At 45.7% G+C, this 72,089-nt stretch overlaps 1 protein-coding gene across 13 annotated transcripts; it reads left to right on the plus strand.

Annotated features, from left to right (window-relative positions):
• The first annotated feature begins 32,463 nt into the window (after nt 1-32,463).
• Nucleotides 32,464-43,500, plus strand: LOC100192791 (uncharacterized). Of its 13 annotated transcripts, none has more exons than XM_008673859.4 (16): nt 32,464-32,801; nt 33,732-33,804; nt 33,901-34,010; nt 35,105-35,151; nt 35,237-35,334; nt 35,838-36,136; nt 36,970-37,113; nt 38,901-39,126; nt 39,782-39,996; nt 40,075-40,140; nt 40,607-40,726; nt 40,804-40,880; nt 41,356-41,475; nt 41,623-41,842; nt 42,024-42,305; nt 42,816-43,500. In XM_008673859.4, exons 1-16 carry the CDS (start codon nt 32,697-32,699, stop codon nt 42,867-42,869), a joined length of 2,256 nt encoding a protein of 751 aa, XP_008672081.1. In that variant the 5' UTR covers nt 32,464-32,696; the 3' UTR covers nt 42,870-43,500. The 13 variants fall into 13 exon arrangements, 11 of the variants coding, with proteins under 11 accessions (XP_008672081.1, XP_008672082.1, XP_008672083.1 ...); XR_563416.4 differs by having other exon boundaries at nt 32,479-32,801; nt 41,623-41,895; XR_004856877.1 differs by having other exon boundaries at nt 32,479-32,801; nt 38,901-39,018; nt 41,623-41,895; nt 42,816-43,187.
• The last annotated feature ends 28,589 nt before the right edge of the window (nt 43,501-72,089 follow it).

Raw genomic sequence — 72,089 nt, forward strand, 5'->3', positions numbered from 1 at the left:
GGTGAACTCACTTCCATTCCCTGAGCTTTTCGACACCTTCGGCAAGCATCAGCTTCGTCATGCCGCCGAAGAAGGCTTCAGCACCAGGGGCTGGCACGCTGCAGCCGCTGGACCCCAATCAAGACGTCCTTTCTCTCAGAGAGGCACGAAGCCAGAAGAGGAAGGCTACCAGTCCAACACATCCGGAGGATGATCTAGATCAGGAGATTCAGAATCTGGAAATCCTTCAGCAGCAGGTTCAACGCAGGAAGGAGAAGATGGCCAGGCTAGCTGAACTGCAGAGGCAGATAGATGAAGCCTCTGAAGAAGTTCGTCATCTTGCTCAGGATGAGCAACACCGAAGGCCTCAGCATCAAGACCTTCATCAGGAGGGCTTTCACAACGAAGACGACTGGTATGACAATTTCCATCGTGGGAATTTTGTTTTTGATGATACTTCTCCCCTGTCCGCTGAGTTACAGGCTACACCTTGGCCTCCGTCCTACAAGCCGCCTCAGCTCCCCGTATTTGATGGCCATTCAGACCCGAAGCAGTTCTTGATGAGCTACGAAGCAACAGTGTCTTCGTACGGTGGCAATGCTTCAGTCATGGCCAAATCTTTCGTTATGGCTGTCAGAAGTGTTGCTCAAACCTGGTATTCCTCCCTTCGACCAGGAACGATCACTTCATGGCAGAAGCTGAAGGATTTGTTGTTAACCAGTTTTCAAGGATTTCAGACGAAGCCGGTCACTGCTCAGGCTCTGTTCCAGTGCACTCAGGACCACGAAGAATACCTTCAGGCATATGTCCGAAGGTTTCTGCGTCTAAGGGCACAGGCGCCGACAGTGCCCAATGAGATTGTCATTGAGGCCATGATCAAGGGGCTTCGGCCAGGGCCATCAGCGCAGTATTTTGCCAGGAAGCCACCACAAACGCTGGAGAAGCTGCTCCAGAAGATGGATGAATATATTCGAGCTGACAATGATTTTCGCCAAAGAAGGGAGGAGGCCTTCAGATTTTCTGAGATGACCAGGGGCTTCGGAGGAAGATTCTATCCGAAGCATGTCAGATCAATTCATAATTCCAATCAAAATGATGATAAGGGGAGCCAGCAGCAAAGGCCACAGTACTCCTCACAGACTTCGGGGCAACAGCAAAGCTCCTTTCGACCACCAGCTCCAAGAGGCAGAGGCGCCAGGGGCTTCGGCGGAAGATTCGGGGATCAACCCAGAAGAATATTTTGCTTATTCTGTGGTGAAAACAAAGGTCATACTACCAGGATGTGTCATGTTACCATTCAGAAGCAAAAAGAGATAGCCGAAGCTGCCGCGCAACAGGCTCAGCCGAAGCAGGTTATGCACACTGCTTCGTATCATTCGCCCTACATCCCAGAATATGTGGGCAACCATCCTGTAGTCTCTGCTGCTTCGGCAAGTCAGCCTTCAGCTTCCTGGCAACAGCCCCCGCCTCCACCTCCGTTGCAACAAGGCCAGCAGCCAGAAGGGAGCCAATATGCTCCACATCAAAGGGACTTCAGAGAACAGTCCGAAGCTCGCACGGTCAACAGCACCGTGCCAGAGTCAAAACACATCTATTGACAAATATCCTACCTTAATAGCAATCTTTTTCATTCAGTTTTATTTTTTCTAATAAAGGACATTGTTTAGGTTTCATGTAATTAGTTTCGTTGATTCCTACAAGAAAAATATGTTTTCTTCACAGGTTTGTGATAATAAAAAGGACCTTCGGACTATCGAAAATCCTTCGAAGCAACAAAAAGTCGTTCTAAGGAACGCAGAGTAAGTCTGACGAAGTCACAAAAAGTCGTTCCGAAGGGAGCGCAGTGTAAGTTTTCTGCTCCAAAGTCGTTCCAAAAGGAATGCAGAGCATACAGCGAAAAGTCAACGCTGATACCGCCTAAGTAAAAGGCGAAGAAGCTCCAAAGACGTTCCTAAGGGAATGCAGAGCTTATACCGCCTAAGTAAAAGGCGAAGAAGTTCCAAAGACGTTCCTAAGGGGATGCAGAACTTACAGCGAAAAATAAACGCTGATTCCGCTGAAGTAAAAGGCGAAGAAGCTCCTAAGGGAGGCTTATAATGAAAAAGTCAGTATTGATACAAAAGATTGTGCCCCATTGCAGGAATGTGTGTATCTTCGGCACAAAATATCATTTTGCATAACATAACATCATCACATCATTTTGCATAGCATAATCATCATACATCATGCTGCATGTGGCACAAGAAGGGGGCATGTTATCGATCTTCGGAAAATGCTTTGAAAAGGGGCAAATCATGCCAAGTTACAGGGAGAAACAATATTGATTTTCGAGGTATAGCTTCGGAGATTATTTTTACGAAGCTTGGATATTTCTTATCAGAACACTATGGATATTGTCGTGATAAATGATAAATTCTTCTTCACGAAGCATGAAAAGAAGGGAAGGTGTTTTTTCGTCGAAGACTCAAAAATGGTACGTGTTTAAAGTTTCATGCATCGTAAAGAATTGAATCATAAAACAAGTATATTACATACAGGATTACAGAATATTACACAAATCATATATCAAATGTTTTTTGCAATAGCACTTAGTCTTCCCTAAGTACTATCTCTGCAGCTTCGTTCAGCAGTCGATCGACAACCTGATCCATGATAGCTTCGGCCATCTTTTTAATTTCGTCGTCATCTTTAGGCTGAGGGCCCTAAGATGCTTGAGTAGGATCTGAGTGAGGACGGGACACGACTACATTACTATTACAAATCGCAAACAGGTCTTAAAAGCCAAAAGATTACAACACGGTAAAAACTATTATTTAGTACCTAATTGACCTTCGGGCTCTGTGCTCTTTTTAGCAGCCTTAGCCACTTCTCTAGCATCATGGATGCCCCTTTCACTTCTCTGAATAATTTCTCTTGCCATTTCTCGGCCACCGTTATCCCAGATATCAGTAAAAAACTTTCCACCAATTATGCTAGCTTCGGCCGAAGGATCTTTTGTATCTTCAAAGGACAAAGCAGCTTCGGACTGTGCTAAAATTTTCACATGCTCACAGCCCTTCTTCTCTAAAATGGTGGCAATCCCTCTGGCGCCAGAGAAGGCACATATATCTCCTCGGCTATTTAAAATTTCTTCGAAGGCTTCAGCTTCGTGGTCAATCCATTCAATGACACTTTCGGGATTGCCCCTCAAAAAATTTTCTTCACTTGAGAATGCGCCGACTTTGGCGAAGCTAGCCTTTAATTTTTTAACACAATCTACAGATTTATTGTAGCATTTCTTTTTGGACGAACGAAGCTCTTCAACAGTCACTTCTAGATGATCTGCCCATTGATCGCTGAGTTCACGCTTTGTTTCTTCAAGTATACGTTCTTCTTTGGCTCTGGCCAGTTGTTTCCGAAGGTCTTCAATTTCGCGTTTCTGAGCTTCAGCTTGACTTTTGAAAGCAGCTTCGTCCTCCTTTATTTTATCTATCAATGAGTATAATATTTTGTCTTTTTCGAGACCTTCGTTCCTCAGTTCAATTACTTCGGAACGAAGGTTGCTCAGGGCTATAGTACATCCTTCGTCCTCAGCATCTTTCTGTGCTCTGAGGGCATTGCTGAGTATCAGGCCCTGCAGACAGGAATATGTCTGTGTCAATAGTTTTAAACAAACGGAAAATTTTGAATTCAACAAAAATATAAGAATTCCATTTGTCGCACCTTTAAACTGTTGTAAGCTAGGCTGTCAGCCAGATCGTTCTTTGACAGCACCGAAAGTCCGTCTTCTAAAGTTGGAAATCCGAAGCTTCTGCTCATCTCCCGACAGACAGAAATTTCCTTGCTGTCGGGGAGGCAATACAAGAAATCTTCTTCTCCACTGCCATTAAATATCAACGCCCCCTTTGGATATTTCAACTTTTGGGCATAGTGTTGGGCCTCTTGTTCTTCTTTTTCTGTTAATTTTTTCCCCGAAGCATGACGAAAAATATAATCACGAATTTTGGATGCTTCGGGGGTAACAACACCAGTTCCTTCAGCAAAAGTTGGCTTTGTTATTTTTTCTGCCTCACTTTCCAAGGTTTTTGCCTTTGAGGGCTCTGAGGGCCCAGCTTCGGCTTCAGTATCTTGCTCTGGAGCTTTAGAACCCGAAGCTTCGACTGTTGTTTCAGGAGTGACGGCAGCCTTCTTCGGAGGGGTGCTTGAAGATTTGATCGTTTCCAGCACATCTAGCACATTAGCCATTCTCCTTCTTTTCGGAGTCACTGCTGGCACTTTTTGATTACTTACTGTTTCAATGTTTGCCACAGGACTCAAAACTTCTGATGTTTTGGAGTCCTCGGTTGCTTCCTTTACCTCTTCCATTTTTTCTGTGAATGGCGCTTCGGCCTTCTCTTTCGTTTCTGGTAACAAAATTTTTGATTGCTCCAATTTTGTCTTCGTTGGTATTTCGGCTGTTTCTGTGACTTCTGGCAGCAAAGTTGGCTCGGCTGGTTTTTCAGCTTCGGTGGCCGAAGAAGTCTCTCCGGTAAACTCAGGCACCGAAGCTGGTTCAATATAACGCGGTCGATAAGTAAGAACCTTTATCTTCTTCCTTTTCGGTTCTGGCTCGCTAGGAGCAGCTGCAGTTTCTTCTTTTGCAGAGGTTGTATTTTTTCTCTTCTGCCTTCGAATGGGGTAGCAATAGTCAGGGTAGACAAACCCGATGGCATCAAATACCCGATTCAGCCTTTTCTTTTTTCGGCCTCCGAAGGCTGCTGACATTGCAGTATCTTCGGCCTTCGAGTATGTCCCAAGCAGCTCATCACTTAAATTGTCAATGCTTTTCAACCACTCATCGTCTGGCTCAATAAATTTATCTTCAAATTTAAAAGTGTACTTAAACCTGACAAGTCCACCTTCGTCGGCCTCTTTAACGGTTTCTTGTGGCATTTCCCATTTCTCCGCAAGCGGCCACACCCTGAAGGCAATATGCTCTTGTACTAAGTCCCTTGTTCCTATAAAAGAGCAGACAACGCCGAAGGCTCTTTGGCACTCTTCGGCGGCTTCGTTCATTTCAACCTTCGGCCTCCGAAGGCCGAAGCTTTGCCAAATAGGACGCATAATTATACCTTTGATGTCTTCTCGTGCTGATAAGTCATTCTTCACATAAAACCATTCTGTCATCCAATCCCCGGGCCATCTCTTCCGAAAGGTTGGTACGGGACAGCTTGCCCCGGACCGAGAGACGAAGCTGTAGCAGCCAAAGTTGTTATGGTACTGTTCTTTGCCCCAAGGCTTTGTTTCATATAATAATTCATGAACATTACAGAAGCTTCTGGCGTCAGGCTTCAGACCTTGGCTTCTCGCGGCCCACACGAAGATATTTAGCCTTATAATTGCCTCGGGAGTAAGTTGATGAAGATAGACTTCGAAGATTTTCAACACCTCCACGACGAAGCTGCTCAAGGGGAATCGCAATCCAGCTTTCAAAAAGCTTCGATACACCACAACTTCATTTTCTTCAGGGTGTGGACAAGTTTTTTCCCCTTCGTCCGCCCTCACAATGGACAGATCCCGGAAATACCTTCCTCTCATATTAACAAGATGATTCTCTTTGATAGTTGATTTACCATAAACTGAATGGCTTGGTCGCCAGGGGCGATCTTCGGAGTCTTCGCCACCGCTGTCCACATCATAACTTTCACTGTCACCAGTATCTTCAGACAGCCCTTCTAGAATTTCCCTGGTGATCTTTTCTGTGTTGGTCTTCGACATTGCTATAAGAAACCCTAAGTTCTTCTCTTCATCAAGACTCAGCTTCATCTCAGCAGCAGCCTTCTTAGCAGCTTCAGACATCTTCGGAAACACTAAAAAACTGTTTTTAAAAGCCGAAGCTTCAAAGCTAAAAACTTAGCAGATCACAGTGCACAAGAGCTAAAAAATGAGTGAGCAGGAGTGGTTGGCCAGAAAGCGTGCAAAATAAGTTTGCGGTATGGCCGTATTTATACGCTTGATGCGTTGAAAGTTGAAAGACCCCACTTGTCATTGAATGTTGCTATTCTAGCAAAGGGAAGGTGTTTTTTCGGACCTTCGGCATAAAGCCTTCGTTCATATCGCAATCTGAATTTATTATTTCAAACAAATTAATATTGCGAGGGGCTACTGTTGGGGGCCTTCGGCTTCCGAAGGTCCTCAAAAACATGATTTAACAGTGTTTCTAGAGTGTAATGTGTGAACAGGTACCTTCGGACTTATGTCAAAGAGGGAGAACCTCAAAAGATACGAAGGTTGGCAGTGCCGAAGCTGTGAAGCAGGAAAGCTTCGGCATGTTCGCAGAAAAGGGAACCGACTTAAAGATGAAAAGGCCATTTAGACCTCGATAGATTGCTATGGAATTATCACCAAATGTAAAGGGCATGTATGTAATTTTGTATGGGTTGTATCCCGTGCCTATAAATAGGTGAACAGTACCCCCGTACTGTTCACGCTGACTTGGCATTTGCTTTTGCGTCACGCTTGTACTTTTTATCTTCTCTCGGGACCGAAGGTACATTTGTAATTTGAAATCATTTCTATTTTTCCATGTTAATAAAATAGAAATGATTCTATGATGATGCTTATATTATATTTCATACTTTATATGAATCCTTCGTCATTACTTGTTATGTTCACGAAGGTATGTCTCTTATGACCTTCGTCCGAAGCTCATTATTTCCCGAAGGGGCATAATGCTTCGAAGGACGAAGGACTTTAACACTTAACACTTTTTATGTTGCCTTGTTCTTAACTCTTAGCATTTGAGAACAAGTCCCCAACAGGTACCATCCGTAGGGGATGAGGATTATGATGAGGACGAGGTGGCCCAAATCGAGCACTTCAACTCCCAAGCCACAACCATACTCCTCGCTTCTCTAAGTAGAGAGGAGTACAACAAGGTGCAAGGATTAAAGAGCGCCAAGGAAGTTTGGGACGTGCTCAAGACCGCGCACGAGGGAGACGAGCTAACCAAGATCACCAAGCAGGAAACGATCGAGGGGGAGCTCGGTCGCTTCCGGCTTCGCAAAGGGGAAGAGCCACAACACATGTACAACCGGCTCAAAACCTTGGTGAACCAAGTGCGCAACCTCGGGAGCAAAAAGTGGGATGATCACGAGATGGTTAAGGTTATTCTTAGATCACTTATTTTCCTTAACCCTACTCAAGTTCAATTAATTCGTGGTAATCCTAGATACACACTAATGACTCCCGAGGAAGTAATCGGGAATTTTGTGAGCTTTGAGTACATGATCAAGGGCTCAAAGAAAATCAATGAGCTAGATGATCCCTCCACATCCGAAGCACAACCAGTCGCATTTAAGGTGACGGAGGAGAAGAAGGAGGAGTCTACACCAAGTAGACAACCAATCGACGCCTCAAAGCTCGACAACGAGGAAATGGCGCTCGTCATCAAGAGCTTCCGCCAAATCCTCAAGCAAAGGAGGGGGAAAGATTACAAGCCCCGCTCCAAGAAGGTTTGCTACAAGTGTGGTAAGCCCGGTCACTTTATAGCAAAATGTCCTATTTCTAGTGACAGTGACAGGGGCGACGACAAGAAGGGGAGAAGAAAGGAGAAGAAGAAATACTACAAGAAGAAGGGTGGCGACGCCCATGTATGCTGCGAATGGGACTCGGACGAGAGCTCCTCCGACTCCTCCTCCGACGAGGACGCCGCCAACATCGCCATCAACAAGGGCCTTCTCTTCCCCAACGTCGGCCACAAGTGCCTCATGGCAAAGGACGGCAAAAAGAAGAAGGTTAGATCCAAATCCTCCACTAGATATGAGTCCTCTAGCGATGATAATGCTAGTGATGAGGAAGATAATTTGCATACTCTTTTTGCCAACTTAAACATGCAACAAAAAGAAAAATTAAATGAATTGATTAGTGCTATCCATGAGAAGGATGATCTCTTGGACTCCCAAGAGGACTTCCTTATTAAAGAAAACAAGAAGCATGTTAAAGTTAAAAATGCTTACGCTTTAGAAGTAGAAAAATGTGAAAAACTATCTAGTGAGCTAAGCACTTGCCATGAGACTATAGACAACCTTAGAAATGAAAATTCTAATTTGTTAGCTAAGGTTGATTTAAATGTTTGTGATGTTTCAATTCCCAATCTTAGAAATGATAATGATAATTTGCTTGCTAAGATTGAAGAATTAAACATCTCTCTTACTAGCCTTAGGATTGAGAATGAAAAATTATTTGCTAAGGGTAACGAACTAGATGTTTGCAATGTTACAATTCCCGATCTTAGAGATAAAAATGATATATTGCGTGCTAAGATTGTTGAACTTAATTCTTGCAAACCCTCTACATCTACCACTGAGCATGTCACTATTTGCACTAGATGTAGAGATGTTGATATTGATGCTATTCATGATCATATGGTATTAATTAAGCAAAAAAATGATCATATAGCAAAATTAGATGCTAAAATTGCCGAGCATGAACTTGAAAATGAAAAAATTAAATTTGCTCGTAGTATGCTTTATAGTGGGAGACGCCCTGGCATTAAGGATGGCATTGGCTTCCAACAGGGAGACAATGTCAAACTTAATGCCTCTCCTAAGAAATTGTCCAACTTTGTTAAGGGCAAGGCTCCCATGCCTCAGGATAACGAGGGTTACATTTTGTACCCTGCCGGTTATCCTGAGAGCAAAATTAGGAGAATTCATTCTAGGAAGTCTCACTCTGGCCCTAACCATGCATTCATGTATAAGGGTGAGACATCTAGCTCTAGGCAACCAACCCGTGCTAAGTTGCCTAAGAAGGAAACTCCTAGTGCATCAAATGATCATGACATTTCATTTAAAACTTTTGATGCATCTTATGTTTTAACTAACAAATCCGGCAAGGTAGTTGCCAAGTATGTTGGGGGCAAACACAAGGGATCAAAAACTTGTGTTTGGGTACCCAAAGTTCTTGTATCTAATGCCAAAGGACCCAAAACCATTTGGGTACCTAAAGTGAAGAACTAAACTTGTTTTGTAGGTTTATGCATCCGGGGGCTCAAGTTGGGTAATCGACAGCGGGTGCACAAACCACATGACAGGGGAGAAGAAGATGTTCTCCTCCTACGAGAAAAACCAAGATCCCCAACGAGCTATCACATTCGGGGATGGAAATCAAGGTTTGGTCAAAGGATTGGGTAAAATTGCTATATCACCTGACCACTCTATTTCCAATGTTTTTCTTGTAGATTCATTAGATTACAATTTGTTTTCCGTTTCTCAATTATGCAAAATGGGCTACAATTGTCTTTTTACTGATGTAGGTGTCACTGTCTTTAGAAGAAGTGATGATTCAATAGCATTTAAGGGAGTGTTAGAGGGTCAGCTATACTTAGTGAATTTTGATAGAGCTGAACTCGACACCTGCTTAATTGCTAAGACTAACATGGGCTGGCTCTGGCATCGCCGACTAGCACATGTTGGGATGAAGAATCTTCATAAGCTTCTAAAGGGAGAGCACATTTTAGGATTAACAAATGTTCATTTTGAGAAAGACAGGATTTGTAGCGCATGCCAAGCAGGGAAGCAAGTTGGTGCCCATCATCCACATAAGAACATCATGACGACTGACAGGCCACTGGAGCTCCTACACATGGACCTATTCGGCCCGATAGCTTACATAAGCATCGGCGGGAGTAAGTACTGTCTAGTTATTGTGGATGAGTATTCTCGCTTCACTTGGGTATTCTTTTTGCAGGAAAAATCTCATACCCAAGAAACCTTAAAGGGATTCTGGAGACGAGCTCAAAATGAGTTCGGCTTAAGGATCAAGAAAATTAGAAGCGACAACGGGACGGAGTTCAAGAATTCTCAAATTGAAGGCTTCCTTGAGGAGGAGGGCATCAAGCATGAGTTCTCTTCTCCCTACACGCCACAACAAAATGGTGTAGTGGAGAGGAAGAATAGAACTCTATTGGACATGGCAAGAACCATGCTTGATGAGTACAAGACACCGGACCGGTTTTGGGCCGAGGCAGTCAACACCGCCTGCTACGCCATCAACCGGTTATATCTACATCGAATCCTCAAGAAGACATCATACGAACTCCTAACAGGTAAAAAGCCCAATATTTCATATTTTAGAGTCTTTGGTAGCAAATGCTTTATACTTGTTAAAAGAGGAAGAAAATCTAAATTTGCTCCTAAGACTGTAGAAGGCTTTTTACTAGGATATGATTCAAACACAAGGGCATATAGAGTCTTTAACAAGTCCTCTGGACAAGTTGAAGTTTCTTGTGACGTTGTGTTTGATGAGACTAACGGCTCTCAAGTAGAGCAAGTTGATCTTGATGAGATAGGTGATGAAGAGGCTCCGTGCATCGCGCTAAGGAACATGTCCATTGGGGATGTGTGTCCTAAGGAATCAGAAGAGCCCCTAAATGCACAAGATCAACCATCCTCCTCCACGCAAGCATCTCCACCAACTCAAAATGAGGATGAGGCTCAAGTTGATGAAGGAGAAGATCAAGTAAATGAGCCACCTCAAGATGACGGCAATGATCAAGGGGGAGATGCAAATGATCAAGACAAGGAGGATGAAGAACCAAGGCCGCCACACCCAAGAGTCCACCAAGCAATCCAACGAGATCACCCCGTTGACACCATCCTCGGCGACATTCATAAGGGGGTAACCACTAGATCTCGTGTTGCACATTTTTGTGAGCATTACTCTTTTGTTTCCTCTATTGAGCCACACAGGGTAGAGGAAGCACTTCAAGATTCGGATTGGGTGGTGGCGATGCAAGAGGAGCTCAACAACTTCACTAGGAATGAGGTATGGCATTTGGTTCCACGTCCTAATCAAAATGTTGTAGGAACCAAGTGGGTTTTCCGCAACAAGCAAGATGAGCATGGTGTGGTGACAAGGAACAAAGCCCGACTTGTGGCCAAAGGATACTCGCAAGTCGAAGGTTTGGATTTCGGTGAAACCTATGCACCCGTAGCTAGGCTTGAATCAATTCGTATATTATTGGCCTATGCTACTTACCATGGCTTCAAGCTTTATCAAATGGACATGAAGAGTGCCTTCCTCAATGGACCAATCAAAGAAGATGTCTATGTTGAGCAACCTCCTGGCTTTGAAGATAGTGAGTACCCTAACCATGTTTATAAACTCTCTAAGGCGCTTTATGGGCTCAAGCAAGCCCCAAGAGCATGGTATGAATGCCTTAGAGATTTCCTTATAGATAATGGCTTCAAAGTCGGAAAGGTCGATCCTACACTCTTCACTAAAACTCTTGAAAATGACTTGTTTGTATGCCAAATTTATGTTGATGATATTATATTTGGTTCTACTAACGAGTCTACATGTGAAGAATTTAGTAGGATCATGACATAAAAATTCGAGATGTCTATGATGGGGGAGTTGAAGTATTTCTTAGGATTTCAAGTGAAGCAACTCCAAGAGGGCACCTTCCTAAGCCAAACGAAGTATACTCAAGATATTCTAAGCAAGTTTGGGATGAAGGATGCCAAACCCATCAAGACACCCATGGGAACCAATGGGCATCTCGACCTCAACGAAGGAGGTAAACCCGTCGATCAAAAGGTATACCGGTCGATGATAGGCTCTTTGCTATATTTATGTGCATCTCGACCGGATATTATGCTTTCCGTATGCATGTGTGCAAGATTCCAAGCCGACCCTGAGGAAGCTCACCTTACGACCGTAAAACGAATCTTGAGATATTTAGTTTATACTCCTAAGTTTGGGCTTTCGTATCCTAGGGGATCCACTTTTGATTTGATTGGTTACTCGGATGCCGATTGGGCGGGGTGTAAAATTAATAGGAAGAGCACATCGGGGACTTGCTAGTTCTTGGGAAGATCCTTGGTGTCTTGGGCTTCAAAGAAGCAAAATTCCGTAGCTCTTTCTACCGCCGAAGCCGAGTACATTGCCGCAGGCCATTGTTGCGCGCAACTACTTTGGATGAGGCAAACCCTTAGGGACTACGGTTACAAATTAACCAAAGTTCCTCTTCTATGTGATAATGAGAGTGCAATCCGCATGGCGGATAATCCCGTTGAGCATAGCCACACTAAACACATAGCCATTCGGTATCACTTTCTAAGGGATCACCAACAAAAGGGAGATATCGAGATAGCTTACATTAATACTAAAGATCAATTAGCCGATATCTTTACCAAGCCTCTTGATGAACAAACCTTTAACAAACTTAGACATGAGCTAAATATTCTTGATTCTAGGAACTTCTTTTGTTGATTTGCACACATAGCTCATTCATATACCTTTGATCATGTCTCTTTTATATATGCTATGACTAATGTGTTTTCAAGTAAATTTCAAACCAAGTCATAGGTGTATTGAAAGGGAATTGGAGTCTTCGGCGAAGACAAAGGCTTCCACTCTGTAACTCATCATTCGCCGTCGCTCCGAGCAACTCTCCGTTTTGGTATAATCTTCTCTTATATCTTTTACCAAAGGGGGAGAGAGTAACAAAAAGGGCTCTAATGACTCCGTTTTTGGCGATTCATGCCAAAGGGGGAGAGAGTATTAGCCCAAAGCAAAAGGACCGCACCACCACCTAATTTTAAAACTAAGGATTTTCAATTGGTAAATTTCAAATTGGTACCTTATTGTGTTCAAAAAGGGAAGTAGTAGTATTTTCAAAACTGATATCTTAAAAAACACTCTTGAACACTAAGAGGAGGATTTCATTTAGGGGGGGTTTTGTTTAGTCAAAGGAAAAGCATTTGAAACAGGGGGACACAATTTCAAATCTTGAAAATGCTTCGCAAAATATTATTCATTTACCTTTGACTATTTGCAAAAGAACTTTGAAAAGTATTTACAAAAGAATTTGCAAAAACAAAACATGTGGTGCAAGCGTGGTCCAAAATGTCAAAAATTAAAGAAACAATCCATGCATATCTTATGAGTAGTTATATTGGCTCAATTCCAAGCAACCTTTGCACTTACATTATGCAAACTAGTTCAATTTTGCACTTCCATATTTGCTTTGGTTTGTGTTGGCATCAATCACCAAAAAGGGGGAGATTAAAAGGGAATTAGGCTTACACCTATTTCCTAATTGATTTTGGTGGTTGAATTGCCCAACACAAATAATTGGACTAACTAGTTTACTCTAGTGTATAAGTTATACAGGTGCCAAAGGTTTCACACTTAGCCAATAAAAAGACCAAGAAATGGGTTCAACGAAAAGAGCAAGGGATAACCGAAGGCTGCCCTGGTCTGGCGCACCGGACTGTCCGGTGTACCACCGGACAATGTCCGGTGCACCAGGGAACTCCAAGCCAAACTCTTCACCTTCGGGAAAACTCAGAGGCGCTCCGCTATAATTCACCGGACTGTCCGGTGTACACCGGACAGTGTCCGGTGCTCCAAGGAAGAGCGACTCTGAACTCGCCAGCTTCGGGAATCCGCTCCGCTATAATTCACCGGACATTTCCGGTGCACACCGGACTGTCCGATGATTTAGCGGAGCAACGGCTACTTCGCGCCAACGGTCACCTGCAGAAGCAATTAGTGCGCGCCAGAGCGCGCAGAAGTCAGACACGCGCGTAGTGGCACACCGGACACTCTACAGTACATGGCCGGTGTGCCATCGGACATCCAGGCGGGCCCAGCAGTCAGAGCTCCAACGGTCGGAACCCAACAGCCTGGTGACGTGGCTGGCGCACCGGACACTGTCCGGTGTGCACCGGACTGTCCGGTGCACCATGCGACAGACAGCCTCCACCAAACGGCTAGTTTGGTGGTTGGGGTTATAAATACCCCCAACCACCCCACATTCAAGTCATCCAAGTTTTCCACCTTCCAACTACTTACAAGAGCTAAGCATTCAATACAAGACACACCCAAGTGATCAAATCCTCTCCCAATTCCACAAAAGCTTTAATGTTAAGTGAGAGTGATTTGTTGTGTTCTTTTGAGCTCTTGCGCTTGGATTGCTTTCTTCTTTCTCATTCTTTCTTGAGATCAATACTCACTTGTAACCGAGGCAAGAGACACCAATTATGTGGTGGTCCTTGCGGGGAGTTTTGTTCCCGGTTGATTTGAGAAGAGAAAGCTCACTCGGTCCGAGGGACCGTTTGAGAGAGGGAAGGGGTTGAAAAAGACCCGGCCTTTGTGGCCTCCTCAACGGGGAGTAGGTTTGCGAGAACCGAACCTCGGTAAAACAAATCCGCGTGTCACACTCTTTATTCGCTTGCGATTTGTTTTGCACCCTCTCTCTCGGACTCGATTATATTTCTAACGCTAACTCGGCTTGTAGTTGTGATTAACTTTGTAAATTTTAGTTTCGCCCTGTTCACCCCCCTCTAGGCAACTTTCAGTCATCACGCAGCACCTCAAGCCCTTGTTGGAAACGCCTTCCGACACGGTTTCTACTGGCCAACTGTGGTGGCCGACGCCACAAGGATTGTACGCACCTGCCAAGGGTGTCAATTCTACGCAAAGCAGACCCACCTGCCCGCTCAGGCTCTGCAGACAATACCCATCACCTGGTCGTTTGCTGTGTGGGGTATGGACCTCGTCGGTCCCTTGCAGAAGGCACCCGGGGGCTACACGCACCTGCTGGTCGCTATCGACAAATTCTCCAAGTGGATCGAGGTCCGACCCCTAAACAGCATTAGGTCCGAACAGGCGGTGACATTCTTCACCAACATCATCCATCGCTTCAGGGTCTCGAACTCCATCATCACCGACAACGGCACCCAGTTCACCGGCAGAAAGTTCCTGGATGCGAGGATCACCACATCCGGGTGGACTAGGCCGCCATAGCTCACCCCATGACGAATGGGCAAGTAGAGCGTGCCAACGACATGATTCTGCAAGGACTCAAGCCACGGATCTACAACGACCTCAACAAATTCGGCAGGCGATGGATGAAGGAACTTCCCTCGGTGGTCTGGAGTCTGAGAACGACGCCAAGCCCAGCCACGGGCTTCACACCGTTTTTTCTAATCTATGGGGGCCGAAGCTATCTTGCCCACGGACTTGGAATACGGATCCCCGAGGACGAGGGCATACGACGACCGAAGCAACCAGTCCAACCGAGAAGACTCACTGGACCAGCTGGAAGAGGCTCGGGACATGGCCTTACTACACTCGGTGCGGTATCAGCAGTCCCTGCGACGCTACCACGCCCGAGGGGTTCGGTCCCGAGACCTCCAGGTGGGCGACTTGGTGGTTCGGCTACGACAAGACGCTCGAGGGCGCCACAAGCTCACGCCTCCCTGGGAAGGGCCATTCATCATCGCCAAGATTTTGAAGCCCGGAACATACAAGCTGGCCAACAATCAAGGCGAGGTCTACAGCAACGCTTGGAACATCCGACAGCTACGTCGCTTCTACCCTTAAGATGTTTTCAAGTCGTTCATACACCTCGTCTACATACGCCAACAAAGTCTAACCATCAAGGAAGGGTCAGCCTTGCCTCGGCAAAGCCCGACCCTCCCTCGGAGGCTAGAAGGGGGGCACCCCCTCTGCGTCAAAATTTTCCTCGAAAAAAGTCTTTCTGCCAGAATATCTTTCGTGCTTTTCGACTACTTCGAAAGTGGGATCCTGAAAACGACGGAGTACACGTAAGCAGGCAAGGCCGACCGAGCCGAGGGACTCCTACGCCTCCGGGATACGGACACCTCACTCATCACCTTTTGCGATAAGTAACTCACGCTTGGATAAGCGATTCCGCTGACCGAACAAGTCTTAACGCTCGAAAACTTTTCTGCCGAAACGATTTTTCGTGTCTTCTCAACTATATCGATAACAGAATCCGACGGACGAGTAAGAGTATACGTAAGCGGCAAGGCCGACCGAGCCGAGGGACTCCTATGCCTCCGGGATACGGATACCTCACTCATCACCTTCCGTGAAAAGTAACTCTCACTCGGACAAACAATTCTATTACCGACAAATAAGTCTTGATACTCGAAACAAGGGGAAAAGAAACGCAGATCTACAACACGACGACGATATGTTTGGGCCTCGGCAGCCGCCAAAAAACATACACACACTACAGATAAACTGTTCCTGCAGGATCAGACATCAGTAGGGGGAGCGGCAGCACCCTCGGCATCGACTCCACCTTCGGCAGAGTCCGACCCAGCCTCGGACGGCGACACGGTCGAAGGGTCTACACCTCGAAGGAACCTGTCAGCACCACGCCTGGGCCATCGTCGCTGGGGTCTCCTCCAGGAACCCGGACCGAGCAGACGGCTCGACCGACCACTCTGTAGCCTCAGCCAGCTGTCCCCCGAGGACATCAGCCCGGCTCGTGGCCTCGGCAATCCGACTCCGGCGTCGGTCTTGCCAGTGGACGGCCCGGCCAGGCTCCGGCCGACGAAGCTTCTTTTCGAGCCAACTCTGCCTCTGTCCGTGCTGGCACCACTGCCTCTGGCTCCGGCTCATCGCAGAGCGGCCGAGGGTTTCTTTAACTAAGCAAGAGAAGCCTCGGGCGGCAAGGCCAACCGAGCCGAGGGACTCCTACGCCTCTGGGATACGGATACCTCACTCGTCACCTTCCGCACGAGGCAACTCACACTTGGTTAAGCGGTTCAGCTAGCCGACGGGCGAATCCTAGTGCTCGAAATGAGGAAGAAACACGGCTTTACGCCAAAATACATACATGTTCAGGCCCCGACAGCCACGATGAACAGACACCGACACTCAAGGTGCCATTACAAACGGACTCCGGTTCCACTCCCGCAGGTACGAACAACCCCCCACATTGGAGGGCCTGCGGGGCGACAAAACCCCAGGTGGCTCGTCGTCGCCCGCTCCGGCAGCAGCGACGGCGACCTCCGCTCCGGGCGGCCAAACAGCAGCAGCGATGACCTCAGGGCAGACGCTGCTGCGATAAGGTCCTCGCCCGCATCCCCACTCGAGGGGCGAGGACAAGCTATCAAAGCTAAAGAGCCAGAGGCCCGGAGCGCGGATGGTGGCGGCAATCTCGTCGGCGACGAGGACTTCTTCAGCCGCCACCACCTCGGCACCAACGACGGCAGTCGTCTGCCCACCGGCAGATCCCCACTCGGGTCCTCCCGGACAGACGAACACCGACCTCCATGCAGGGGCATCGTACCGGAGCAAAGGCAGGACAGCCCAAGAACACGAACGCCGCCCTAGCAGCGCGCGACATCTTGGGCGGTCCCCCGGTGCGCGCGGCGCGACAGCCGCCCGTACGTCGGGCAGATAGCCGCGCTCCGCCCAGCGGTGGAAGATGGCGCCGGAAGCTGCGCCAGAGCCAGCTGAGCCAGCGAACCGGGCACGCGGGAGCTGATGACGCTTGCGGCCGCTCGGCCCCGCGTTGTCGAAGTCCGCCCCTTCCGCTAAGCCGGTGAGCACCCTCTCCCCTGAGTGCTGAGGGAGAAGGTGACCCACGAACCCGCGTGGGAGGTAGAGCTCCGGCCTCTGCCCTAGCAAGGATGATGAAGATCCTTGAAGCTGAAGGCGGGGCAGAGGCCGCAGCCCGGCTTGCTTCTCCCCACCATCGAACTGGTGGTCACCGTCTTGGGTGACCACCGGCGAGGGGATGCAGCCGGGCTGCCTGATGAAAATCCTTGAAGCCAAGCGATGGCTGAAAGGTACCAACTTCCGCGAAGTTGCGTTCCTCCAACGACGACAAGAAGAAAGCGACGCGGTCGCTCCCCATCCGGGGGCTCGGAAGGTGGAAGGACGCGATGCATGAGGAGAGTGCGAAGACATGGTTGCCATCCAAGGGGGTCGCCCTCTTTTTAAAGGCGATTCTCCCCTCTTGTGTCCTCAGCCGTCGCGAACAGAGCCTTCACCGACACGCTCCAAGGTCTTCCCCCTACGACACGGGGGCTGGGTCCCACGCATCATGCAAGCCGGCCCAGGGCAGAAGAAGCCAAACCACCACGCACGGAACGCGTAACTGCCCAGCGGGTACAAGCACTCCTCCACTTTCGCCCAGACCGGCGGGTGAAAGGGCAGACCGCCATGCAGGCGGCATGCAACCGCACCAAGGGGGCGCACCCTTTCGACTCCGACGCGTCCGGCATGGGGGCCCAGGCCCACACGTCATGTAACCGGCGCGCCGGTTACTACGTGCGGGAAACTGCACCGCCACTTGCGCCAGTATCGCGCCTTCTCGACTGCGGAACCGGTGCCGCGGCTCGAGGCAACCCTGCGCATGGCCCAACAGTGCCAACCGAGCACATCGATCACGGGTCAGTCAGCCGCGGGAGAAGGCTCACCCCATGACGAATGGGCAAGTAGAGTGTGCCAATGGCATGATTCTGCAAGGACTCAAGCCACGGATCTACAACGACCTCAACAAATTCGACAGGTGATGGATGAAGGAACTCCCCTCGGTGGTCTGGAGTCTGAGAACGACGCCAAGCCGAGCCACGGGCTTCACGCCATTTTTTCTAGTCTATGGGGCCGAAGCTATCTTGCCCACGGACTTGGAATACGGATCCCCGAGGACGAGGGCGTACGACGACCGAAGCAACCAGTCTAACCGAGAAGACTCACTGGACCAGCTGGAAGAGGCTCGGGACATGGCCTTACTACACTCGGCGCGGTATCAGCAGTCCCTGCGATGCTACCACGCCCGAGGGGTTCGGTCCCGAGACCTCCAGGTGGGTGACTTGGTGCTTCAGCTACGACAAGACGCCCGAGGGCGCCACAAGCTCACGCCTCCCTGGAAAGGGCCATTCATCATCGCCAAGATTTTGAAGCCCGGAACATACAAGCTGGCCAACAATCAAGGCGAGGTTTACAGCAACGCTTGGAACATCCGACAGCTACGTCGCTTCTACCCTTAAGATGTTTTCAAGTCGTTCATATACCTCGTCTACATATGCCAACAAAGTCTAACCATCAAGGAAGGGTCAGCCTTGCCTCGGCAAAGCCCGACCCTCCCTCGGGGGCTAGAAGGGGGGCACCCCCTCTGCGTCAAAATTTTCCTCGGAAAAAGTCTTTCTGCCAGAACATCTTTCGTGCTTTTCGACTACTTCGAAAGTGGGATCCTGAAAACGACGGAGTACACGTAAGCAGGCAAGGCCGACCGAGCCGAGGGACTCCTACGCCTCCGGGATACGGATACCTCACTCATCACCTTCTGCGATAAGTAACTCACGCTCGGATAAGCGATTCCGTTGACCGAACAAGTCTTAACGCTCGAAAACTTTTCTGCCGAAACGATTTTTCGTGTCTTCTCGACTATATCGATAACAGAATCCGATGGACGAGTAAGAGTACACATAAGCGGCAAGGCCGACCGAGCCGAGAGACTCCTACGCCTCCGGGATATGGATACCTCACTCATCACCTTCCGTGAAAAGTAACTCTCGCTCGGACAAACAATTCTGTTACCGACAAATAAGTCCTGATACTCGAAACAAGGGGAAAAGAAACGCAGATCTACAACACGACGACGATATGTTTGGGCCTCGGCGGCCGCCAAAAAACATACACACACTACAGATAAACTGTTCCTACAGGATCAGACATCAGCAGGGGGAGCGGCAGCACCCTCGGCATCGACTCCACCTTCGGCGGAGTCTGACCCAGCCTCGGACGGCGACACGGTCGGAGGTTCTCCACCTCGAAGGAACCTGTCAGCACCACGCCTGGGCCATCGTCGTCGGGGTCTCCTCCAGGAACCCGGCCCGGGTAGATGGCTCGACCGGCCACTCCGTAGCCTCAGCCAGCTGTCCCCCGAGGACATCAGCCCGGCTCGTGGCATCGGCAACCTGACTCCAGCGTCGGTCCCGCCAGTGGATGGCCCAGCCAGGCTCTGGCCGACGAAGCTTCTTTTCGAGCCAACTCTGCCTCTGCCTGTGCTGGCACTGCTGCCTCCGGCTCCAGCTCATCGCAGAGCGGCCGAGGGTTTCTTTAACTAAGCAAGAGAAGCCTCGGGCGGCAAGGCCAACCGAGCCGAGGGACTCCTACGCCTCCGGGATACGGATACCTCACTCGTCACCTTCCGCACGAGGCAACTCACACTTGGTTAAGCGGTTCAGCTAGCCGACGGGCGAGTCCTAGTGCTCAAAATGAGGAAGAAACACGGCTTTACGCCAAAATACACACATGTTCTGGCCCCAACAGCCACATTGAACAGACACCGGCACTCAAGGTGCCATTACAAACGGAACTCCGGTTCCACTCCCGCTGGTACGAACAACCCCCCACATTGGAGGGCCTGCGGGGCGACAAAACCCGAGGTGGCTCGCCGCCGCCCGCTCCGGCAGCAGCGACGACGACCTCCACTCCGGGCGGCCAAACAGCAGCAGCGATGACCTCAGGGCAGACGCTGCTGCGATAAGGTCCTCGCCCGCATCCCCACTCGAGGGGCAAGGACAAGCTATCAAAGCCAAAGAGCCAGAGGCCCGGAGCATGGATGGTGGCGGCAATCTCGTCGGCGACGAGGACTTCTTCAGCCGCCACCACCTCGGCACCAATGACGGCAGCCGTCTGCCCACCGGCAGATCCCCACTCAGGTCCTCCCGAACGGGCGAACACCGACCTCCGCGCCGGGGTGTCGTACCGGAGCAAAGGCAGGACAGCCCAAGAACACGAACGCCGCCCTAGCAGCGCGCGACATCTTGGGTGGTCCCCCGGTGCGCGCGGCGCGACAGCCGCCCGTACGTCGGGTAGATAGCCGCGCTCCGCCCAGTGATGGAAGGTGGCACCGAAAGCTGCGCCAGAGCCAGCTGAGCCAGCGAACCGGGCACGCGGGAGCTGGCGACGCTTGCGGCCGCTCGGCCCGCGTTGTCGAAGTCCGCCCCTTCCGCTAAGCCGGTGAGCACCCTCTCCCCTGAGTGCTGAGGGAGAAGGTGACCCACGAACCCGCGTGGGAGGTAGAGCTCCGGCTCAGCCCGGCCTCCGCCCCAGCAAGGATGATGAAGATCCTTGAAGATGAAGGCGGGGTAGAGGCCGCAGCCCGGCTTGCTTCTCCCCACCATCAAACTGGTGGTCACCGTCTTGGGTGACCACCAGCGAGGGGATGCAGTCGGGCTGCCTGATGAAAATCCTTGAAGCCGAGTGATGGCTGAAAGGTACCAACTTCCGCGAAGTTGCGTTCCTCCAATGAGGATAAGACGAAAGTGACGCGGGCGCTCCCCATCCGGGGGCTCGGAAGGTGGAAGGACGCGATGCATGAGGAGAGTGCGAAGACATGGTTGCCATCCAAGGGGGTTGCCCTCCTTTTAAAGGCGACTCTCCCCACTTGCGTCCTCAGCCGTCGCGAACTGAGTCTTCACCGACACGCTCCAAGGTCTTCCCCCTACGACACGGGGGCTGGGTCCCACGCGTCATGCAAGCTGGCCCAGGGCAGAAGAAGCTAAACCGCCACGCACGGAACGCGTAACTGCCCAGCGGTTACAAGCACTCCTCCACTTTCGCCCAGACCGGCGGGTGAAAGGGCGGACCGCCATGCAGGCGACAAGCAACCGCACCAAGGGGGCGCACCCTTTCGACTCCGACGCGTCCGACATGGGGGCCCAGGCCCACACATCATGTAACCGGCGCGCCGGTACTACGTGCGGGAAACTGCACCGCCACTTGCGCTAGTATCGCGCCTTCTCGACTGTGGAACCGGTGCCCGACTCGAGGCAACCCTGCGCATGGCCCAACAGTGCCAACCGAGCACATCGATCACGGGTCAGTCAGCCGCGGGAGAAGGCGCTATGGTCGATATGGCCAAAAGTGGGCCAGCAGTAATGGCGGCGGCAGGCGGGCGGAAGCAGCGGTCAAGTCGTCTGCAGGCACACGTCCCTTCTAGGGACAGCGAGAGAGCCCTCTCCCACGGCGTGAAGGCGACGCGCCCGTGTTTCGTTCCTCGAACGGCTCGCGCACGCACAACGGCTGCCCCGCAAACCACTCGTCCCGTCGCATTAACTCTGCGGCAGGACAGGTGGCACCTTTGGCAGGCGAAGCAGGCGACGCTTCACCTCCGCCATAATGACCGCGTCAAAAAAGGTGTGCCACGCCGTTCGATTTCGTATCCTTTTCCTCTTCCTCTTTCTCTCTCTTGCTACAGGGACCGGGAAAGGGATACTCCGAAAGGGATCCTTCTCCGCGAAGGAAGCGGGCCCCGAGCCCTCCTACTGATCAGAGGTTCAAAGGCTGGCCCCTCGGAAGGGTTCAACAGTCGCCTCAGAGCACTCGGGCTCCGCGCCCACTACTGGTCAGAGGTTTGAAGGCTGGCCCCTCGGAAGGGTTCGATAGCCGCCTTAGGCCCCTCGGGCTCCGCGCCCACTACTAATCAGGGGTTCGTAGGCTGGCCCCCGAAGGGTTCGACAGCTGCCTCAGAGCACGCAGAGCGAGGGATGACTCTGGGTACGTCCGATACATGGCCGAGGCTCGGGCTACGCTCCCGAGGTACCCTAGGACATTTCTGAGACCGGCAGGAGCGATTCTGTAACGGAATCCCATCAGAGGGAGGCATCGAGCCCTTGGACCCTATCAAACGGGACCGGGTCCGGCAAATCACCTGCAGGTACTTTTGGAGCGCGCCTCTGGGCCACTAGCCGACCTTTATCGAACGGGGCACGGGCGTCCACTCGGATCACCCGTTAGCAACTCACTGGAGACACCATGTTCGGCGCCCTCCGAGGGCAACATGGTGCTTTCCCCCCGTCCTCCTTGCGGAAAGGCGACGCAGGGGCGTATGAAAAAAGCCGAGTCAGTCCTTGACCGTCCTCTCGCTCTGTGCGGAGGCTCGGGGGCTGCTCTCACAAACCCGGCTCCGGCCAAACCGTTGATAGCGTCAACATACCAGCCCGAGAACTTGGAACCTGACTATGCACCCGGACTACGACCAGTTCGCATGAGGGAACCACCAGACCGGCTGAAGCATCACGAAACGCGCTAAGACCTCGAAGGAGTCAAACCACTCCTCCGAGGCCTCGGGGGCTACACCCGGCGGGTGCGCTCGCGCGCACCCACCGGAACGAAACGCAACCGAGAAAGGCCGGTCCCCTTGCAAAAAAGTGCGACAAAAGCCTCCAAGCGAGTACCAACACTCCCTTCGAGGCTCGGGGGCTACTGTCAGGGACCATAATTAGGGGTACCCCCAAGACTCCTAATCTCAGCTGGTAACCCCCATCAGCACAAAGCTGCAAAGGCCTAATGGGCATGATTCAGGTCAAGGCTTCGTCCACTCAAGGGACACGATCCCGCCTCACCCGAGCCCAGCCTCGGGCAAAGGCAGCCGACCCAGGAGGATTCACGTCTCGCCCGAGGGTCCCCTCAAGCAACGGACGCACCTTCGGCTCACCCGAGGCCTAGGCTTCGCGGAGAAGCAACCTTGGCCAGATCGCCACGCCAACCGACTGTATCGCAGGAGCATTTAATGCAAGGATCGACTGACACCTTATCTTGACGCGCGCTCCTCAGTCGACAGGACCGAAGTGACCGTAGTCACTTCGCCACTCCACTGACCGACCTGACAGGAAAACAGCGCCGCCAGCCCTGCTCCGACTGCTGTGCCACTCGACAGAGTGAGGCTGACAGCAGCTAAGTCCAGCCTTGGGTACCATAGGAAGCTCCGCCTCGCCCAACCCCAGAGCTCGGGCTCAACCTCGACGCTAGACGACGGACTCCGCCTCGCCCGACCCTAGGGCTCGGACTCAGCCTAGACCTCGGACGACGGACTTCGCCTCGCCCGACCCCAGGGCTCGGACTCAGCCTCGACCTCGGACGACGGACTCTGCCTCGCCCGACCCCAGGGCTCGGACTCAGCCTCGACTCTAGACGACGGACTCCGCCTCGCCCGACCTCAGGGCTCGGACTCTACCTCGACCTTGGACGGCGATCTCCGCCTCGCCCGACCCAGGGCTCGGACTCAGCCTCGACCTCGGAGGAGTCACCGCCTCGCCCGACCCCGAGTTCGGACCGACCACGTCAGAGGGGGGAGCCATCATTACCCTACCCCTATCAAGCTCAGGCTACGGGGAACAAGACCGGCGTCCCATCCGGCTCGTCCCGGTAAACAAGTAATGATGGCACCCCGCGTGCTCCATGACGACTGCGACTCTCAGCCCCTTACGGAAGCAAGGAGACGTCAGCAAGGATCCGACAGCCCCGACAGTTGTACTTCCTCGGGGCTCAAGCGCTCCTCCGACGGCCAAGACATCACATGAACAGGGCGCCAAAACCTCTCTGACAGCCACGATGGCACGTACATAGGGCTCTGGCTCCCCTTTGCTAGACATGTTAGCACATTGCTACACCCCCATTGTACACCTGGGCCCTCTCCTTACGCCTATAAAAGGAAGGTCCAGGGCTCTCGTACGAGAAGGTTGGCCGCGCGGGAGAACGGGCCGACGCACAAGGCTCTCTCTCTCTCTCCCACGCGAACGCTTGTAACCCCCTACTGCAAGCGCATCCGCCCTAGGCGCAGGACAACACGAAGGCCACAGTTTCCCCTTACTGTTTCTCCCCCCTTTATGTTCCGTCTCGCGCCGACCCATCTGGGCTTGGACACGCAGCGACAATTTACTCGTCGGTCTAGGGACCCCCCGGGGTCGAAACGCCGACAGGGACAGACTGCACCGTTGTCTCAGGTACGAGGCTAACGCCCAGCAAGTCCTTTGCGAGCGTGCTGGCGTCGTCCGTCTGCTTGGGGTTGGCGTGTCGCGGGGAAACGACGCTTGTCTTTGTCTTAGACGCGAGGTCAACGCCCGACGTGTCCCCCGTTGGGGCGCCGACGCCGTCGACACGCTCGACAGCCGACGAGGTGCTGCCTCCTGCTTGGCCATGCCTGCCTCGCCTCCTCCTCCGTCGGCGGGGAAGGTGACGGGATAGACCTGGATGTTGTTCTTTCGCCACGTGGGGAAGACGTCGTCGATTCCGCCGCCAGCGGGCGGGCTGACGGCCGCCATTGTCGTTGTCGCGCGGCGGAGGAAGGAGTATCATGTCGTAGCTGCCGTCGAGGGACATGAACTCAAGACTCCCGAAACGGAGCACCGTCCCGGGTTGGAGTGGTTGCTGGAGACTACCCATCTGGAGCTTGACGGGAAGCTGTTCGTCAACACGCAGCAGGCCCCTACCTGGCGCGCCAACTGTCGGCGTTTCGACCCCGGGGGGTCCCTGGACCGACAAGTAAATTATCGCTGCGTGTCCCAGCCCAGATGGGTCGGCGCGAGACGGAACACAAAGGGGGGAAAACAGTAAGGGGAAACCGTGGCCTTCGTGTTGTCTTGCGCCCAGGGCGGATGCGCTTGCAGTAGGGGGTTACAAGCGTTCGCGTGGGAGAGAGAGAGAGCCTTGTGCGTCGGCCTGTTCTCCCGCGCGGCCAACCTTCTCGTACGAGAGCCCTGGACCTTCCTTTTATAGGCGTAAAGAAAGGGACTAGGTGTACAATGGGGGGTGTAGCAATGTGCTAACGTGTCTAGCAAAGGGGAGCCAAAGCCCTATGTACGTGTCGTCGTGGCTGTCGGAGAGGTTTTGGCGCCCTGTTCATGTGATGTCGTGGCCGTCGGAGGAGCGCTTGAGCCCCATGGAAGTACAGTTGTCGGGGCTGTCGGATCCTTGCTGACGTATCCTTGCTTCCGTAAGGGGCTGAAAGCCGCCGTCGTCATGGAGCACGCGGGGTGCCATCATTACTTGTTTACCGGGGCGAGCCGGATGGGACACCGGTCTTGTTCCCCGTAGCCTGAGCTGGCTAGGGGTAGGGTAATGATGGCTCCCCCTGTGACGTGGTCGGTCCGAGCCCGGGGTCGGGCGAGGCGGTGACTCCTCCGAGGTCGAGGTTGAGTCTGAGCCCTAGGGTCGGGCGAGGCAAAGTCCATCGTCCGATGTCGAGGTTGAGTCCGAGCCCTGGGGTCGGGCGAGGCGGAGTCTGTCATCCGAGGTCGAGGCTGAGTCCGAGCCCTGGGGTCGGGCGAGGCGGAGTCCGTCGTCCGGCATCGAGGTTGAGCCCGAGCCCTGGGGTCGGGCGAGGCGGAGTCCGTCGTCCGAGGTCGAGGTTGACTCCGAGCCCTAGGGTCGGGCGAGGAAGAGTCCGTCGTCCAAGGTCGAGGCTGAGTCTGAGCCCTAGGGTCGGGCGAGGCAGAGTCCGTCGTCCGGCGTCGAGGTTGAGCCCGAGCTCTAGGGTCGGGCGAGGCGGAGCTTCCTATGGCGCCCGAGGCTGGACTTAGTTGCTGTCAGCCTCACTCTGTCGAGTGGCACAGCAGTCGGAGCAGGGCAGGCGACGATGTTTTCCTGTCAGGTCGGTCAGTGGAGCGGAGAAGTGACTGCGGTCACTTCGGTCCTGTCGACTGAGGAGCGCGTGTCAGGATAAGGTGTCAGTCGATCCTTGCATTAAATGCTCCTGCGATACGGTCGGTTGGCGTGGCGATCTGGCCAATGTTGCTTCTCCGCGAAGCTTGGGCCTCGGGCGAGCCGAAGGTGCGTCCGTTGCTTGAGGGGACCCTCGGGCGAGACGTGAATCCTCCTGGGTTGGCTGCCTTTGCCCGAGGCTGGGCTCGGGCGAGGCGGGATCGTGTCCCTTGAGGGGACAGAGCCTTGACCTGAATCGCGCCCATCAGGCCTTTGCAGCTTTGTGCTGATGGGGGTTACCAGCTGAGATTAGGAGTCTTGGGGGTACCCCTAATTATGGTCCCCGACATAACTAAAATAACCCAAAAGATAGTCAAGGACAATGTAAATAGAAAGCTAGTCAATCCTTAGGTTTCAATTATGTAATGCGAGAAAGTGAATTATCATGTAAATAGGACATAAGTAGGTCAAAGGACACTTGCCCTCATCAAATAGATGCTCAGGGTCTTCAATCTCGTAGAACTCGAAGAGCTTGACCACTTGGTTGTCGAAGCTTGATTGTCGATTCCTCAAAGCTCGGAAATAGATCATATTATATTCGCGACATGCAGCGAATACGAATAGGCACAAGCAAACAAATATATACATGCATAAGAACATTACATCACACAAGGAAAACATTATAAATCATGCAGTACGAAATAGAGCTCGCTACTACGGTCACGCAAGGAAAAGAAACACGATAGTCGAGGCTACGGTCTATGTCGGCATGTTTACACTAAACAAGTATTAATTAGAATATTTAAGTCGACATACTCGCATTACTCGACATTTATTAAATGCAACTAGAGCTATCGTCTAGCTTTAATTAGCTGACTACACTAACAATTCTTAGTTAAATAAGTAATTTAAATAACATTGGCGACTCTAAGCGAGACAAATTAGCGGAGCGAGACAAAATACGTAGCGCGTGAAACAGCACATCGGCACGTGCACGGTACATGCACAACACGCATATGGCGCGTGGGCCGACACGTTACGTGAAAACTAATAAATAAATAGCATGATTAAACTAACCAATTATTATTATTAATAAATAATATTTCAGTTAAAGTTAATCATGGTGGTGTTTAATTATAAATGCGCAAATCGATTTCCTAAATTAGATTTTAAAATTGCAACGCTGTTCTAGTAGCCATCGGTCAACAAACATTGAAATAAATTAAATAAAATGTGCAATAGCAGGGAAAAATACTTCTAACATATAGACAATTTTAATATGAATCTAACACAACTTGAACGGATTGAATCGGGTTTAAAACGCAAAAGTTATCACTCTTTTAAACTGGACTAAATTCCTGCATACGGTTTTGAAATTTGTGAGGGCGTTTTCGCAAAATAGCCATCTTCTTCCTCCCTCCATCTTCTTCCTATCATCTATGGAAGAGAGAGGGGGAGGGGGAAAGGGGAGGGCCGGCCGGCTGGGCACGGCCGCGAGCGGGCGCGGCACAGGGGCGCGGGCGGGCACGCGCAGGGGGCACGGGTCAGCGCGGGTCGCCGTCGCCGCAGAGGGGGAGGGGGGGCTACGTGTGGGGGGCAGATCAGGGGGAGGGCGTCGTCGCTCAGTGGAGAGATATGGGAGAAGGGGAGAGAGAGGGGCTGCGCGGGGAGGAGAAAAATGAAGAACCATGCGACAACAATGGAGGTTTTTTACCGGGGGAAACTACCTCGCTGGAGCCGAGGAGAAAACCGTCGATTGACGGAGATTTGGAGGTCCGATCGATGAACCGGATACGCCTCAACGAAGTCCTCGACGAGACGAACGCAACGGTACCCTCCGATTCCGCCGCCTACGCACAGATTGGAAGTAATTGCTCGCCGGAGTTAGAACCCCTCCGAACTTCGGTGAGCAATTCCAGGAGCTGGGAAATGAATCTGGGAAAACGGTTTTATGATTTGGAACGTGCTCGACGAAGAGAAGTCGGTCATATATATATATATAGTTGGGGTTCGGACGAGATGAAAATTTCGGGCCAAATTCGGATTTTACTATTTATAAATTTCGGAAAAGCCTAGAAATCCATATTTTATGCTCAAAATATTATAGATGCGTCCAAAAATTCTAAAAAAAATCCTAGAAATGTTTTGGCACCTAATGAACTCAAAAACATACTTAGAGTTTCTAAAAACATTTTTAAGTACTTGAAATAAATAGATTTTGGTTTCTGAAAAATGGAAAAATATTCCAAAAAATATGAAATTTTACCGAGAGCTTCTATAAGATATATTAACATGTTTCAAACACTTTTTCACTAAGAAACACCATGCAACAGTATGAATGCAACAATCAAAGCGCCTCTATGGCTCATTCCACTAGGTTTACACCAATATAAAATAAAATAATTCTCCATTTTTAGGAAAAACAGAAGGAAAGCAAAGAAATGAGAGAGTAACAGCTGAATTTGGTGGATATTAGAAAATAAATTTTATACCCCCAAATTCAGGGTGTTACAGAGCGCCTCCCTTTCTCACTCGCTTGTAACCCCTATTACGACATTAAGCAATAAGGTGTGGGTTGCGCAAGACACCGAAGACTGTATGTGGGGATGTTCTGCCCAAACTAGTTTAAATCTTGTCCCCACTAAGCACACCATCTAGATCTAGAATGAACACAAACAAATTTACTTGTCGAAGCTAGTTAGAAAAACCGATAGTTGGCGCGCCATGTAGGGACCTTGCGTGTTCTCGACGTCTTCTTCTTCAAGATTTGGATGGCTGGTCGCAACACCGTTTGGACCCCCAGAACGACCATGCATTTTGGAAACCTCAACTTCATCCTCAACGGTGAGGGGGAGATGGTCTGGGACCTAGAAGTCCGACCCCTTCTGCCCAGGAATCTTGAAACTATCATGGAGGCCATTGGCAACCTCTACCTCGTCCCAAAGAGGCAAGACAAGGAGCAAGACTTGACCTTGCCCTCCATGGGTGACAAGATAAGGCGACAGATCATGGTCCACATGGGACCCGACCCATCATACGATCATCTGTGGGCCTTCTTCTCATCATACACAAGCCTTTCTGCACTCTGTGACGAAGGAGGGTCAACCCCCTCGATGGCTCTGGCGACATCCCCGAGGTGTTTCCACCCCATCTGCTTCATGCCCCGAGGGTGATCGCGACCCTCGTGGCCCGCGGCCATGTCCCTACTATCGACGACTTGGAGTTTGTGGGGATGGTCGATGGCAGCGGGGACCTTATTTTCGACACCCTCTACTCAGACTCAGGCTTGGACCCCAACGATCAGCGAGAACGGACCCCCAACGAGCGGCGAGAACGGACCCCCAACGACAGGGAGAACGAAGGTCGCTCGCCCCTCTTGATTCCTACCCCCCGAAAGGCCAAACATTGTTGATGGTACCGACGAAAATGGGGGTGCCACGAGCGGCAGGAGTTGGAGAAATTGCCAAGCGTAATGTCTCCGCCAAGAATCCTCAGTAGCTCTCGATAGGATCGAGTTCACACTCCGCTTTGTAATTCCTTGGTAGCTATCAATGAAATACGGTTTCGAAACCGCTTCTAATGCCGGACATAGGAAATGGCAACAAGCCCTAACCTAGGCCTATCACTCTCTCTCTTTCTCAGTAGCTAACAGGGCAGGCGACGCGTCGGACGTCAGAGGCATGGGACAAATAGCAAGGGGATCGATGGAGAGATGGGTGGGAGCCCCCTTTCCAAAACTGATCGTTTCGAGTTTTCTTATTTTACGTTAAGAATGAAATACTCCTTTTGTCGGGTATGACAATTAGGGGTACCAAACTGCACCCCCAAAATAGGCTTAAAATTCTAGGGACACCCCTAAAAAACAAACCCCCAACCTCCGCCTGTCCCGAGGTCCGTGTCAAGAGCCATCCCCACAAAAGCTCCCCACGAGGGCCTCCCAAAATCTCTGACTCGCCCGAGCCGAACCTCAAGTTGGTCACATACTCGGGAGGGTCTCTGCCTCGCCCGAGGCACCCTCGCCTTAGGACCGCCTTGTCCGCCTTGCCCGAACCTGTCTCAGGTGATAAGGACAAAGCGAGCCCGAAGGCAGGTGGGGGACACCCGCTAGGGATGGCAACAGATAAACTATCCATGGATAGTGTCTCTAGACATCCATATCCGTGACTTATATCCGATATCCGAACCCATACCCGTTACCCGCTACGAATAAAAACAGTATCCACATCCATTACCCGCGGGTAACGGATATCCGCGGATATATCCGTTTGCCCACTATAAGTTTAACTTCACACACTTTAGGAAAGAAAAGACTAGCTGTAATATATTTGGTCCCAGAAAACAACATGGTTAAGTCATAAAATATTCCCAGTTTCTCACAAACAATAGCTGCAGTTGTGGCAACGGGAGTACGGGACTTGGGCAGTTGGGCTGGCTGTGGTCCGTGAAGTGGTTCCAAACTCCAGTGACCCCACATGTCGAGTTACTTTAACGGATATTCGGGTATTCAGATATGGATATTGATTGTTCGTACCTGTTTTAAAAATATCCACGGATACCAAATGCTACCCGTATCCGTGTCCACGGGTACAGGTTTGTACCCAAAACCGTGCCCAACGGGTTTTTTATCCGCGGGTACGTGGATAAATCACATCCATTGCCATCCCTAACAGCCGCATTCAATGCGCGTACCTACCCCACGCAAGGTTACAGGCGTACAATACAAGACGACTATGGTCTTGTCCAATACCAACAACATGATTACACACGCGCTACTGTGCACGCACGTCGCATGCCATCCCCTGACGGGATGTTTAATACAACAGAAGAGCGGACTAGCCCTCGGGCCCAAACTCCGCCTCGCCCAACGCCAAGCTCACCCTCAGATACCGCTTTCGCCTCGCTCGAGCTTGGCCTCGGCTACCTGCTATACCACGAATCCTGCAGGAAACCACTCCGTCGACTGTGGCACACATCAGTAAGGATTCAGCCATCACCTCGGGAAGACTTCCGCCTTGCCCGAACTCGGCTCCGATCTCGATATCTGCAGCCAAGGGCACCCCAATGTCATCAGATACAGAAGCGCTGACACATCCCGCAAGTGGCTTTTCTCCATAACTAAGCCCTATTACAACCACTACGATATGGGTAGCCCTCCCCTGAGGGCTCGGGCATAGAGCCAAACCCTCAGCCTTAGCCTCGGCTCTCAGCGGGAAACCAGCGAATTCAAGTGAACAACGAAGTACAAAGGCCTTGCTGTCTACAGGACGTGAAGACACCCTCCGCAGCAGGCAAGCAGCCTCATCTACAAAGACGTGCTCCCCTTAGGCATATAAATAGGGTAGTCTATGACCTCTCTAGGGGACAAGGCGAACACTTCGTAGCTTTCTCCTGGCATTCGATATTGGCACTTGTCTCAATCATTTCTAGGGACATATGATTTAGATTTTTTTTCATTTTCCATGGATTTTTTTTGAATAAGAGGAGTGATCAAAGTTGGGTTGAAAAAGTCAAACGAAATATATTTTAAAACAGAGGGAGTACTATTTTAGATAAGTTGAGTATTATAGATAAACCTAATCTGTTAGGGGGTTTTTGGGTTGAGGAATCCTTCTATCTAAAATGAGGTGGTGCATCATGGGTCAATTCTTCAAATTTGTTGGGATAAGTCTATTTCTCATATTAGTATTAACTAACTAACTAACTATGATGAATGAGTTGGTGATGGATCAATTCATTCCATTTCATAAACCAAACAAAAAAAGTGAGGAGCTAGAAGATGATGGACTAGCTCATTACTCAAACCAAACACTATATTATATAGTACTATTATGATGAAGAAGCCACTTTAAACCAGTATACCCCGTTTGTATGTAGATATTGGAGCACATGATTAGAAATTGGAATCAGATTTCTAGAATTTTATTATTTTGTTGTACATGAAATTGAGATTTGGAATCAGAGACCTAATTCCATAGAATTGGACTATAACTAGAAATTCCGTCTCCTAATACAGAGCACTACTCCTCTGTATTGAGTGGAATTGGACCACACAAATCCAAACTCTAATTCAATAACATCCAAACAATATATTTGAAATTATATCTCATTTCAGTATCATGTTTGATTTGTAATTGAACCCAATTCAATTTTCATGCTTTCCAACATCCACATTCAAACTGTAATAGCAAATAACCCAGCCGGGCTTGTCCAACGTTCACATATTCGGAGCGAACCCTATGGCCCACTTGTCGGCCATGTAACTCGGCTGTTTCGCACAGGCACGGCACTCGTTGGAAACTTGGAATGCCCTATCAGATCGCATCGCACCCAAAAATCAAGAGCCTGCTGGATTCAAACGGCTGATTCAAACGACCAGAGTCCGGACACTCACACTCCCCTGCTGCGCCTGCCGCCTGCGTTTCGGCCACCGCACTACTTCCCCAATCCCCTTGATATCGCCCACCCGCGCTCGCCGCCGCCGCTGGGCGGCGATGGAAACCCTAATGGTAGACCGCGTCCACAGTAGCCTCCGCCTCTTCATGTACCGCAACGCCATATTCCTCTGCGAGCGCCTCTGCGCACAGTTCCCCTCCGAGGTAGCCCCCTTTTATCCATGTTCCTTAACGAGGCTAGTACGTCTCGATTCGGTGTATTGCGCGTGGGAATGGTACATCTGGGGGTCGGATCAGGCGTGTGGCAGTGATTTGAGCGCGGGGCTCACCTCCGTTGTTTAGTTCGATTCAGTAGTCTTCTGTCGTTTTTTTTGAAGTGTCTAGGGTTGCATTAGGAGTAGAGTAGCAGAGTGGTGAGCTTTTGGTCTGTAGCTTATCTAGGCTTGAATTAGAACAGCTCTCTATAGCTGGTGTAGGGAACTGGAGTATCCCGCGTGATTCATCTAGGGTTCATAGTGAACTTTTACTGGAGAGGGTGATTTTCTGCCTAAATTTTTGAGGCAATTTCACAGGTAAAAGCTCTACTGGTGTTTATGCATAATGGGCATTGGTTACAGTAACGTGTATGCCTGTGAGTTCTTTTCCTTGTCAGAACCTTGGGGTGACAATATTTATAGCCCATTAGGTATTCAGTTGCTTGAATTCTATGTTCTTACAGGACATGCTCACCCACTTTCTTTTCTAACCTTATAATTACTTGAGGGTGTGGGTTTTAATTTTAATTTTGGTTCTTGACGTGGTTCATGGGTCTTCATGTGGGATGAAGTTCAGGAATTTGAATGCATGGTTTTGTGTTTTAGTTTTTATTTAGGTTCTTGATGTGGATCATAGGTCTTCATGTGGGATGAAAGTCGACATAACTTGAATGCATGTTTAGTGTGTATGAGACTATGCATTCAATTTCTTAGCAGATGACCTCACTGATTAACCTGAATCTGTGCCTGCTTTACAATGCTTTCTTTTCAATTAGTAATTCTTGCTCACAAAAAATCTTAGTTTATTTTTTTTAATTTTAAGTCCATTTGCAACATAGTTGTGGGCACTAAATGTTCTTGCTCTACCTCCTCTGCACAGACCAATGTGCAATTGCTAGCAACCTGCTACCTACACAACAATCAGCCATATGCTGCATATCACGTTTTGAAAGGTAAGTTTGGATGGTTATATGCTCGCCATGTAACACATATATTATATAAAGGTAGTTTGGATGGTTTATGGATTTTGTTTCTGATGTTATATGAAGGGAAGAAGCTGCCGGAGTCCCGGTACTTGTTTGCTACATCATGCTTTCGAATGAACCTCTTGCGTGAAGCAGAAGAAATTCTATGTCCAGTCAATGAGCCAAACATGGAGGTATAAATCATATTTTAGAGTGATTTGTTTATGTAAATATCTCTAACGTTGAACACGAACCTAGCCATTCTATTGGAGATGAAACCCAAAAGAAAACATGTAGAACGTGAGTGAACCTTGATTTGTGGTTTATGTTGGGTTTCAACTCTAGCCTATCCTAATTTGTTTGGGACTAAAAGGCTTTGTGTGTTGTTTGTTGCTGTTGTTGTGAATATCTCATTCGTTTGCCTTTGTGCAACAAATTGGTGTGTGAAAACTTGAGTGTGTCTGTTTTTGTGTAGAAGAAAGTGTGGTGGTATTATAGCAGCAAAGTATTTTTCGCTCAGTAATAAACTATATTAACAACATAATATTCAAAAGGGACTTGACAGCACTACATTAGTTTGAAAAATAAAATATTGGTAACAATAGTTTGTTTCCTTATGGGGTTCCAGTTTTGAATAAAGGGAGGTGCATGATGCACTTGTTGGTTTGTGAACTAGAAATTCCATAGCTAGTTCAGTGAGAACATTTACTGGTTCTTTTAAATAATACTAGGCCTGATTGTTTTATTTTTCCTGCGGTGTTTCACACCAAATTTGTTTCCAAGGCCAAAGTCTTATGTATGTTTATTCCCCTTTATTGTTAGAAAGTCTGGTTGTTTTATGTTATACGAGAGAAGCATTAGTATTACAAGGTACGTGCTGGCACAGCATGGATTGGCTTGAAACTCTCTTTTTTTCATTTGTTTTTCACCTGGGGCACGATGTTCAGCTGAGGTTTTTTTTCTCGAAAGAGCGCAGGAGGACTGCGCACCCATATATTAAAGTAGAGGGAAAATAAAGGGCCATAAGGACCCAGGTACAAGCACTCCTTATGGAGGCCAGAAACAAGCATACACAAAGCTATCCATAAAACTGGATAAAAAACACTACAGCCCTAGGAGCTAGGTAGTTTGGCTGGCCAAAAAGGAAAGCCCCTTGGCACCAGCCAGGTTCCTCACTGATTCTACAGAGGTGAAGTAGATACTTAGAAAATAAAATCAATCACATTTGTTTGTTTTAATTCCTGTATTGGGTCAGCTTGTTTCTAGTATTAGTTTCATCCTTCTGCAGGTTCCAAGTGGAGCAACAGGACACTACCTCCTTGGAGTGATCTACAGGTTTATTATTCATGGCTTAACTGAATCCATGTTGCTGCATTCTATATTTCTTCAGAGTTCAGATATTTATCTCAACTGTGTGCAGGTGCACAGGCAGAATTTCAGCTGCAGCTGAACAATTTACACAAGCGTTGACTCTAGATCCTCTTTTATGGGCGGCATATGAGGAATTGTGTATATTAGGTTGGTTCATTTTACACCCATATATGAAGTTCTGTGGTAGGTCTATAGCAATTGTGATATATTAGGACTAGTTGCATGAAGTATACTATTGCCTCATATCTTAACCTTTGAAGGTGTAGAAATAGAAATGAAATGGTGATTTGAATGCGTGTTACTGAATATGCTACATCTAGTGGATTTGAATATGGCCTTCATAGACATTTCTCATATATTGTTGTCTTCTATGTTAACCTGTAGAAATATGTTTGTTCCTGTAAATTCAGAGCATTTGAGCATTACTGCAGTAAATTCTCTATCCGATGGATTTCAATCATCATCAATTAGCTTGCCATTCCGCCATTCGTTGTTACTGGCTCATACCTGGTGGGCAGTATTTCCTTTTGCCTTACTGTAGAAGTTACACTATGATTCATTAATCCTTGCCTTTTTGCTTGCAAGGAGTCACTCTCAATTTAAAGTTTGAAGCCATAAACATACATTAAAAACGTGTCTTTGTCTTATAGGTATTGCCGAAGATACCGATGAGTGTTTTAGTGAATCGACTGCTCTACGTCTCCAGCAGGAACACACATCCACGTCCACTTTGGTGAAGTCGAACTTTGCCAATGAAAATCGAGTTCTATCATCCAGTGTCTCTGCAAGTTTTGGGGATATTATTCCTAAGCAAATCAAACAGCTTCATGCTAACAACATAACAGAAGTATCTGGTTATCCTCATGTAAGACCAACCGCATTGCATGTGCAGAACAGTTCAACTTCTAATGTATCACAGTTTGACACCCCATCACCAGCTGCAGCACAGGTCAATACAACCTGTTTGATTCTTCACTTATGATTTTTTTTTGCCAATGTGCACCTAATAGTAATAGGAGACTAAATGTAATCATCAGTTGGTAGAACCATGTTAAAAAGCACTGGTAGCTTGGTTTCTCTTATGTTTCCAATTATTTGACACTGTCTCAGATGGCTTGTTTTAGACCCCGGTGTCTCATATGTTCCCAATTATTTGACACTTGCTCAGATGGCTTGTTTTAGACCTTCAAGAATTGTCCTGACCCCAGAACTTGTTTTGTTCATCTATCTTGCCCCATCTACCTTTTTTTCTAAAGAAAATCATTTTCCCTTGCAATGAAGTATTCCCTCCATTCTAAAATGCAAGTCGTTCTGGCTTTTCTAGGTGCACAGCTTTTGCTATGCATCTAAATATACACTGTCTCTAGTCCACATTAACTTACAATTTGGAATGGTGGGAATAGAAGGGTGGGTCTGGTGCAGCGGTAGAGTCTCCACTTGTTTTGGACGTTCTGGATTCCCATCGGCCTCCTTGCGAAATGCGAAATAAGCAAAACAATGGCTGCCTAGAGTTCCCTTCGCTAGATCCCACCTTGTGTGGGAGCTTTCAACACCGAGTATGCCCTTGGGAAGTATCTATCATCTGTGTCTAGTGAACAACATTCTGATGATACAGAGCTGTGTGGCACTGTTGCTTGGTCATTTGGTCAATCACAACTGTGTCTTAACTGTTGAGTTGTTTTACACAATTTTGAGTCAGTTGTGCTTGGCGATTTAACTTCTTCAGTTTTGAAATTATTTTAGTGTCAGCTGAGTTTCATTTTATTTAATTTAATTATGCAGACTTCTATCATGCCACCACCACTATTTAGGAATGTACATGCTTACCAGAATACAATAAGTGGCGATGCTCCCACTAAGCAGAAAGCTAATGGAGTAAGCCAGCCACTCAGAAGGAAATACATGGATGAAGCAAGGCTAAAGAAGGTTAGGTTCTTTCATTTGATTGCTATTACTGGATGCCACTACTTGTAACTTCTGTACCTGCCTGTTTCCCGATCTTTAGAACTTCCATGGTTTGCTCATGACTTTTAATGGCCTGTCTATCCCTAGAGTTCGCATTTCTCCCCTGACCTTTATCTGTAAAGGATGTCAGTGTGACATATGGGTTGGTTTATATTTATTTTATTTTATGGCATGTTGATATTTTCTATTTGCTCATACTCCCTTGAGCACAAAATGTCTTAAATATAAATTCCCTTGAAATTTCTGTAAGCTAACATTGATGGTCCCTTGTATCAGGATTCATAGTGTTGGATTCGTTGTTATCATATTACAATAGTAATACATAGTGTCAGGATCAGTCATGTCTTTCATTTTTTGCTGTTACATGATTTTTGTTGTTCATAAACTTAATAATCTTGAGTTTGTCTGCAAGTATCTTCGTTCTTGAGTACTAGTGTGCCAATTGTGTACCAGCATCAAACACATGGTCTCAAAAACTCAGAATGCCTTATAATACCATTCGTCTTGATGATGTTTACATAATGGTTAGATCAGTGTGTCATTCTTGTTGCATACTATCTCAGCAGTGTTGCACACAAAAATAGTGGGGTGTTTTGGGGTTGCCTGAAACCAACCATTCTAAATTTTTGTTAATTGCTTTCCATATGTCAACTTTAGATATTTGGTAATGATACAAGTAGATATTTGAATCAAAATGCAGTTTCATAAAAATACTTTTTCCATGTTTAATAAATATTTTGTAAGAAAGTGTTTTTGTGTGTTTTTTAGAGACCGTGCTGAACTGCTAATGTCAAAAGCATCATTTATGTTTTATTGGAGGGAGTACAAGGCACTGAAAACGATTGATATAATCCCAAGTCTATTTTTGTATTGTTTCTTGTAGTCACAAAGTTCATCTTGTGATATAATACACAATGGCAGTAAAACTATTTAATCTTTACTTACATTGAAGGTCTTCCTTTTCTTATTGGTTTTGTTGGATTGACAAAGGATGCATTTGATTGTTCTGTAGGTTTAACTCATTTGAGATCTGTTTGTAAATCCTCCTTTGTACTCTTTTCTGTTGATATTTTCTTATGGTGACAGGAACAAATCTATATTCTACTCTATTAAGAACCTAATGTGGGCACCTGGTGCTACCACGACTTCACCCTCCCCACACCCAGCGTCCGCAAAAAGTAGTGCAGAACGAGCACTCGAACCCACACACCCCTCTGCTCCAGAAATTTGGGGCTAACCACCAGACCACACATACCTTAGTATTTAGAAATAAATAAAAAATATATTTGTAGCCTAGGCGTCACTCCCCTGCTTAGTGGCAACACACGGGCACATACCTAGTATATATGTTACAAGTATTAGGATTACCTGCATTACATTATGGAATAAAGCTACAAAGATAAAGAAAAAGGCTCTCACATTGACACCAAATCCTCTTTGCCTACGCATTTACATGGTCCTATGCATTATTGCATATTTACATTGGACAATTGTATTTATATGGAATATCCTTGATGCATCATTCTGAAGGGCAGGCCTTGTGCAGTGGTGAGAGCTGTCTCACTGAGTCACCAGGTCGCAGATTCACAGCAGTCTCTCCACATTTGCGGGGAAAGATTGACTTGGTTTATTTTTCCCTAGATCCCACTTGTGGGAGTCTCCAACACTGGGTCTGCCCCCTTTTTACCCTGATGCATCATTCTGGCTCTGCCACTGTTGGTGATATTAGAATTGAAGACGTTTTTCAGGTTTCTGGAAGGTTGTTTAATAGCGATGCAATGCCTCGAAGAAGTCAAAGACTTAAAGATACAACAACAAATTCAAATACATCTCAAATTGGAGGAAATGGAACAGATCATTTGTCAGGTAAATTGCGAGTAAACTCGTCCACACAATCAAAATTGTGTTCAACAGCCATACGTTCTGTGCAAGTTAGGAAAGGAAAACCACGGGCTACAGAAAATTTTGATGAAGGTGATTATCATTTCAATGTGGATGATTCATCAAATTTCAGAATAAATGTATGCTAATTTGGTTGGTGTGTTTTTATATAGCAAGTGATCAGGATGTATTGGTGTATTTTACTTGATATTATTATCGATTATTAGTTTACATTAGACATTTCTGTCATCATACTTGGTAGTAGTATTGTTTTGTAGTTTCTTCTGCCATATATATTGTTGGCATTTCTTTTCCTTTTTTTGGAAATTTCGCTTATGATACCAAGTTGTAGAAAATTTTAGGCTACTGCTTTGCTAAAACCAAGCATGAAACTGCCTAATAGATGTATTTTCATCTATGGTTCTTAATATTGAGATATCTCTTTATGCTGATTTAGAAAATGAACTTCTTATTCATACTTTAAATACTACATCATTATTAGGATAAAATACTGAAGCAAGGTTTTTTTTCAGCATAAAATCCTAATTTTGTAACCCTGGCATTTAGACTACTAAATGCATCCGTTGCCCTGTGACTAGATTATCTCCAACACTTTCACCTTAATGTTGATACAATATTATTTCGTAAAATGTATTTTTTTAGTTTTGACCTTTTGCATTAGGTCAGTGTATGGATGAGCATTTTTTGCTCAACCGTCTTTATGAATGGTGATTCTTTTTAAATTTAGGAAGTAGATATGAAGTCATTGATGAAATGTGGACAGACAATATGTCAGGAACTTCATCTTCTGTAAGTACAGCTGATGGAAGATCCTTTGAGCAAGATAGAGCTGAACGAATTCTGTTGCAAGACTCCAAAGTGGCACTTGGTATTAGGGAGCTATTGGGACTTTTCCGAACACTGGGGGAAGGTTTTAGGCTTTCTTGCTTGTTTAAGTGCCAGGTATAATATAGGGTGTTTAGCTAAAGATGTTGACCTTGTACCCAACGATACCACTGAACTGATTTCATTGTTGTTCAGGAAGCACTGGAAGTCTACAGAAAACTCCCTGAGTCGCAGTTTAACACTGGATGGGTTCTATGCCAGGTGAAGTCAATGCAAGATGATTAGAGAATTCCAAACATGCTTTGTTTGTAATGAAATAACTTATGACATACCGTGATGGAGTACATATTTTCCAGCAAATTAACATGTAATTTTTTTGTTATATCTGAAATTGCAAATTAATTTTAGTGAACCCAATGGCATAACGAGTTCTACGGTGTCTAATTGTTAGGAGTTCTAAATTATAGTCTCTATTGCTCTTTATTTGCTTTTTGGGTCAATTTGGAATTGGCAGTTTGTTAACTTAAAACTCAAGCACCAACCTTTGTTATTGCAAGTGACGACTCCCTTAAACATTACCACATACATTTTAGTCCTTTAAAGTTTAAACAAAATGTAATGTCTTGTTATATATTAGGTATATATCAACGTAAAGAAAGTTTTGTAAATTCAATACTTTTGGTAAGCAAATGCTTGTGGCTTATTTTTGTTTTGGTCGACTATGCAGGTTGGTAAGGCATATTTTGAATTAGTTGATTATTTGGAAGCTGATCATTATTTTGAGCTGGCACACCGACTATCGCCTTGTACGCTTGATGGAATGGACATCTATTCTACTGTTCTTTATGTAAGTGAAATCAGTGCATTGGGCTTGGCTACATTTATTGGCACATTTATCTCCAAGCTCACAAGCTTCTTATGCAGCATCTGAATGAGGAAATGAGACTAAGCTACCTTGCTCAAGAGCTTATTTCCATTGATCGACTATCTCCTCAAGCATGGTATGTATTTTTATCTCAGAAAGAGTGACAATGTTAGGGCCTTTTCTTGCCACACTATTTTGATTTTATTTTTTTAACTCCATCTTTTAACACATTTTTTTTTGGGTTTTTTAAGGTGGTGCCCTCAGTTTTGCTGGTGTACTCATTTTTACCCTTAGTCGTGTTTTTTTGCTCAGTTTTGCCCTTCCAGTGCTATAGAACAGAAAGGCAAAACTGAGCAAAAAACACGACTAAGGGTAAAAATGAGCACACCAGCAAAACCGAGGACACCAGCTTAAAATATCCTTTTTTTATTTTTTTGTGGGGAGGGGAGAGAGATGGGGTTAGGTTAATGTTCTTGGTTTTGACTATTTACATGCAGTATTGGTTTCATTGCAGTGAAAAACAGCTGGATGAGTCTAGGCCACAAAGCCTTAGTCTAAAAGCTGGGTTCTCATTTTTCATTTCTAATATATCTGTCTGGAATATGCAACAGGTGTGCAGTGGGCAATTGCTTTGCCTTGAGAAAAGATCATGAGACTGCTTTGAAGAATTTTCAACGTTCGGTACAGCTTGACTCAAGATTTGCATATGCTCACACTCTATGTGGTCATGAGTATGTTGTGGCTCTCATAAATATTCTATATGTTTCTATTTTCATGCTCCAGATCTTATATGCAAATCTGAAGCTACATCCTGAAAATTCATGTTCGAGATAATCATTTCAAAATTTCTAAATGAACCCCATTCCTTGAAACTGTAGGTATTCTGCACTGGAGGATTATGAGAATAGTATCAAATTCTACAGATGTGCACTGCAGGTAGATGAAAGGCACTACAATGCTTGGTATGGCCTTGGGGTGGTGTATCTTCGCCAGGAAAAGTTTGAGTTTGCTGAGCATCATTTCAGAAGGGCATTTCAGATAAATCCTCGCTCTTCTGTTCTCATGTGCTATCTTGGGATGGCCTTGCATTCTCTTAAGGTTGATATCATTGATCGACAACAATAGACTACTCCCTCTGATTCCAAATATAGGTTGTTGTAGTCTAAAAATTACTTACACATGGAATCCGATGGAGTACTTCTCCATTTCTGTTTTCCCCTTCGAAATCTTAAGTTGACAACGATTAAATGAACCTTCTGTCTGGATTCAAACTTGTCAGAGGAATGAAGAGGCACTGGAAATGATGGAGAAAGCTATAGCAGCTGATAAGAAGAATCCACTGCCCAAGTATCAGAAGTCCTTAATCCTTCTAGGACTAATGAAGTATGAAGAAGCTCTGGATGAGTTGGAGCGGCTAAAGGAGATTGCACCCCATGAGAGTAGTATGTATGCACTGATGGGAAAGATTTACAAGCAACTCAATATTCTTGACAAAGCTGTTTTCTGCTTCGGCATTGCCCTGGATTTGAAACCACCTGCTGCTGATCTTGCTATAATTAAGGTATAACACAATCTCATTTTCCATATCCCTCCTGCTATTCACCCTGTTTTTCTTTTCTTAATTTATCTTTGTATCTTCGAGGCAATCACTGCTAGTTGAACTGTATTATTAATTGCCATTAAGTGGAATTTATATGTTATCACTATTGTACTGTTCATGTTATAGCTCACTATGATCCAAAATATAGGTTGTTTTGATCATCCTAAATCAAGTTTCTATAGCTCGGTGACCAAGTTTTCAAGAAAACAAACTTGGGCCAAGTTTATTGGAAATACATTGTCATCTAACAATATGAAATAAAGAAATATATCATGGTGCATTTAATGAATTAAATTGATACTGTAGACTTTGGTGCATTTTTCTATAAACTTGGTGAAACTTAGGTAATGAAGTAAAAACCATCATGATTGTTTGTACGGTTGGTCGGTTTGCACCTAATGTGTTTCCTATGGCCTACATTTTGGAACGAAGGGATAAATAACTCTGACTTGCTTGTCTGATGTTTGGCAGTCCGCAATGGAGAAAGTACATCTCCCTGATGAACTGATGGAGGATGACCTATAAGTTCACTCAAGCATCGTGAGAAATGAACATTTACTTCGGGTTCATGATGACCCGCCTGTGCTTCGTGTTCCTGGCCTAGTGGCCTGCTTGGGCTTCTCAAGTGGAACTCGGAAGTCGGAGCTGTACCATTAGCCATCCAGTTTGGAATGAAAAGAAAAAAAAATTAACCATCCAGTTTTGTAGATTTAGTTTTAGCCTGTAATCAGAGAACACATGCGCAGAAGCTGCGGTAGTTTAGGACTCTGTACAAGTGTTGGCGAAATGACGCCTGTACCATTATCAAATAACGGAAATAATTAAAGGATGAGGATCCAGCTGATTCAAGCAGATTGTTTGTCGCATCTACAAACCTTTTAAAGGTGTCACATTCAAAGGTTGAAAACATTTCAGCCCAAGTAAATCGATTTGAAGAAGAGCGGAGGAAAAGAGGATGCTTCCGCGAGTCAGCCTCCTACTAACTACTGGCTTGGAGGTGGGGGATAAAGCTAGGCTCTTCATGCAAGCAAAGTGTAACCATCCGTTTTCTTGCTAGTAGCCTGTATCATTGCTGCATATCCTGGCATCATTAAGAAACCATCCAAAGGAGAGTGTCAGTGATGAGCAATTTCTGGAAAAGTTTTACTTTGCATTATGCGATGTGATATATATATTTTATTTACATGGTATGTTGCATGGGCTTGAGATAATCTGGTAAGATCTGTATCGTCAATGGTGCTTCGGGTGCACAAAACAGGAGGTCTCTACCATTTGATGCTACATTGCTCTTCACTCCCCACGTTGGATCCGTCCCTGCTACTGCTACAACCAAACGCATCCCAAGTGTCTACCCAATACCGAAGAGTTTAGGGTGGTTTGATTGACCAGGTCATTGGAACCTTTGCAGGTGTCTCAACGACCATAGACATGCTACCAACCAATAAACTGGCTTAGTTGTTTAAAAAGTAATTAGTCAAAAGTAAACACGCTCGCTAAGTCAAACATTAAGGATGTCTGATTTTACCACAACAAACCTAACTTATTATTTTTTTCTAGCAAGATGATGCTCGTGGTTGGTAAATGCGACAATGCATTGCGACCCTGTCCTTCCATTTGGCTTTGCTAGGATTTTGACTTCTCTACTATCTATTAAGATGCTATTGTAGACCATTACCACGCCCCCGCCTCCATCCTTATCGCGTCCGCGATACCGGGGAGTTAATTGACTTTATAATACTCTCGTCGCGCGGTTTCGCCGGATTACTACTCCGCAGCTCCGCTTCGCCAGGATGGTATTATGGAGAACGCGAACACGCCAAATTAGTATGGTTAGTATCTCGCCCACTGTAACATTCCATCAGCAATGGTAAAAGTCGTTTCTATCCCTGCTTTAACCACAGCGCACTCCGGTGAAAACCTAAGTCCACTCGTCCCACGGCACCGCCAATCTCTCTCGTTCCTCCTCTTCTCCGATGGCGACTCCGACGAGAGGCAAGAAACGGCTGGTCGTCGACGTCGATCTCGAGTTGGATAGTGAGACCAAAGTGGCTGCCGCCTTCAGTCGTTTGTCAGTGTCAATCCTCGCCAAGCCTACAGGCGACGGTAGCGGCAAGGAGCACTCCACCAGCAAGCCCGTCACCTGCGTGGCCACATCAGGCACGTTCCACACCCAGCAAACTCACCAGCAAGATCCCGAATCCAACAACAGCCAGATGCGATGTACTCCCCAGCAGCAGATTCAGTGCTCGGCACCTCGCTCAGTGTCGGTAAGGTTTCCCTTCCACCAATTTTAGGGCTATGGTTTGTATAAATTTTTAGTTCTATGTTAATCCATAATGTCGGTATGGTTTCCCTTCGCAGATAACCCGATTTGAAACGGTTCGTAGTGACCTCGCACAAGCCATTGCAAAAATGCTTGTAGTTGGGAGGGAGTTGAAAGATTTGGCCGGAAACGAGATTATGGATTCGCCAGATACGGCCAAAGAGGTGTCAGTGAACTTTGCAATGTGGCGCGTGTATGAGCTTGCTCAGTCACTTGAGGAGGAAGCACATCGTTTAGAAGATCTTGAAGCTGGTCCGTCGCCACCATTATCTGAGTATTTCAATAACCAATTTGCTGAAGATGAACATATGGGCGGTGGGGAATGGGCACTGGATGATGTCAATTCTGAAGAGCTTTCGGATCGTCAGATGAAGTAGGCCAGTCCTGCTGGTGTTGAATGGGCACTGGATGTGCATTCAGTGTAATAGTTAGCTTTTGTAAGGTTATCTTAGTATTTGTATAACCTTATTATGTAACTGAATTGGTAGTGAACTACTGTGAACCTGGGTATGTAATTTGAAGTTTATGAGTGGTAGTGAACTTGTAAGTAGTCGTCTACAAAGTGCTCCATTCCAACGTCTCGCATTTGTTGCGCTATAATGACCATTAGGCCGTGCTGGCAGGGTTTCCCTGTGTGTTGCCATTCGAGACAAGAACAATATCTCTGTTCTGCCTTCACAACATGTCTGCATTGAATGTTATTGTTATCACGGATCTCAGCATGATAGTAGTCACCTTTTTGTATAGATAAATGGCCCAAACCCCTCGTTCTAGCCTTCAACAGATTGATGACTATTGGAAGAATTTTACCACCCAATTTGTCCCCGATCCTTTTCCTTCTAAAAAAGAGATCCATAACCAAACATCTGATTTTGTCCGCTAGTTCACAAACTGGTAGGTCTTTGTAGTCTTTAATCCAGTTGTTAAATACCTCAGCAATGTTGTTGGTTATGTAGTCACACTTTATAGCCGTGTTGAAACCACATCTGTACCATAAAAGAGGGTGCCACTCATCTATCCATTGCTTCACACCTGGTATATCCCTAGCATTACTGAAGTGGTGCTCGAAAATGGTGTTCCTATATGCTCTAGCTGCGGGATACATGTGCTCTGAACCTGTGAAGTGCTTAATGTAGTTTTGCATGAGGTGGCGGAAGCATTCTCTTTTTTCAGCATTTGGAAACACTTCATTTACTGCTGATGTCAATCCTTTGCATGCATCTGAGCAAATGGCTAAAACAGGAGGGTCTCCTATAGCCTTACGAAGTTGTTGCATGAACCAAATCCAACGACCATTTAGAGCTGTGGAATCCACACTTAAGTAGGGCCTGCAGCCTTCACGAAAACCTTCAAGACAAGGGCCAAAAGCACAAAAGAATCTGCTGAAATATATTTTTCCATCTTCAACTACTAGACCAAATTCAATCACTGAGTCTGGCATAACCTCCAAAACAGCTTCTCTCCATCTAAATAGTAATTTGAAGCTGTCCTCCCATGTTCCATACAACTCTCTAAGGGCCTTCTCTTTACCTTTCCACACTGTATCATAAGAAATTGTGCAATTGTGCTGCTCTTGCAAGGTAGTTTGCAATTCTTTTGCTCCCATATGTGGTTTCTTAGTTAGGATTGGCAGTGCTAGGGATGCAACCCATGAGCTGGTGGGTGTTGTTGTATTTCGACGGCCACTAGAAGTGCATGTGTGCTGATCCACGATAACTGTAACCTGCGCAAAAAAAATAGTACCATTGTGAGCTTCCCTAATTTCATCAACAATCGAAAGTACAAACAATGTGTGCTAAAAAAATACTCACAACGATAGTGGGAGACCCGACATTTTGTAGCCTTGCATTGATTCTCCATGGACAATCACCTCCTTTGCAATAACCTCGATATCTCCAAGGTGAGCTTGACTCAATTCCTAACTCAAACTCATTATTAATCGCATACTGCCTCATAGCCAGTCTGAATTCTTTCACATCCTTGTACAAACTACCAATGTTCATTATCGGATTAGATCGGTTGCAAACAAATACCCGTTCTTGTGGTACGCAATCAGTACAGGGCAATGCAGCTGTTTCATCATCAAATTCATCGCTTCGGCGGACACCAGATGGTCTACTGGTAAAAGCATCTTGCCTTTGAGTAGTTTCACGTTCATCTTCTGCTAGCAATCCTAACCGATCAAACATCACTGACTCAGAGGCAATATCTTGTTCTCCTTCTTCCCATCTATCATCAATCTGTATTGCCCCCCAATCAATTTCTAAAACCTGAAACCAAATGATAAGACAACTATGAAGTACTCGACGAATGGACATCAAACACTAAACTGCTGGAAATTTGACATTGAATCAAACCTGCGTTCTATGTTCATCCCAAATAGAAAGACTTGCTGATCTGACGAATCCAAGCTCGGAGCTGGTAGATCAACTCTATGCACAGCAGCAAACGTGGGGAGGCAAGGAAGGGCTATCTCACTTGCATCGCCGGGAGATGAATCAGGTGGGTGTGCGCTGTACTCGTCCTCCATGGAGACGGGTTAAGGGAGCAGCGAAGCAGCGTCGCACGGGGGATACAGCGCAGGCAGCGAGGGCAGGCGATGGCGGACGGCCCGAGCACCAGATGCGCGGCAGCGAGGGAACCAGAGGTTGACGACGCAGGAACCAAATGGTGGCGGCACGGGCACCAGTGGGCAGTGCTCGTGGGCAGTGGGCAGGGAGCGCCGCGGTAGTTTACTAGACACGAGCTTGGGCAGGGTCGCTAGGGGTAGATTAGTACACAGAAATATACGACGTTCATTAAACGTAACAAATCAGACGGTTACAGGAGTACCATACCAATTTAGCGTGTTCGCGTGCTCCATAATACCATCCTGGCAAAGCGGAGCTGCGGAGTAGTAATCCGGCGAAACCGCGCGACGAGAGTATTATAAAGTCAATTAACTCGATACCGGGGTCCCCTGCGCATAGCTGCCGTCCAGCCCCCTCCCCGCCCCTGCTCCCCCCACGCCGCGCGCGTCCGTGATGCCGGGGATCCACAACCCCCATCCCCCAGCCCCCTCCCCTGCTCCCCCCACGCCACGCGCGTCCGTGATGCCGGGGATCCGCAACCCCCCATCCTCGTAACAACCTCGGCGTCGTCCGTGAATGTCGTTCCAAGCGCCACGACCAGGGGCCGGCGACGGTGCAAGCAACGCGTGCAGCACGGCCGCGCGGCAGCGAAGCAGGCAGGGAGGGCACACCGGAGGTAGGGTGCGAGCACCTGGGGACTTCGGGTAAGTAGAAACTGAAAACCGACATCAAATTTATGCTTGAGACACCGCTGACACCGCGTGATACCCATACGCACCTACCATCTCGCCCGCCGTTCTCGTCCTTGTCGATCTCGAGTCTAGCGGCATCGACAGGAACCCGGGCTTCGCTCCATCTCCTCTCCCCCATCTCTCCTGTACGCACTCTCTCTCCTCCCCAAGCCGCTGACTGGCTCGCGAAGTCGCCAAGGGATCAGTCAAGATCTAATCTCGTTTCTGAGATGGGTGCATCTACCACCATGGGAGCGCTCGAGCAGGCCCACCTCGCGGCCGTCGCTTGCGCATGCGATGATGATGAGCAAAACGACTACATCGACCTGCTCTCAGGGGACACCGCGGTGACGGGGCTACACAGTGGAGCCAACGGTGTGCGCGCTGGTGCTGGGGCTTGATGAGGACGACCGCCATGAGGGCTTGTTTTGGACACCCAAGCATGTCTCCAAGGCCTTCCGCGATGGCACCCGAGGTACAACGGTCCCACTGCTTCCAACTCTCCAATTTCCCTCTCCCCTGACCTCGTGGATCCGTCTGTAACTGTCGTCCCCGTGCTTTGTCTCTCTGTGGAAAATGGTGTCTTCTCTTCTTACTATCTCGTTCTACACCCTCCACATGCTTGCACGGTGTTTGGGTTGATGTTCATGTCAGTGTTAATATTCTAAACAATCACTCCTACAAAATAAGATTAGTGACCACAAATATATTCACTTTAAGTTCCTGTTGGTACAGTCTTGCATGTGGTTCCAAAGTGCAGTTTATTACTCATGTTTCTTCCTGTGAAAACAAGGCTATATAATTTGGTCAGCAAAAAACAAGGTTAAATCTGTTGTTTGCTGGTATTTTTCATGTAACCTATATGTTTACAGGTTATTTGCAAATACCCAAGCAGAAAGTTATATGCACACTGACTAACTGTGTTGAATGCATAAAGCAGGCGCACAATCACACCTACCTGGATGGCACTTTGGCTATTCTTTTTCCTTTTTAATAATAGAAAAAACAGGTAAATTATATATGCAAATAACTGTTGGAAAAATCCTTCCTTGTCATCTATATGCATGGAAACATCTTGCAGAGCATGCAGGGCTTTCTATCCCATTAGATAGAGCACATTAGACGACATAGTGGTGTCAACTTTGGGCATATCGAGAGGGAGGCCCAGAGTTATGTTCCTCTCCCTCCCTCAAATTTTCATGGACATTAAATGCTGAATTTCTTCATGCATAATAGGTTTGATTTTACTTTTACTTTTCACTCACGAATTGTTTTATCTTAATATGGATTGCTCTTGGTTTATATTTACAATTTCATCTGGTTAGTGGCTCAGGATTTAGAACTGGAACTCTGAACGTACGAAGGTCTCTCTGGCCCTGATAGATGTATATCTATGATTTCTCAACATATATCCATTATAATGTATACATGCTGCAATTCTTCTTCCATCTGTTTTTCTATAAGATCGGAAACACAATATTTTTTCCTGCATAAGGTCCTACATATGAATGTCATGGTGGCTCAGTAGCAGAAGGCAGAGTCGTGACCTAAAGCTAGCCAAGGTTCTGCAGGTAAGATTGATCGATCTGCAGGCTAACTTACGAGTGGTTTTAAATTTGAAATTTTGATTTAACCATTGTTTATGTTGACTTGTAAGCAGAGGTTGATTGCTGCATCTCCACGTCTACTTAATGAGGGGGATCCTTCCTTTGGCAAATCCTTGGTGGCAAGCAAGAAAAGGCTGGTTGGAGATGTGGAAGAACAACTTGAGCCAGATAAAAATGATAATCTATAGAATATTTCTCTACTAATTATTAAGGGCTCAGCGTAGAATGCCCCCGCCCCCGCCCGCGACGTCCGGATTCCGCGTCGTCGCAAACCGCCCGCCAACCCCGACCTACCTCCGGATTCCGCACCGCCACAAACTGCCAGCCATCCCCGCTCGCCCGACCTCCGGATTCACCGCCAGCTAACCCCCGCTCGCCCGACCTCCGGATTCTAGCCACGGCGCGATTATCGGCAGGATTTGGATGGGGGCGACGCAATCCGTTCGCCGCGACTACCAACAATCCCAAGCCCACCCCCCCGCTGCAATCCCGTCCGTCGCGCCGTCACCGCCGCATACTTCTGTCTCGTGTCTTACTGTGCAAAAGGTATACTAGAAATATTTCTTGATCAACGAATAGAGGGACAATCCTTATATAGATGAGATGACTGGACTTTTAATTAGTTAGTTAACCTCTATAATTAAGGAGAGTAACAATCCATTTCAGCTATAGCTGTGTTAAAAGTATTAGGCTCAAAAAATTATGGTGACTGGTGAGTGACTAAGTCTGAGTTTGATGACCATAGGATGCACAGAGTTGGGAATTCTTTTCTTTTTAAATAACGGCAGGAGATCTGCCTTTCAAATAAGGAGAATAGAATTAAATAACGGCAGATGCCTCCCAGAATGCTAGAGAAAATCATATGTTATAAAAAAATAGAAGATTGGAATAACCAAATGACAAGGATAAGACTTCCAGAGACTGTTCCAATACTCTTTTTGCAAAGTGTGCCAGACAGAAGCTCTCCCTTCTCTATCCTGACCATAGTATCACTGGGAGTAATAAATCCTTTTTCTTCTTCCGAATGCCATGCTGAAAACCATGATAGACATTTTCTGAAGACTTGGTTGCCGATTGAAAAGAACAAAATCCCCATCATTGAGATGCCTCTCCACCTGGGAGAATCCAAACTGAGTCAAAACATGAACTTTACAAAAGCAGCAACTTCTATAGTCAGCAGCAGCTATAATCATAGTGAAAGTTGATATTTACCTTGTAACCAAGCTCCAGATGCTGATCGCTGCTTTTCTTCACATACCGAAGATCAAGCATCTGACCATCTTCCCTGATAATATATTTTGCACCGATCTTTCCTGGGGGAGGGTGAGGCCCATATTCAACAAGTTCCTTCAACCTGAAATCATTGGAATTAACTGCAAATGATCAGCAAAAGCACACTAATTAAATAACATTTGTCAATAAGAACAAACTGGTTCACCTCTCAATATTATATATGGAGTGACAGTGTCAGGATATGTCAGGTTCAAAGCAATACTCCATGGTACTCCCAATTCATCAATGTTTATGTTCGGATCTGGTGTGATAATTGTACGGGCCGAGAAATGAACACGCTTGCCCATTCCAATGATTTCCTCTAATCCTGGCTTCTTTAGCTTTCAGCCTGCTGCAAATTGATTTAATAGGCCTTCCAGAACGCTGTGTGGCCTGAGCATTTCAACAAAAAAGGATCCTTAAATATTGTCCTGGTATCTATTGATTTTATACATGCAAATTGACATTCTAAACCACTCACCCTGGGTTGGCCAGGAAGATCATTATCGAAGTATGTTGCAATATGAAATTGCAATAGCTGAGCAAACTCTGTTATAATTTGAGCTGGAGCACCATTTCTCTCTTGCCTCCTCAAATTCTCATTATGTCGTATTATCATAGCTAACTGATGAGTCAGATCATCATGTAGAAACAGCGCAAAGGCCAATAAGAATCACAGTGAAAAGCTTTGAAATAAATACCTTCTTTACCACATGGACTGAAGTAGTAGCCCTTAAACATATTTATTAATAGAATATCTTCAGTGAGTAATGAGGGTGCACTTCGCCATCCATGCATCTCTACTAACACATAATAACTACTCCCTCCGTGCCAAAATAAGTAACTTTTTGAGGTTTTAATTTTGTCCCAAAAATCAATGTTTATGTTCGGATCTGGTGTGATAACTGTACGAGCCGAGAAATGAACACGCTTGCCCATTCCAATGATTTCCTCTAATCCTGCCTTCTTTAGCTTTCAGCCTGCTGCAAATTGATTTAATATGCCTTCCATAACGCTGTGTGGCCTGAGCATTTCAACAAAAAAAAGGATCCTTAAATATTGTCCTGGTATCTATTGATTTTATACATGCACTGAACTGCATTGCGCTGTTTTAGAACATATTAGAGGGAACTATGGTAACTGCTGTACAGGAAATGTTCCCTAAGTTTATTTGTTGGTGTCATTTTATCTAGACAACTTTAGAACTATGGTAACTGCTGTACAGGAAATGTTCCCTAAGTTTATTTGTTGGTGTCATTTTATCTAGACAGCTTTAAAATGTGAGAACCTAAACCTTGCAAACAGTCCAAGGGTAGTCTGCTTACTACCTTCTATCACTAGGCTGATTAATCTGCATTTGTTCATTGGCTATGATGCAAGCTACACCAGAGTATTGGACTGTCGTTGCAGAGTTATTTTCAATGAATTATTGAAGTAACAAATGTGTGCGATTTCTGGTACATTTCAGTTTGAGCGGATTTGGTAAAGGGAGCCAAGGACAAGCATTTGAGGTTAAGGGACCTGTCAGGATCCCTACTAAGGATCTCCACATTAAAGTGCGGAAGGTATCAAGCTGTTTTCTAGCCTCTGCTGTTGAAACCATCTGCTGGTTGGCTTTTTTAATTTTACTGATTGAGTTTTTAGTGCTTTCATTAATAGAAATACGTAATACATTGATCTCTTCACTATTCACTAATTTAAACATGTGTATCTATTTTTACTGATTGAGTTTTTAGTGCTTTCATTAATTTTACTGATTGAGTTTTTAGTGCTTTCATTAATAGTTTGATTAGTTTGGTGTTTTGGATACCATTTTTTTCTTAAAAAGATTTTTCTTACTACTATAACATGTAAAACTACTATATCTATCCTGCACCATGGGAGGTGATTTTTGTTATTTACGTTATTATCTACTCTCTGTGTTCCTTATTTATGAATTTGGAGATGGGGATGCTTCTGAGCTAACCAAACCATCATTCAGTGCCTTGTACGAATTTTCCAAAGTATGAACTTGGCCGAAGGAGCCTGTTAGGTATCCTTTGTCATATGACCAACAATTCCTATCCTTGGTGGAGATCTTCCCTCTTAAGACAATGTATGCTGCAAGATAAATATAAGTGAACAAACAAATATAAAAAAAGATGATAAAGGTAAACCATAGTGAAACAATGGACGTAATAAGACAATTTGATTTAACCTTAGTTAAATCTGACGACAGAGCAGAGTTCTTCTCTGCTTCCAGAATTCTTGTAACAAGGCATAACTACCTGGAGAAGATTAAGCAAACTGGCCTGCTGATTCTCAATCTGAACGAGCTGCATCCTGATCTTCGACAGGTCCTCATCTTTGTGAGCTGACTGAAATTCTTCGGGCGCGTCCTCAGTCTCAGCCGTCTCTTCCGAGTCACCATCCCCTTCCCCGCTGTATGGAACAACTCTGGATCCTGACTTGGGACCAACCACCTTCTTGTAACCTTTGTCACCAGTCTTCTGAAACAGCACCCGCCGCGCTTCAAGCCTCTCCCTAACATTGCCTTCTTTCAGCAGCTTCTCCTCAGCCACCATTTTGATTGGCGTTGTGTTTGGAGCCGTAGTAACAACAACCCTGTCCTCAGATTTCTTGAATTGGTCTGTGCTGCGGCGTGAAGGAGCCAGATTTTTCTTAGCCATGATTGAAGGAGGGCTGCCTTTTCTGTTGATGGCATTGTTTGATCCATCCGGTTGGGGCTGCCTGTTAGTCGGCCATGACCTCCTTGTAATTGAAGGGCTAGAGGTGGAGCCCGAGGAATCAGCCGGGTATCGGCCATCACTTGCAGTATCTGTCCAATTATCCAATCAACCAATGTTAGAAAAGAATATCTGTAGTCTGAATAACTCTCATCAAGAAAACTAAATCCAGCCAATGTAATATCATGCATATTGCGGTTCGTACCAATCATCGAAGGACATATCGTCAGGTTATGGAGAATGAGCCTGCAATCCTAGACTTTGTAGCAAGTTGAAGCAGACCTGTTTTGTGAAGATGCAAGAAACTAAGAGATGATCAATTGTTTCCTCAGTTTGGTCACAAAGAGGACATTGATTAAATGATTAGGGTGAGTGCGTGAGGCAAATCAACTGGATGGGGAATAAGGATTAACTTAACCCTAAACCCGATGAATATTTTATTCTATTAGAATATAATGTACGAGAACAGAATTCTTTTGTGAAGCAAAGACATTCTATGGAGTGCATGAGAACAGAATTCTTTTGCGAAACAAAGACATTCTATGGAGTGTATAGTGACGTGTTAGGGGACTCCAAAAATGCAGGCACTAGCTTCTGGAAGCCCTTATGAAATTAAACCAACAAATGACAAGCTTGAAACTAATTGTTGAAAATAAGAAAAAATGGTGCATGCATAACTTCTACATGGCACAGGTAAATGGTCATTTCAAATGGGCGATCTCAATCCATAATCTCCATTCGCACACATCTATTCCAGAAACTAATAACGATCATGTTAATGAACAACAGCTCAACTCAGGTTGTACAAACCTTCATCCACTCATCCCAGTACTGCTCAAATGAACAATGTAAAACAAACCAGAGAGGAAGCAATGCTGAGTGCGTTCACGTCTAAAGGTCTATAAAATAGGTGTAAGATCTATGCAATCAAGTCCAATTTTAAGCGCAGTTCACAACAGTGATTCTGCAATCTCTTGCCAAAAAAAACTAAACTTCTGAAACCAACTCAGTCCACCACTATAATAAAGCAAACAGCAGCACAACGAGTTGTGTACGACTACAAAAGAGTAAAAGACATGTACGAGATCGCCAGCCTGCACCAAAGCTTATGACAGCTGGTTAACAGGGCCAAACATTTTCAGACACTATAGTTTGCCTGTTCAGAATGCACTATAATGAGATCCAGAGAATATCAGCCTGCATCCAAACTCTAAGCCCTGGTCCAACAAAACCTGCCAAGACGGTATGTTGCAGAAAACAAAACTACCTGCTTGCGCCAGTATGAACGGTAAGCAGGACTTCCCGCTCCTCCAGACCTTGAGGCTAAGTATAGCCAGGGCCAATATGGCAAGGCCAGGTGCAACGCCAAAGGTAAGACTCGCAGGGCTCCTCCAGAAGAGAAATCCAATAAGGCCCATGGAGAGTAAAAGTCCACCTGAACGAGAAAATTTGTAACTTTAGGTTTTTCCCTGATACTTTAGAGAAAATGTTGAATGGATAACATAATATTGGAGAAACTGAGAAGCTCTAAAAAAGGTTGAGATATTGATAAAATGCTTAGAAGCTCCCTAAACCCCTATCTAAAGATTTGTTCTTGTTTTGCAGTTCGCATTTCTATAAAGATGCCATCTACATCAAATGAATTCTATGTTTGTTGTTCTTGTTTTGCAGTTCGCATTGATCTTCGGTCCAACAATCATTTTACCCCAAAAGAGTCGACATATATTTTCTACTCGTTGAGGTTTGTTGCTACTTCTTTCCTTTTAAAGTATGCTTCTTTCCCTCCCAAATATATCAACTTCTATCGATTCAGTCATTTTTTAAGTTTTGCTTGGTGATATAATATTGGTGATCCTTTAATAAATGGTCAAATGTGTTTGTTTTTAAGTAGCGGCAATATTTAGAAACACCTGATTGGTCGAGTACTAATTGACACAGTAATTAGTGTAATATTCCAAACTTGTATGTATTTCGGGTATTTATTAGGGTAGTGTAAAGTTTATATGCATGCTTCCTGTATATAGAGGTTGATGCTATTTATCTAATGATAGTGGGAAGGCTTAGCTAATAGTATGATTTGTGTACGGTGATTTGCATCCGCTCACAATTTTCTTTCTCACATGCTTCTCTTCCTTCTTTTTTGGATCTGCCGCTATGCCATCCCTGCTAACATACAACAAAGACTTATCAATATCGCTAAAAATGATTAGATTAATGTACGGTTGTCGACATATTTGCATATTATTAAAAATTGTAAGACATCACATTTTTTAATTGAGGTTGCATCAATAAACATGTTGATGTAGACCAATATGGTTTGTGTGTGGTTTACATGTTTTAAATATAAATATATGTGGGCAGCTAGCACATCTAAATGTCAAACAAATCCCTTTTGATCTTTGAGCTTACAAGTTTCTTCGATAAAAAAGTAATTTGATTACCAAGCAACTACTAACTTTATATATGCCAGACCTATGAACTGAATGTTGTTTAAGTCTTTTGTGTGCATTGAGATATTAAGTTTATACAATTTGTATGCCTATATTCTACTATACCAGATTACATGTTCATGTCATACATCTTAGCTTGGCAATCTATTTTGACATGTATTGCTCTTCTTGTTTATAGGAACATGCTGTTTCAGCGATTTTGAATTTTAGTGAGAATTGTACACCAGAATTTTTGATGCCTTAACTGGATGAAATCGTGAATAAATTACTTGTTCTTCTTCTGGTACACAATTACTTGTGTTGAATTAGGTTTCAGGTTGCTTCAAATATATTTGTTATCATGGTTAGTAAACAATGCTAACTGCTCATGTTCATATTCTAGAATGGCAAGCAAATGGTGCACGGGGGAGCATTGACAGCTCTACCGTCAGTAGCAGATTCATCACAGGTGTTGTTCACTTGGGAGTTTTATGCATATTGAATCTCTGTTATTGTGCATCATGGCCTCATAGGGTTGCCGTATTGTTGTAGCGCTTTCTAACTTACTCATAATAACAACTTTATATATCATTTATATTGTTTTTTTGTCTAGCTGATCATAAGTTTGTAGCAATATTTTTTTTGTTTGTCCATTTACGTGGGGCAGCAGGCTGCTGTGCTCTTGGGAGAGCAGCCCGTCTACCACGCCGTACAGCGTACCATTGACTGCGGGGCCCCCATGCCCCCAGTGGCGCTGCCCGGCAAGGAGGCTAGGTATTTGGGGGAGTATCGGCGAAGCATCATGGCTCCCAACGAAGCAGGGGCTGCGACCAGCGCGCTGGACGTTGCTGGGGCCGCCTGATGCTGGCGGCGGCTGCTGCCTGGGGGCAGCGGCAGAGCTCATGATCGTCAAGACCTTTGATACCAGATTGGTAGGAGTCGCATTCCCTATACCGACGATATGTTTCCGTTGCAACGCACGTGCACCCACCTAGTTATGGATTAAATCTCACATAATCCGCTCCAGTCCATATCAATCGAGAGGAAACCAAACAGGCCCTAACCAGACTTTAGCTATGGTTTCAGATCGTACACCCAGTCGACCATCTCTTTTCTCTATTATTACTAGGTTGGAAGATAGTGTCAGGATTATTACTAGGTTGGAAGATAGTACCAGGTCTAACTTCGACGACGACCCAATACCTCGATGTGGTGGCAGCGACGACTTCTCTCTTCTTCCTCAACTCTGATGAGTTAAAAGGCTTGAGAGAGGCGGTCTGTTGCGTTGATTTTATTTGGTTCGTCAAAAATTAAGTCGGCTCGACTACTACACCATGTTTTGATCGAGCGCACAACAAACTATTATCTTTGACCCCCTTCATCTTGCATATATGAATAGGCAAGGGACCATCATCGTAAAACCACTCTCAAGTCTCGAATTTGCTTTTACCTTGCCTTCCGTGGTCTCACCGGACCGGTCCGGTGCACCACCGGACCCCACCACATGTCTTGCCACATCAGCTAGCCATTAGATCCGATCGTTGAACACTAAAGTTGGCTCAAAATTCATCTTTTCTAGATTCTTACTTTCTATTGGCGCCGGTCTGGGAGTACCGGCGGCGGTGCTCTCTGCGGCAGCATGGACGGTCCGCGACCTGGCACATAGGCTAGGGTTTCTGTCGACGAGCTGGACGGTCCGCGCGTGCGCATAGGCAATGAAGTTCGCCAACAACACCTTGATCTTGTTCTCGAGAGGGACCCCGTCGGGGAGGAAAGATCCTAGGGTTTATCTTGGGATCGGCAGGCCACCCAAGATGCCTCTATACGACGTAGAGTCGGAGAGAGATGAAGATTAAAGGAAGAAAACTATGTTATTGTCTACTCCTAGGGCAAAATGTAAAGAACAGAAGATATATTGATTGTTTGATCCGACCGTTGGTGTTTGCAATTGGTTGTACCTCTTAATATATATAGGGGGAGGTCTGGACCCGTTCCTAGACGTCTCCCAACATTAACCGTGGGTTCAGAGGGACAAACTCATGCAGAAAATGGATTAGTTGCGCCTGATTCGATCTATTCGCGGACTGTCTGCGCCTATGGACGGACCGTCCAGTCCTCAGGGTCGGTCCGTCCGGCTGTGCCCAGAGCGACAAATAGTGCTCAACACTTCCAAAAGCTTCTAAGGTGCTAAACACATTCCTAAGGGCAGTTAGAACTTATCCAAACTTGTCAACTAGTCATAGCTTACCTTATCCAAAATATGGCCTATTTTGCCTCTTTTTAAGCTACATGTTGAGTTGAATTCCATAATTTGGCATTTATGAACATGCAACTACACACATAGTAAACTAGTTAGATCTCAAGGTTGTGTTGGTCATTAATCACCAAAACCAAGCTAGAAATGGCATATAGAACATTTTCCTTCTAGTCTCCCCTTTTTGGTGATTGATGCCAACACAACCAAAACAAATATTGATGCTAACTTGTTTGCTATTCAACATAGGTTCATAAGATGCAGATTGAATTTCAGAACTAAGTTGGATCTAGGATTTTGGGAGTTTTAACATATTGGAACATATGAGCCACCACTTGCTTTTGTTTTGCAAATCAAACTCTTTTTTAAGGTTTTGAAAATTTTCCTACAACAAAGAGTCTTTTGTTTTGTAAACCTAAATCTCCCCCTTTGGCAAATTCCACACTCCCCCCTTTTCAAATACATTTGCTTTGGCCAAAATAAGATAGACTCCTTTTAGCTGTCGAGAGGATTTTCATAAACCAGTTAATAAATTCACGAAAACTCAAAAACTTTTTAAAAACTTAAGTGGTGGGTTGATCCAGTTGCTTTGGCCTATAATTTCTCCCCCTTTGGCATCAAGCGCGAAAAACAGAAAAATTCAAATCACCTCTAAATTACTCCCCATAAGATATGACAATTAAAGAGTAAATAGGAGCAATGCAAAATCAAGAATTTGGAGCAACGAGTCTTTGATACTGATGAATATACAATGGAAGCACTTTCCTTTTCCCAAATTCATCATTTCCCTTTCAATATTAGACTACATAAATAATAAGCTTGAAAACATGATTAGTCTCAAAATTTTAATTTATAAATCATCCTCCCCCTAATGTATGCATACAAGTGTTGAATACCTGTTTAACTTCTTGGACTTTCAAGGCCCAGGGATGATTTTCTAGGATTTGAACCTTGGTACACCAAAAATATGAACATGTATGAAATTGTACCCATTGAAAGACCATGATTAAAGTATACCAAAAATAATCAATGCGTGCAATAGTTCAATCCATGTTGCAAGAATCAAGAATATTTAGTCCACTCCTAAGCTCAAAAAAAATCTTTTCTCATCTAGAGGCTTGGTGGAGATATCGACTAATTGTTTATGAGTGCTCACATGGTCTATAACGATGTGTCCCCTTTGTGATTGGTCTCTCAAAAAGTGATATTGGATGTATGTGTTTAGTGTGGCCATGATCAACGAGATTATTTTTCATTCAAATTGCAATCTCATTATTACATAGTAGGGGGACTTTGCTCATATTGTAACCAAAGTCCTTGAGGGTTTACCTCATCTAGACTAATTTTGCACAATAATGTACTACAACAATATACTTGTCCTCAGTGGTGGATAGGGCAATGGAGTTTTGTTTCTTTGAAGCCCAAGACACAAGAGATCTTCTCAAGAATTGGTGAGTTACTGATGTGGCCTTCCTATCGACCTTACAACTAGCATAATCGACATCGGAATATCCAATGAGATCAAAGTTTGAACCCTTAGTATACCAAAACCCAAAATTAGGGGTGTGAACTAAATACCTCAAGATTCTTTTAACGGTCCTAAGGTGACATTCCTTAGGATCGGTTTGGAATCTTGCACACATGCATACATAAAGCATAATATCTGATCTAGATGCACATAAATAGAGTAAAGAGAAATCATAGACCGGTATACCTTTTGTTCAATAGATTTACCTTCTATGTCAAATTCGAGATGTCCATTGGTTCCCATGGGTGTCTTGATGGGTTTGGCATCCTTCACCCCATATTTCTTTAAAATCTCTTGAGTATACTTCATTTGGGAGATGAAGGTGTCGTTCTTAGGTTGCTTGATTTGAAATCGTAAAAAGAACTTCAACACCCACATCATCGACATCTCAAACTTCTTGATCATAATCCTACTAAATTGCTCACAAGAGAATCGATTAGTAGAACCAAAGATTATGTCATCAACATAAATTTTACATATAAATATGTCATTATCAACCATCTTAGTGAATAAAGTAGGATCGACTTTCCCTACCTTAAATGAATTTGCAATTAAGAAGTCCCTAAGGCATTCATACCATGTTCTTGTTGCTCGCTTAAACCCATAGAGCACCTAATTAAGCTTAAATACATGATTAGGATACTTATCATCCTCGAAGCCGGAATGTTGCTCAACATAGACCTCTTCCTTGATGGGTCTATTTAGGAACGCACTTTCCATATCCATTTGAAAAAGCTTGAAATATGGTAAGTAGCATAGGCCAATAGTATGTGAATTGACTCAAGACTAGCTACAGGTGCAAAAGTTTCATCGAAATCCAAACCTTCAACTTGTGAATTGAGAGCACCTAGAGGGGGGGGGGGTGAATAGGTGATCCTGTAAAAACTTGAAACTTAATCCACAAAACTTGATTAGGAGTTAGCACAATTAAGCCAAGTGGCTGGAGAAGAGTCTTTGCAAGACACGATAACCACAAGAAGATCAATCACAGATAGACACAGTGGTTTATCCCGTGGTTCGGCCAAGTTCAACACTTGCCTACTCCACGTTGTGGCGTCCCAACGGACGAGGGTTGCAATCAACCCCTCTCAAGCGGTCCAAAGACCCACTTGAATACCACAGTGTTTTTCTTGCTTTACTATATCCCGTTTGCGAGGAATCTCCACAACTTGGAGCCTCTCGCCCTTACACTTTGATGTTCACAAAGAAGCATGGAGTAAGGAAGGGATGAGCAACGCACACAAGACACGAAATCAGAGCGACAACGCGCACACAAGTCGCAACAAGAGCTCACAACACAACTCGACGAGTTCACAACTCAAATGGAGCTCTAATTGCTATCACAAAGAATCAAATGTGCAGAGTCGAAGTCTTGGTGCTTAGGAATGCTTAGAGAATGCTTGGTGTGCTCCTCCATGCGCCTAGGGGTCCCTTTTATAGCCCCAAGGCAGCTAGGAGCCGTTGAGTGCATTCCAGGAAGGCAATTCTTGCCTTCTGTCGCCTGGCGCACTGGACAGTCCGGTGCGGATTTCTTTCCTTCTTTGGCGAAGCCGACCGTTGGCGCTTTTGGAGCCGTTGGCGCACCGGATAGTCCGGTGCCCCTTCCGACCGTTGGCTCGGCCACGTGTCTCGCGCGGATCGCCCGGCCGACCGTTGGCTCACCGGACAGTCCGGTGCACACCGGACAGTCCGGTGAATTATAGCCGTACGCCGTTAATCACTTCCCGAGAGCAGCTAGTTCGCCTGAGCCAGCCTAGCGCACCAGACACTGTCCGGTGCACCACCGGACAGTCCGGTGCATGCACCCAGACAGAGCTGACTTTGGCTGAACAAAGCCATCTTTAATTTCAACTTGATTTTTCCTGTTTCCAGCACTTAGACACAATACATTAGTCTCTAAAACAATGTACCAAGTCTAAGAAACATACCTTTATACTTGATTTGTACTTTGTCCATCATTTAACACTTAGGCTCTTGTGTTGGACACTAAATCACCAAAATACTTAGAAATGGCCCAAGGGCACATTTCCCTTTCAATCTCCCCCTTTTTGGTGATTTATGCCAACACAACATAAAGCAAGTAGAACAAGTGCAAAATCAATCCAAATAAGAACTCACAATTGTTTTGATTCAAATTTGGCATATATGGATCATTCTTTTGCCACCACTTGGTTTGTTTTTGCAAATCAAACTCAATTTCCTATCTCTAAGTCAAACACACTTGTTGAAACATAAAGAGAGATATTTCAAGAGAAATTGATCAAAGATTCAAAAAAACTCCCCTTTTTCCCATAATTAAGCCTTCTCCCCACAAGAGACAAATAGAAGTATTTTGACAAACAAAAACTCTAACTCTACTATTTTCAAAATTCACAAGTGGTAGCTGATCCATTTCTTGCTTTGGCCTTATTTTCTCCCCCTTTGGCATCAAGCACCAAAACGGGATCAATTTTGGCCCTTTAACCCCATTGCCTCACCAAAATCTTCAACTAAGAGTAAAAAGGCAATAAGAGCATAGAGATGAACTTGGAATAAGTTACTCTTTCATCGGAGTGCAGTGGAAGTCTTGCATGGTCCAAGTCCACCTTTTCCCTTTCAATTCACCTTTGAGACTAAATCAAGCAAACTCAAGCACATGGTTAGTCCCAAAGAGTCAAGTTGTAACACATCTCCCCCTAAATATGTGCATCACTTGCAAATGGACTTGTAAGGTTCGGGGAGTGCTTGTACAACTTGAGCACCATAAATAAACAACAAAATGCTTAAGGAACATGATCAAGGCATAAAACGCATGTACGCTATAAATCAATCCAAGTTCCGCGAATCTAAGACATTTAGCTCACTACGCAACTTGCAAAAGGTCTGCTCATCTAAAGGCTTGGTAAAGATATCGGCTAGCTGGTTCTCGGAGCTAACATGAAACACTTCGATATCTCCCTTTTGCTGGTGGTCTCTCAAAAAGTGATGCCGGATGTCTATGTGCTTTGTGCGGCTGTGTTCAACAGGATTATCCGCCATGCGGATAGCACTCTCATTATCACATAGGAGTGGGACTTTGCTCAAATTGTAGCCAAAGTCCCTGAGAGTTTGCCTCATCCAAAGTAGTTGCGCGCAACACTGTCCTGCGGCAACGTACTCGGCCTCAGCGGTGGATAGGGCAACAGAAGTTTGTTTCTTAGAACTCCATGACACCAGGGACCTTCCTAAGAATTGGCACGTCCCCGATGTACTCTTCCTATCGACCTTACATCCAGCATAATCGGAGTCTGAATATCCAATTAAGTCAAAGGTAGACCCCTTTGGATACCAGATCCCGAAGCAAGGCGTAGCGACTAAATATCTAAGAATTCGCTTCACGGCCACTAAGTGACACTCCCTTGGATCAGATTGAAATCTAGCACACATGCATACACTAAGCATAATATCCGGTCTACTAGCACATAAATAAAGTAAAGATCCTATCATAGACCGGTATGCTTTTTGATCAACCGACTTACCTCCTTTGTTGAGGTCGGTGTGTCTGTCGGTTCCCATTGGAGTCTTTGTGGGCTTGGTGTCCTTCATCCCAAACCGCTTGATCAAGTCTTGCGTGTACTTCGTTTGGGAGATGAAGGTTCCATCCTTGAGTTGCTTCACTTGGAACCCAAGGAAATAGCTTAACTCGCCCATCATCGACATCTCAAACTTTTGAGTCATCACCCTACTAAATTCTTCACAAGACTTTTGGTTAGTAGAACCAAATATTATGTCATCGACATAAATTTGGCACACAAAAAGATCACCATCACAAGTCTTAGTAAAAAGAGTTGGATCGGCTTTCCGAACCTTGAAAGCATTAGCAATTAAAAAGTCTCTAAGGCATTCATACCATGCTATTGGGGCTTGCTTAAGTCCATAGAGCGCCTTAGAGAGCTTACACACGTGGTCGGGGTACCGTTCATCCTCGAAGCCAGGGGGTTGCTCCACGTACACCTCCTCCTTGATTGGCCCGTTGAGGAAAGCGCTCTTCACATCCATTTGGAACAACCTGAAAGAATGGTGAGCGACATATGCTAGCAAAATACGAATGGACTCTAGCCTAGCCACAGGAGCAAAAGTCTCCTCAAAGTCCAAACCTGCGACTTGGGCATAACCTTTTGCCACAAGTCGTGCCTTGTTCCTTGTCACCACCCCGTGCTCGTCTTGTTTGTTGCGGAACACCCACTTGGTTCCCACAACATTTTGCTTGGGACGAGGCACCAGTGTCCAAACTTCATTTCTCTTGAAGTTGTTGAGCTCCTCCTGCATGGCCAACACCTAGTCCGGATCTAGCAAGGCCTCCTCTACCCTGAAAGGCTCAATAGAAGAGACAAAGGAGTAATGCTCACAAAAATTAACTAATCGAGACCGAGTAGTTACTCCCTTGCTAATGTCACCCAAAATCTAGTCGACGGGATGATCCCTTTGAATCATCGCTCGGACTTGAGTTGGAGGTGCCTGTTGTGCTTCTTCCTCCATTACATGATCATTTTGTGCTCCCCCTTGATCACACGTATCCTCTTGATGAACCTGTTCATCGTTTTGAGTTGGGGGATGCACCATTGTTGAGGAAGAAGGTTTATCTTGCTCCTTTTGTTCCAGTGGCCTCACATCTCCAATAGCCATGGTGCGCATTGCGGCCGTTGGAACGTCTTCTTCATCTACATCATCAAGATCAACAACTTGCTCTCTTGGAGAGCCATTAGTCTCATCAAATACAACGTCGCTAGAGACTTCAACCAAACCCGATGATTTGTTGAAGACCCTATACGCCTTTGTATTTGAGTCATAACCTAACAAAAACCCTTCTACCGCTTTGGGAGCAAATTTGGAATTCCTACCCTTCTTCACTAGAATGTAGCATTTACTCCCATAAACTCGGAAATACGAAACATTGGGTTTGTTACCGGTTAGTAGCTCATACGAAGTCTTCTTAAGGAGGCGATGAAGGTAGACCCGGTTGATGGCGTGGCAAGCCGTGTTCACGGCTTCCGACCAAAAGCACTCGGGGGTCTTGAACTCTCCAAGCATCGTCCTCGCCATGTCTATAAGCGTCCTGTTCTTCCTCTCTACCACACCATTTTGCTATGGTGTGTAGGGAGCGGAGAACTCGCGCTTGATTCCTTCCTCCTCAAGATACTCCTCCACTTGAAGGTTCTTGAATTCGGACCCATTGTCACTCCTTATTTTCTTCACCTTGAGCTCAAACTCGTTTTGAGCTCTCCTTAGGAAGCGCTTGAGGGTCCCTTGGGTTTCAGTTTTATCCTGCAAAAAGAATACCCAAGTGAAGCGGGAAAAATCATCAACTATAACAAGACCATACTTCCTCCTATGCTTAGATAGACGACGGGTCCGAAGAGATCCATATGAAGTAACTCCAGGGGTCTTGATGTAGTCATCACATTTTTGGCATGATGAGAGCTTCCCACCTGTTTCCCTGCTTGACAAGCTGCACACGGTCTATCTTTTTCGAAAGTAACATTTGTTAGACCTATCACGTGTTCTCCCTTTAGAAGCTTGTGAAGGTTCTTCATCCCCACATGTGCTAAGCGGCAATGCCACAGCCAGCCCATGCTAGTCTTAGCAATTAAGCATGCATCTAGACTGGCCTCTTCTTTTGCAAAATCAACTAAATAGAGTTTGCCGTCTAATACACCCTTAAAAGCTAATGAACCATCACTTCTTCTAAAGACAGACACATCTATATTTGTGAATAGACAATTATATCCCATATTGCATAATTGACTAACAGATAACAAATTATATCCAAGCGACTCAACTAAAAACACATTAGAAATAGAGTGCTCGGATGAAATAGCAATTTTCCCTAACCCTTTCACCTTGCCTTGATTCCCATCACCGAATATTATTGAATCTTAGGAATCCTTGTTCTTGACGTAGGAGGTAAACATCTTCTTCTCCCCCGTCATGTGGTTTGTGCATCCGCTGTCGATAATCCAGCTAGAGCCCCTGGATGCATAAACCTGCAAGGCAATTTAGTCTTGGGTCTTAGGTACCCAACTCTTGTTGGGTCCTACAAGGTTAGTACAAATAGCCTTAGGGACCCAAATGCAAGTTTTATCTCCCTTGCATTTTGCCCCTAATTTTCTAGCAACTACCTTCTTATCCTTTCTACAAATAGCAAAGGAAGCATTTAAAGCATGATAAATTGTAGAAGGTTCACTATTTGTTTTCCTAGGCACATGAACAACATTTCTTCTAGGCATGTGATTAATAGCATTTCTCCTAGCTAAATTTCTATCATGCATAATAGAAGAACTAGAAGCAACCATAGCATGAGAATCAAAAGCATCATAACTTCTATAAATGTTGGGGACTTGTTCTCAAATGCTCTGAATTAAGAACAAGGCAACATAAAATGTTAAATATCAGTGCCCTTCGTCCGCCGAAGCATTATCTCCAAAAGGATTTAATGAACTTCGGACGAAGGCCACGAGCATAATGTTACGAAGGTTTCACCTTCGTAATTAAACTTATAAAGATAACACAAAGTAATGTAAAACATGAAACATTAAAGATAAACATATTGGAAATAAATGACATCATTCACATATCTTTTTATATGAATCTAAGATGTTTGAATATAATGTTTAGGTACATTTTTACCTCTGCCTTGACAAACAATAATTCCCGAGTGATGCGTTTGCAATTACAGGAATGCGTGAACAGTAAAGGAGTATTGTTCACTATTTATAGGCACAGGACACAGCCTGTGAGGAATTACAATCATGCCCCTCATAAAAGTTTACAACATTGACTCAGACCCTTATGGACTAAAAGGTCATTCTATCTCTAAGTCGGTTCGATCCCTCATCTTCGGACATGTTGTAATACCGAAGCTTCATGAATGATACCTTCGGCATTACGTTCAAGCAGCTTTAGCCGAAGCTGTTTCCTTTCCGCAGGACCTTCGGCGATGAAGCATGGTCCCAACAGTAGCCCCTTCGCAGTGCTAGATCGTTTTTCGTAACGAGCTTGATCCGTGAAAAAAAGTCTCTTAGGCTTCATGAAGCCGAAGGTCCGAAAAACACCTTCCCTGAGCTCGTTGTCGAGAAACGATACAGTTTTCGAGCGCGTAGCGGTCCCACCATGCAGGTTCACTATTTTGGTTTTTGCGGCTGTTGGGGACTTGTTCTCAAATACTACGAATTAAGAACAAGGCAACACAAGATGTTAAATGTTAATACCCTTCGTCCTTCGAAGCATTATTTCCCTTAGGATATAATGATCTTCAGACGAAGGTTATGAAAGACATATCTTCATCATCGCAGTATATGTCAAATAAAAGAAGAAACATATGAAATATGGAATATGAAGTGAAATGTAGACAAGTATATGTTGTTATCAATTCATTTCTGCATTATTATTATTAAAGAATAAAAACGACATCAAGTTACAGATGTACCTTCAGCTTGGAAGGAAGTAAAAGTACAAGCGTGACACAAAAAGCAAATGCCAAGTCAGCGTGAACAGTACGGGGGTTCTGTTCTCCTATTTATAGGCATGGAACACAATCCATATAAAATTACATCCATGCCCTTTACATTTGGTAGTAGTTCTATAGTAATCCACCGAGGTTTAAATAGCCTTTTCATCTTTAAGTCGGTTTCCTTTTCTGCAGTCACGCCGAAGCTTTCCTGCTCACTCCTTCGGCGCTGTATCAACCTTCGTATTCTTTGAGCTTCTCCCACTGTGGTACCGATTCGGGTCCAAAGATACCTGTTCACACATTATACTCCAGAAACACTGTTAAATCCTGTTTTTGAGGACCTTCGGAGCCGAAGGCCCCCAACAGTAGCCCCTCGCAATGTTAATTTGTTAAATCGATAAATTCAGATTGCGACATGGACGAAGGCTTTAAGCCGAAGGTCCGCAAAAACACCTTCCCTTTGCTAGAATAGCAACATTCACTGACAGGCGGGGGCTTTCAATCTTTCACGCACTGGGCGTATAAATAAGAGCATACCGCGAGCTCATTTGGCACGCTCTCTTGCCAGCTGTTCTCGCTCACTCAATTTTTGGCTCTTGCGTACCAAGATTTGCTTAGATTTTTAAGTTTTTAAGCTTCGGAGCTGAAAACAGTTTTTTAGTGTCTCCGAAGATGTCTGAAGATAAGAAGGCTGCTGCTGAGATGAAGCTGAGTCTCGATGAAGAGAAGAATCTGGGGTTTCTTATAGCAATGTCGAAAACCAATACAGCAAAAATCACCAAAGAAATTTTAGAAGGTTTGTCTGAAGATACTGATGACAGCGACAGTTATGATGTGGATAGTGGTGGTGAAGACTCCGAAGATCGCCCCTGGCGACCAAGCCATTCAGTTTTTGGCAAGTCAGGTATCAAAGAAAATCATCTTGTCAACATGAGGGGAAGGTACTTCCGGGATTTATCCATTGTGAGGGCTGACGAAGGAGAAAAAACTTGTCCGACCCCTGAGGAAAGTGAAGTCGTAGTGTTCCGAAGCTTTTTGAAAGCTGGACTACGATTTCCCCTGAGCAGCTTTGTCGTAGAAGTGCTGAAAATATTTGAAGTCTATCTTCATCAACTTACCCCCCGAAGCAATTATAAGGCTAAATATCTTCGTGTGGGCCGTGAGAAGCCAAGGTCTGGAACCTGATGCGAAAAGTTTCTGCAACATACACGAATTATCATACGAGACAAAACCCTGGGGTAAAGAACAGTATCACAATAATTTTGGCTGCTACAGTTTCGTTTCTCGGTCTGGGTCAAGCTGCCCCGTGCCAACGTTTTGGAAGAGATGGCCCGGCGACTAGACGACAGAATGGTTTTATGTGAAGAATGACCTGAAAGCACGGGAAGACATTAAAGGTATAATTATGCGCCCTATTTGGCAAAGTTTCGGCCTGCGAAGGCCGAAGGTTGAGATGAATGAAGCCGCCGAAGAATGCCAGAGAGCCTTCGGAGTTATTTGTTCTTTTATTGGAACAAGAGATTTGGTCCAAGAGCATATTGCCTTTAGAGTATGGCCGCTCGCGGAAAAATGGGAAATGCCACAAGAGACCATAAAAGAGGCTGACGAAGGTGGACTTATCAGGCTGAAGTATACTTTCAAGTTCGGAGATAAATTCATTGAGCCAGATGATGACTGGCTAAAAAGCATTGAAAATTTAAGTGATGAACTACTTGGGGCTTACTCGAAGGCCGAAGATACTGCACTGTCAGCAGCCTTCGGAGGCCGAAAAAAGAAAAGACTGAACCGAGTGTTTGACGCAATCGGGTTCGTCTACCCTGACTATCGATATCCCATCCGAGGGAAGAAAAGAAAAAACACAACCTCTACAAAAGAAGAAGCTGCAGCTGCTCCTAGTGAACCAGCACCGGAAAGAAAAAAAGATAAAGGTCCTCACACATCGGCCACGCTATATTGAACCAGCTCCGGTGCCTGAGTTCACCGGAGAGACCTCTTCAGCCACCGAAGCTGCAAAGCCAACCAAGCCAACCTTGCTGCCAGAAGTCGCAGATATGGCCGAAGCGCCAACAAGAATAGAATTGGAAGAACCAAAGATTTTGTTACCAGAAACCAAAAAGATGGCCGAAGCGCCATCGACAGAAAAAATGGAAGAAGTAAAAGGATCAGTTGAGGGATCAAAAATATCAGAAGTTTTAAGTCCTTCCGCAAATGTTGAGACAATAAAAAATCAAAATGTGCCTGCGGTGACTCCGAAAAGAAAGAGAATGGTTAATGTGCTAGATGTTCTGGAAACAATTAAATCCTCAAGCACACCTCCGAAGAAGATTGTTGAAACATCCGAAGCAGAAACCGAAGTCTTCGATGCTGAAGCTCTAAAGCAACAGGCTGAGACTGAAGCTGGGCCTTCAAAGCCCACGAAGGAAGAAAAAATATCAGAGCCAATTCCTATTGAAGAAATCAGTGCTGTTGCCCCCGAAGCATCCCCCACAGTCCCTGACTATATTCTTCGACATGCTTCGGGGAAAAAGCTATCTGAAAAGGAAAAACAAGAGGCCCAGTTTTACGCCCAAAAACTGAAATATCCTAAGGGAGCGTTGATATTCAACGACAGTGGAGAAGAAGACTTCTTGTATTGTCTCCCTGACAGCAAGGAGATTTCTGTCTGTCGGGAGATGAGTAAGAGCTTCGGATTCCCAACACTAGAAGACGGGCTCTCAGTGCTGTTGAAAAACGAGCTGGCCGACAGCTTGGCGTATAATAGCTTAAAGGTACAAAAAATGAGGCCTTTGTGTTTTTTCTCGAAACCAAAATCTTTCATTTGCTCAAACTTATTGACACACATTCATTTTTGTTTGCAGGGCCTTATACTTAGCAATGCCCTCAGGGCCCAAAAAGATGCCGAAGATGAAGGGTGTGTTATGGCCCTGAGCAACCTTCGTTCCGAAGTTATTGAACTACGGAACGAAGGTCTCAAAAAAGATAAGATATTGTATTCGTTGATAAATAAAATAAAAGAAGACGAAGCTACTTTTAGAGGTCAAGCCGAGGCTCAGAAGCGTGAAATTGAAGATCTTCGAAAACAACTAGCCAGAGCTAAAGAGGAATGCATACTTGAAGAAACGAGGCGAGAACTTAGCGACCAATGGGCAAATCATTTAGAAGAAACTGTTAAAGAGCTTCGTTCGTCCAAGAAAAAATGCTTTGACAAATCTATGGAGTGTGTTAAGAAAATAAAAGCTAGCTTCGCCAGCGTTGGCGCATTCTCGAGCGAAGAAAACTTTAAAAGAGGCAACCCCGAAGATCCCATCGAATGGATTAATCACGAGGCAGAGGCCTTTGAAGAAATTTTAAATAGCCGCGGAGACATCTGCGCTTTCTCAGGTGCCAGAGGGATTGCCACCATTTTGGAGGGAAAAGGCTGCGAACATGTAAAGATTTTATCGCAATCCGAAGCCACCTTGTCCGTTGAAGATGTAAAAGATCCTTCAGCCGAAGCTAGCATGATTGGGGGAAAATTTTTCACCGATATCTGGGACAATGGTGGTAGAGAAATGGCCCGAAAAATCATCCAGAAAAGCGAAAAAGGGATCCACGAAGCTAGAAAAGTAGCCGAAGCTGCTGAGAAAAACATAGAGCCCGAAGGGCAAATAGGTATTAACTAATGGTTTTTATTGTGTTGTAACTTTTGATTTTAAACTTCGCTCGCAATCTGTAATAGTAATGTAGTCGTATTCTGTCCTCCCTCAGATCCTACTGAAGCGTCTCCGGGCCCTCAGCCTAAAGATGACGATGAAATTAAAAAGATGGCTGAAGCTATCATGGATCAAGTTGTCGATCGACTCCTGAACGAAGCTGCAGAAGTAGTACTTAGGGAAGACTAGGTGCTATTGTAAAAACATTTGAAATGTAATATGTGTAATATCTTGTAACCCTGAATGTAATATACTTGTTTTTTATGGTTTAATTCTTTACGATGCATGAAATTTTAAACACATACCGTTTTTGAGTCTTCGACGAAAAAGCACCTTCCCTTCTTTTCATGCTTCGTGAAGAAGGATTGTCATTTATCACAACAATATCCAAAGTGTTCTGATGAAAAATATCCAAGCTTCGTGAAAATATTTTCCGAAGCTATACTCTGAAGATCAATATTGTTTCTCCTTGTGACTTAGCATGAATTGCCCTTTTTCAAAGCATTTTCCCGAAGATCGATGTTATGCCCCCTTCTTGTGCCATATGCAGCATGATGTATGATGCTTATGTTATGCAAAATGATGTGATGATGTTATGCTATGTGAGATGGTATTCATTCCGAAGGTACACGCACATCCGTGCGATAAAATACATAATCCTTTTTTGAATCAGCGTTGATTTTTCACTGTAAGCCTCCCTTAGGAGCTTTTTCGCCTTTTACTTCAGCGGAATCAGCGTTGACTTTTCGCTGTAAGCTCTGCATTCCCTTAGGAACGTCTTTGAAGCTTCTTCGCCTTTTACTTTCGGCGGAATCAGCGTTGACTTTTCGCTGTAAGCTCTGCATTCCCTTAGGAACGTCTTTGGAGCTTCTTCGCCTTTTACTTTCGGCGGAATCAGCGTTGACTTTTCGCTGTAAGCTCTGCATTCCCTTAGGAACGTCTTTGGAGCAAAAAACTTACACTGCGCTCCTTTTGGAACGGCTTTTTGTTGTTTCGAAGAATTCATATCGTATTTTTTTTAAAAAAAATAAATTTAATAATCCGAAGGTCCTCCTTGCTATTGCAAATTCTCAAGCTCCAGCAACTTAAGCCTGTGTAGAAGATATGTTTACCTTGTGACAAACAACAAAACTATTACTTGAAAT

Source organism: Zea mays, chromosome 3 (assembly GCF_902167145.1).
Source record: "Zea mays cultivar B73 chromosome 3, Zm-B73-REFERENCE-NAM-5.0, whole genome shotgun sequence".
In the NCBI taxonomy this organism is placed as follows: domain Eukaryota; kingdom Viridiplantae; phylum Streptophyta; class Magnoliopsida; order Poales; family Poaceae; genus Zea; species Zea mays.

Excerpts from the sequence above, each read along its gene's own strand:
- LOC100192791 (XM_008673859.4), top strand. The coding sequence starts at position 32,697 with ATGGAAACCCTAATGGTAGACCGCGTCCACAGTAGCCTCCGCCTCTTC. Across the intron at positions 35,335-35,837 it reads TGAGGAATTGTGTATATTAG|GTATTGCCGAAGATACCGAT; the intron begins GTTGGTTCATTT and ends TTTGTCTTATAG. Across the intron at positions 37,114-38,900 it reads ATGAAGCAAGGCTAAAGAAG|GTTTCTGGAAGGTTGTTTAA; the intron begins GTTAGGTTCTTT and ends GACGTTTTTCAG.